This window comes from Macaca nemestrina, chromosome 12, assembly GCF_043159975.1.
Source record: "Macaca nemestrina isolate mMacNem1 chromosome 12, mMacNem.hap1, whole genome shotgun sequence".
NCBI classification, from domain to species: Eukaryota; Metazoa; Chordata; class Mammalia; order Primates; family Cercopithecidae; genus Macaca; species Macaca nemestrina.
The window spans coordinates 129,804,540-129,865,007 of record NC_092136.1 but is presented as its reverse complement, the minus strand read 5'-3'; the positions used below and the strand labels follow the sequence as shown (position 1 = coordinate 129,865,007).

General features: G+C 49.8%; 1 protein-coding gene across 1 annotated transcript; it reads left to right on the top strand.

Annotated features, from left to right (window-relative positions):
• Nucleotides 1-960: 960 nt before the first annotated feature.
• On the top strand, nt 961-24,904 carry LOC105476190 (ADAM metallopeptidase with thrombospondin type 1 motif 8). The gene is made up of 9 exons (XM_011731879.3): nt 961-2,000; nt 9,961-10,200; nt 12,143-12,278; nt 12,866-13,033; nt 14,959-15,260; nt 18,187-18,370; nt 20,908-21,080; nt 21,206-21,381; nt 23,705-24,904. Exons 1-9 carry the CDS (start codon nt 1,284-1,286, stop codon nt 24,273-24,275), a joined length of 2,667 nt encoding a protein of 888 aa, XP_011730181.2. The 5' UTR covers nt 961-1,283; the 3' UTR covers nt 24,276-24,904.
• Nucleotides 24,905-60,468: the final 35,564 nt, after the last annotated feature.

Sequence of the window (60,468 nt, the reverse complement as noted above, 5' to 3'; positions counted from 1 at the left end):
CTGGGGTGGGATGGAGTTTTGTGGTCTTGAGACCAGGTCATCCCTCTCTTCCTGAGTACTACCCCCTTCCCCAGGGGGCAGCGGTGACATGGGACAGAATGAATTCACCTCTTACACATTTGTACCTGGGGCTGTGGGCAATGCAGTGAAAGGATCTTACATGAAGTCCCGGGCAACTAGCAGTATCCAGTAGAGAAGACCCTTCTCAGGGACTGGAGGTCTGTTTCCCTCCTGGGGAAATGCTGACTTCCCAACCTCACTGCTGGTAACTTACCACTGTGCTGGCCTCTGCCCCACTTGCCCTCTAACATGGCAGTGAGAGTCCCTCTTAGGGTTAACCAGGTGGGTTGTTTTTGCTTTGTGTTTGTTTTCCCGATCTTCAGTTTGGAGTAAAAGTTAGGCAGGCTGTGCAGTAGTGATGAGAGGAGGGCATGATTTCAGCATGACCTTTTCCCCTCTCTCTGTTGTGCTTTACAATGAAAAGCTCTGGAACATTCTCCCCACACAGTCGGATCTCCGGAGGGACTTCAGGGATCCGAACAGTGTGGGGCTCTGCAGTCGGACTCTGCAGGGATCCGAACAGGGTCGCTGAGACCAGTGCACGAGCCTCTTCCGAGGATGCATCCTGGACTCTTGGCCGCAGAGGAGGAAGCGGCTGGGGTCTCCCATGGACTCTTTCTAAAGGGTCAGTCCAGCATGGTAGGGGTTAACGTGGGTCCGCGCGTAAAGGGAAGGAACGAAGTTGGAGTTGACAGTTCGGGGGGGAGGGTGGCGGACGGGTCTCGCTGCCTGATTGGTTTTGCATTTCATCCCAATTTTTTTTTCTCCGCTCTCTCCCTCTTTTCAGTTTCTCTCTCTGATCCCAGGGGAGGGGAAACGGGAATAGTGAGAGATCAAAAATAAACCTCTTATGTCAAGCCGGGAAGGAAGTATAAATAAGAAGGGCTCGGCAGCCCACTCGGTGCTTCCCGGGGCGGGGAGGAGGCAGGAGGCGGCTGCGCGGGGCTGGCGCGGGCAGGGGCGGAGGACGGGCGCACGCGGGCCGGGGCCAGCTGCTCGCGCTCGGCTCGGGGGCGGCGGCTCGGGAGGAGCGGGCTGCGCCAGCCAGAGGGGCCGCCGGGGGAGCGCTCCCGCCGCCGGGCCCTGCGGGCCGAGTCGGCCTTGCATCCGATTGATTCCGCTTTTCCTGGAGAGAGCGGCCGGGCCGCGCTCGGCCAGCCAGCACCTGCCCGCGCCGGGCGGGCTTCTTCCCTCTCCCGCGCGCAGTCACCGCCGCAGCCCCCATGCTCCCCGCCCCCGCCGCCCCCCGGTGGCCTCCGCTCCTGCTGCTGCTGCTGCTGCCGCCGCTGGCCCGCGGCGCCCCGGCCCGGCCCGCAGCTGGGGGGCAGGCCTCGGAGCTGGTGGTGCCCACGCGGTTGCCCGGCAGCGCGGGCGAGCTCGCGCTCCACCTGTCCGCCTTCGGCAAGGGCTTCGTGCTGCGCCTGGCGCCCGACGACAGCTTCCTGGCGCCCGAGTTCAAGATCGAGCGCCTCGGGGGCTCGGGCCGGTCTACCGGGGGCGAGCGGGGGCTGCGCGGCTGCTTCTTCTCCGGCACCGTGAATGGGGAGCCCGAGTCGCTGGCGGCGGTCAGCCTGTGCCGCGGGCTGAGCGGCTCCTTCCTGCTGGACGGCGAGGAGTTCACCATCCAGCCGCAGGGCGCGGGGGGCTCCCTGGGTCAGCCGCACCGCCTGCAGCGCTGGGGTCCCGCCGGAGCCCGCCCCCTCCCGCGAGGACCCGAGTGGGAGGTGGAGACGGGAGAGGGTCAGAGGCAGGAGAGAGGAGACAGCGAGGAGGACAGCGAGGAGGAGAGCCAAGAAGAGGAGGCAGAAGGCGCTAGCGAGCTGCCACCGCCCCTGGGGGCCACGAGTAGGACCAAGCGGTTTGTGTCTGAGGCGCGCTTCGTGGAGACGCTGCTGGTGGCCGATGCGTCCATGGCTGCCTTCTACGGGGCCGACCTGCAGGTAGGACTGAGAGCCTCCTCCAGCCACAGTGCCCGGAGGCCCCCCAGATGCCTCCCAGCGTCTCTAAAATCTCCCCTTCCAATCCCTCTGAGAAAAAAAAAAAAAAAACCCTTCCCGCTCATCTTTTCCAGCCTGACCCCAAACGAGATTCTCTCCTTTCTGAGAAAGAGCAATAACTCTTTTCTGAACTTCTGCCACCCTAGCTCCCTGCGCCCCCACCCCCAGGTCCTCTCCAGTTTCGAGTGGGCTGCAGACGCCCGTCCCTCTCATCCGAATCTCCCGCGGCACGTGGCACACTGCCCCGAAAGTGGGTATCAACGCACTCCCCTGCACCTGCCTCTCCCAGCAGAGACAAAAATTGAGCATTTAGGAATAGCTCCCACTCCCACCCCTCAGCCCTCTACTGCCTCAGATCTGAGAGGCTCCCAGGGAAAGGCAGATGGGATGGAAAGAGATGGCTGTCCGGATTCCCTTGGGTATGGAGGTCGCCATAAGCAAAAGACATTGTTTGAAAGGAGCTGAACCTGGAGAGGGGCTGCCCAACTTCTGTGCAGCCAGCTGGTTGTGATCAATGGGGCATGAACTACCTTGCCAACCTGGCACTCAGCCTCGGCAGAACTTGGCAGTGCCAGCAGCCAGCACAAGAGGGAGGGGCAGAGAACTCCTGCCCAGGGGCTCAGCCCAGGAACTGAAGCTTTGGTGGAAACGCGAGGGTAGCAGGGGCTGGGAGGAGCTCGTTGGGTGAGTGTCTCTGGTAAAGCCAGACCCACACCCAGCTGCCCTTAGCCCAGACACAGCTCTTACCTAAACAGGGGAGAAAAACAGAGTCCAGGGAACGGATACCTAACCAGACCGTTTCTAACTAGATGAAAGATGGTGCTGACTCAGCAGGAGGCGTCTGTGTTGCCCTAAACCCCAATTTCTCCCCTAAAGACCAAGTGAAGGCTTTTCCAGGAGGAAAGGAGGGTAAGGTTTCCAGGAGAGGGTGCTCTTTGCCCCCAGGGAGCGCAAAACCAGAGATGTGCCAGGGAAGGAAGAACTGACCTGCCTCGGTCAGTTCCCTGAAACAGGGATCCTGGCAATGCGGCAGCTAAGCTGACACTTTGTGGTGATGACTTTCTTGGCCCGGACCCCATACTAAGCTCAGCCTGTGCCCGACTGCTGGGGGCCCCAAGGGCATAGGCATCACCTGTGCAGAATACTCCAGACAAGGAGGCCTTCTGTTTCTCACCCCCATCTTTCCCACCCTCTATCACTGGGAAAGGCAGGGTAGGAAAGACGCAGGGAGAAACAGATGCATAGGATGGGAAGGGCTGTGGGTGAGAGTCCACATGGCTGCTCCTCTGGCTACTGCAGGTGCTGATTACACCCCAGGCAGGCACCCATGCAAGCCCGTGTGGTATTTGCTTCCCCCAAAGCACAGCAGAGTAGCTCCGGCCCGCCACAGCAGCCTGCCTCATGAGCTTTGGGTCACACTGATCTAATATCTGTTTCCCTGCCTGCCCTGAGAGCAGGGAGCACCAGCCCTCTCCTCTGACTCCTTTCTTTAAGCAAGTACTAGAGAGTGTGGCAGGAGAGGGGTGAGAAGAGGGCTTCTTCCATCTCTTTAGGACCCCCACACCTGACTCCTAGGGGGCTCCACCAGAAAGAAGCTAAGATGCACCCATTGCAAACCCAGAGCGGGGTGCTGTGCCCCTCTATTTCCACACACGGAACAGATTCTGACATTTGCCTGAGAACCAAAACGTAGGAAAGCCAACAAGAACTCTGCCAGCAGAGAAAGTCCGTTTTTCAGCCTTCAGGGCCAGACTGTCTCACTCTCTCAGCTGATCACCTGGATGCTGGAGATAACTGAGTATTTGCCTCAGGGACATACTCGCATCTCCAGACATTCTAGCTATCTAGAGGCAGACACGGTCTGAGGCCCGGCCCCAGGATGCCCCGGCTGCTGAAGCAGGAGACTCTGCTGGGGTTTGCACCCGGTTTTGTTCCCTTCATCTAAAGTCCAGGTTTGCTGCCCCAGACAACTCGGCTTCCTGTGTCGGAGACACCCAGGCATTGCCATCCTCATGAGACTCCTGAGCGGGCGATCTGGCTCCTGCTCGACCCGCTCCCCATCCCCCACAAACATGCATTTCTGGACCTTTCCCAGCTGCACATTGACACCTGCACACCCAGCCAGCCCACCTGGACCAGGACAGCATAGCAAAACAGGCATCGGGCACCTCTGAAGACCGAATTCCTCTCCGTAGGGGGTTGGCTTCTGAGTCTCACCTGGAAGGAAAGTCTTCCCTCAGGGAGACCAGCCCCGCCACCTCCACCTTGGGTCTCATGTCCGAGCCCACCCGCACTCCTGCTGCCCCCGTGGCGGGTTGGGGAGGGACTGAGGTACAGCTGTGTCCAGGACCACCTTCGGGCCCCTCTGCTGTGATGAGCTGACCAGCCTCGGAGATGCTGCAGGACAGGCGTGCCTGTCTCAGCTCAGTCCCCTGGGCTTCCGAAAACAGGTCCATGAGCCCAGCTGAGAGAAAGAATGAAAATCAAGTTCCCGTGCCTCAAGACCTTGCCTGCCCACACCCACCTACTGCAAATGGAAGCCAGTCCTTTACGGAGAGACCTCATTTACACAGAGGGAAGGCGCTCTCGGGTGTCTTGGTAATCAGGGGTGTGTGAGGATGAGAAGAGCCTTTACCCCTCTAGGACTTAGCGTTCCTCATCTGTGAAGCAAGACACCTGGACGAGGTGACCACTCCCGGTCTCAGCACCTATGTGGCTGCTTCATGTGAGCCGGTCTTCTGGAAGGTTTAGCCACTCTCTGAGCATGTTCAATTCACAGCGTGATTGCACACACGTCACCTCCGTGAAAATACCTGTGACCGGGGCAGAGGGAGACTGCACAGCCCACAGGGGACACGTGGCTTCCTCAGGATCAGACAGCACTGATCAGGATCAGGAGGTGGCAGGGCTGGGCCTGCAGCCCAAGTCTCCCAAAGCTGATTCCTGAGCACTGTTATCCCACCAGGCAGCCTCTTTCTCAGGATGAGGGTCTGTGGCTCTGTCGACCTTCTGATACTTGCTTATGTTGTGGGAGTGGGTCCTTAAATCCAGCAGTTCATAGCCGTCCAGGCCCACTGTGAGGCCCTGTCCCGCGGAGAAACCACCGTGGATGCTGAGAGAAAGAACGCGCCATTGCCGAGGCTGCTCTCACTGTTAAGCGACAATGACGTTTTCCAGAACTCTGTCAGTTGAGTTCACTTAATCCCATGCCAGAAGGGGCCCAGGCCTCCCACCTTCTTATCTGGTTTCAGAGTCAAGGAGCTCAGACGGAGGGGCCTTTCTGAAAGGAGGGACCACCTGGGAAGACTCCATTAGCTCAGTCTACATCCGGCTGCTGCTCACTGCACCCTGTGTGAACCCGGGGTGGGATGGAGTGAGGGGCAGCGTGGCAGTACCCACTCTCTCCAGCCTGGAACGACCGTCCCGCCAGTGCTTCTGCCGTGAGCAGAGTTTCTGAGCCCTCTTCTTAGCAGAGAGGCTCTGAAAAGTGGCGCTCATCTTCCCAAAGGCCCAGCAGAACACTCGCAGGAGGTCAGATTCTGGGAACTGACTTCAGGGTCCCCAGAATGTCACAGCCATCTCCATGCCCCCTTATCTGCATGCTCTGGGGAAAATGTCTTCCACAAGACACTAGATACTAAAGTGGGCACGGAGTCTAGGTTGTCCAGCAGCGTCCCGGTTTCTACCTGTTCTGGCATAATTATTAATACTACCGTCTTTCGCTCTCAAGGGTATCCTGCTTTGGATGACAACAGAAACAGATTCATGTGCCCACACCCTCCGCTCTGTAGCTACCAGGGAGAAAGACAAGCGTTATATGTGCGTGAATGATGTGTTTCCCCTTGGCAAAAAAATGCATCTTTTCCATCCCTTATGTCTGCTGTAGTCAGAATGATCAAAGATATGGAGTATTTCCCAAAGAAAATGTTTCAGTGTCCAAAGATCGCCCCTTCCCCATCCCCCAGGAGGTGGGGTGTGCATAGGCAATGACAGGCGGACTTGCTGCTTGCAAGCCTTGGGTTTGCTTTGGCTAGGCTGTAGTTTTCCTTACAGCAGCAAAGATGGGTGGCAGTCAGTGCAGAGACTAAGAACATAGACTTTGGAATGGAATAGAAATAACGTAGAGTCCTTGAGCAAGTCACCTATTTCTCTGTACCTCGATTATTTCAGGTAGGAGCAGTTATACCAACATCCTAGCCTTGTCTTGGGGATGAAACAAAATATGGAATGCACCTGACCTGGTGCCTGGTTTAGAGGAGATACTCAGCAAGGTGTGGCTATGGCTAGAGTTGCCTTCAGTGATGGAAACCGTTTGTTAAAGTGGGGAGGATGGGCTAGCCCATGACATCAGAGTGCCGGCCACCACTGTTTCAGCTTTGCTGTTCCACACGGCAGAGGAATCTTCTCTTTCAGTTTGCCCAGGCTCAGCGGTGAAGGCTGACTTGTAGTTCAGCATGTGTGCTTTAAAGAGGCGACATTGCCCTTTGCTGTTTGGAGAACAAGAGGAGATGAAGGATATGGTGCAGGTCATTCTTTTCTCCTCTCACTTCTTTCCTCTCCCTCTGCTTCTCCATCTCCACACCCCCAGCTCAGTCTCAGGCCCTAGAGATGTCAGGAAGGAAGAGGCATTGCACCAGATGCTGAAGCAAGGGCTCCCCAGGGCCACTTTTCCTCTCCTGGCCTCCCACTAGGTGTGCCACAAGGGAAAGCAGTGGAGCTGCAGGTGAAGCGCAAACCGGCTTGGTGTAATGACGACATCGGGGCGGGAGGAGGCCGGCCCGTCCCCATCACCCACCGCAGCTGGCTTCCACTACCATGGGAGCTCTGAGGAAGGAATATCCTTGTTCGTATCTCAAATAACCAAAAGGTGCTCCGGCCCACCCAACAGGCCAGGGTGTTATTACTATTAATTTTTTTTAATCCATTATTATTTTTTTAACAGAGACAGGATCTCACTATGTTTCCCAGGCTGGTCTCAAGTGATTCTCCCACCTTGGCCTTCCAAAGTACTGGGGTTACAGACATGAGCCACCCTGACTGGCCTGATGTTCATCTCTATTCCAGGCCCTGGGGTCACTCATGCAGGAGCAGACTCCCTAAAAAATGCCGCCTCTCCCTAACAAAAGTTAAGAGTATGGGATCCCCAAGTCATTTAAGAGCAGATCATTTGACACCCCAGCCGGGCTGACTATGGGCTCCCACCTACCTGTCATGGCTTTGGGGCATTGTATGATGTGCTGAAGCCTCTCCTCCTCAGGGGGGCCAGGACCCTGTTCACATTTTTCACACGCAGCCTGCACTGGTGCAGGGAGCAGGGAGGTGTAAAGCGGCACCAGGAGGTGGAGCAAGCCATCTGACTTCCTCCTTGACCAGCCGCAGGCCTGATCCCCATGGGACTCTAAGTCAGGCCTGTCCTTTGAGCCTAAGGGATTGGGGCAGAACTAAAGGCTCACAGCCCTGAGGTCACCCACCTCACCCAGGCTCAGTGGTCCTTCTCCCTAGCAAACTGTGAGATGCACCGCATACGTGAGGCATTCCTGTGGTCATTTGTCAGAAGAGCGGACTGGGAGGGGAAAATCAAAAACTCGGTAGAACAAGAGACAAGGAGAGGTCAGTGGGATCGGGAGCTGGGATTTGGAAGGGAACCCTGGGTCACGGAATCCTCCTAGCCTTCTTGAAAATGAAAAGTATCTTCTGAGACAACGGCCAGAAGGACCTTCAGATGTCCTCAAGTCCAGCCCACCCCTTGAAGCTAAATGGCTCTGAAGCCGGCCCTGCCTGACAGCTACGCACTGTCTGGAGAAGACAATGATATGAGCAACCTGAGCTGCAGAGAAGGAGCTCTCTGGGAACCTGAGGGCCAGGAAGCTCCTTGTGCTGTCTTGCCCTGATCTTCAAGCAGTGGTTTATCCTGCAGGAAGATCAGGGGTTAACCCTCGACTTTCTCCGGTCTTCACTGAGGACGTGAGCACTGCCTCGTCTCTCACTCAGCCTCCCTCCAATCTGCTCAACGTGGGCACACAGACTTGCCCCAACCTCCCGTCTTTGGCTCCTGGTACTGAGCTGTCTCAGCCCCAAAGCTTAGTAGCTGGTGTTCCTTAGCTTCACACCTTCGTTGTACGACCTCATCTCCCCCAATTTGAGATTGTGAAACTGGACTCAACGGGAAGAAATCTTGTGATGACGGTCGCAGTTTGCCTCAGAAGAAATTCCAGGGGTTGGTCCCTGGCCCATCAGACCCTGGTCCTTCTTAGAGAGATCAGGATACTGTTGGCCTCCTGGAAGCAGCAAAGACCCAGCCAGGGTTTGTCTCGGCAAGCCACCACTCCTCAGTGCTCACCCCCAGTTGCATAATGATGTGATTGCTTTGTTTCCCTCCAGAATCCAACTCCAGGGGCAAGTGCCAAGCTTCAGCCCTGTTGATAAGATGTTTCCATCAGCCGAAACACTGCCGGAGTGCTTGACACGCCAAGTAACCTGCCAACCCCTGCTTGTAGGGCTAACAAAATACCTGGCTCATTGCCTGCGAGGTGAAGGGACAGATCCCATTCACAAATAATGGGATTCATCTGGAACGCCCACACATGGCCTCACCCAATGGAATGTCCCTCTCTACCCTTTCCTTTCTCCTCCTTCCACTCCCACCGTCCAGACCACAGGAGAAGCAGAAGAGGGGCTCCCGAGAGGTGGTGATCTAGGGATCGGAGAGGCAGGGCAAGCAGGTGCTGCCCAGCTGACCACACTCCAGGCTCAAGGAGCACCCACCTCTGCCCCTGTGTCTCCCCTTCCACAAAATGCTCAAAGAGGGCCACTTCAAGGGGTCGCCGAGGCAGGAGAGCGAGTTCCCATCTGGCCTCCTCTCCAAGCCTTGGAATCCAGTGGGGGAGCAGTTGGCAGCCCAGGGACAAGACAGAGGCCAAGCAGTGACGTACGTTCTGTTGGCCAGCCTGGGTGGAAGGGAGAGCAGGTGAGATCCTAAGCACGTGGGTCCGCTTAGGCCCACGGGAGCCTCTCAAGCCCCAGTCAGGAGGGAATGAACCCTTCAGGGCTGTCCAGGCAGACACCAGGAAGCCAAGCCCTGGAGAACCTAATGAGAGCACGGTGGACCTCAGAGACAGGCACACCCGGGCTGGCCTCCTGGTTTCAATAGCTGTGCGACCTTCGACGAGCTCATTTGCATGACCTTCCTCATTCAGGAAATGGAATTGCAGCACCTTCTTCATAAAGTTACTGTGAGAATTCTTTGAGGTAATGTGGCAGAGTAACTGTTGTTAGGAGTGATTATCACAGCAAAGTTTTCAGCGTTAACAATTCCCACCCTGAAGAGTAGAGTTACCCCAACAGGCAGCAGGAAAATGCTCAGCTGGATTCTAAGAGGGAACTCTACTAAGCTTGAGCGCTCAGAACTTTGTTTCTGGGCCGAGGCCAGGGATGAGTGGGGGTGGTTGGCAGGGAGACAGTGTCAGAATGAAGGCAGAATAAGCCATGCCGTCCAGTAGAACTTTCTATCTGTACATTCCAGTACAGTAGCCACGAGCCATATATGACTATTGACGCACTTGAAATGCACTATAAATTTAGGGTTTTGGGTTTTAATGAATTTGGATGTAGGTCATCCCATGAAGCTGGTCTGAATGTTAGACGCACAGGTTCGGAGCAAGGCAGGTCTGGTTTCAAAGGCCGCTGTTCATGCATCAGCTTTGTGACCCTCGGCAGGTTCTTGAGCCTGTTTTCTCACATGCAAAATGAAGGGAGTAACACGGAGGCCTCGGGGGTATCGTGAGGCTTTGGTAAGAATCCGATGCTCAGCCCCATAAAAAGAGGTGATGGCAGCGGACAGGCCAGGCAAACGGCCCCGAGACTTAACCCTTCACTCTGCCTCTTGTCTCCTCCTTCCTGACAGAACCACATCCTCACATTAATGTCTGTGGCAGCCCGAATCTACAAGCACCCCAGCATCAAGAATTCCATCAACCTGATGGTGGTAAAAGTGCTGATTGTAGAAGATGAAAAATGGGGCCCAGAGGTGTCCGACAACGGGGGGCTCACACTGCGCAACTTCTGCAACTGGCAGCGGCGTTTCAACCAGCCCAGCGACCGCCACCCGGAGCACTACGACACGGCCATCCTGCTCACCAGACAGGTCCGTGCCTGGCTCCGGAAGCCCTGGGGAGGAAGGGAGACGGGATGGGCAGATCAAAGGGAGGACCACGAGGCCTGCCCAAACATGGGAAACGTCTCCCTGCTGGCCCCAGCTGGACGCCAAAGCCTCATGCCCGGAATGACGAGGAGGAGGTCATGAGGACAAGTGTGAGGTATTTGCAAGGGAAGGAGAAGAATCTTGTAAGGGCTGTCTTCCAAAAGTTTGTGACCAGCTGTCTCCTGAGGTCACACATAACAAGAAGAAATGGGCTCGAGCTGCCGAGTGAGAGATCTGGGCTTGGAATGAAGAGAGTAGTTCTAGCTGCAGTGGTTGTAAAACATGGGGCAGGTAGCCAGGGGGTCCCCTCAAGATTTGCCCACAGTGGGAGGGTTGCCCACCTACACGGCGTGATTTAAACAGACAGCTTCCTGAAAGCAAGAGAGTGATCATGTGTGCCAGGCCCTGTCTGCTCCTTCAGTCTCATAACGGCCCCGGCGGGCAGGTCCTGGTGTTATCCCCATTTTGTAACAGAGGAAACTGAGGCGCAGAGTGGCCGCACAGCTCTCTTGCCACATAGTGGCAGTGCCCATAGACCAGCCAAGACAGTGCTGCTGTAGGGTCATGTTCTGAACAACCATGCTGTCCTGTCCCCCACAAAAAGCCTCTGAAGTCCCAGCCAGCCTCAGGGGGCAGCCAGCCTGGAACATAGAACAGGCTCCCTCACATGAGTGGCTGATGTGAAGACAGACGGAGATTTCCTGATCTTGTCACTCAGAAATCCATCTTGATAGCCTATGTATTTTATATTCTTTTTTGTTTTTAATTTTGTTTTGTTTTGTTTGAGACAAGGTCTCGCTCTGTCACCCAGGCTGGAGTGCAGTGGCACAATCCCAGCTCACTGCAGCCTCTGCCTGCTAGGTCCAAATGATCCTTCCACCTCAGCCTCCTGAGTAGCTGGGACCACAAGCACAAGCCACCTCACTGGCTAATTTTTTTTTTTTTTTACTTTTTGTAGAGACAGGTTCTCATTATATTGCCCAGGCTTGTCTCCAACTCCTGGACTCAAGCAATCCACCTGCCTTGGCCTCTCAAAATGCAAAGATTATAAGCTTTAACAAAACAAAATTTCACAGGTTACTCTCCAATTTAGAAAGATGGGGGGTGGGTGGGTGAACTGTCTTGACCATAAACACAAAAAGAACCAATAAAGCAAGGCCACTAGGTGGGATATCCAGACACGCTGAACCTGCTGTTGCTTCCCCCTCCTTAAAAAAGTTCAGCCGGGCACATGGCAAGCACCTGTAGTCCCAGCTACTTGGGAGGCTGAGGTGAGAGAATCGCTGGTGCCCAGGAGTTTGAGGCTAAGTGAGCTACAATTACTCCTGTGAATAGCCACTGCATTCCAGCCTGGACAACATAGCCAGACCTCATCTCTAAAATTTAATTTAGGCTGGGCGTGGTGGCTCACGCCTGTAATCCCCGCACTTTGGGAGGCCAAAGAGGCCAGATGGCCTGAGCTCAGGAATTTGAGACCAGCCTGGACAACATGGTAAAACCCCATCACTACTAAAAATACAAAAATTAGCCAGGTGTGATGGTGCACACTTGTAGTCCCAGCTACTCGGGAGGCTAAGGTAAGAGAATAGCCTCAACCCTGGAAGCAGAGGTTGCAGTGAGCTGAGATCATGCCACTGCACTTCAGCCTAGGCAACAGAGCAAGACTGCATCTCAAAAAATAATAATAATAATTTCATTTAATTTAAAAGCTCAATAAACACAGGTGATGCACAGGCCAGCAAGCACGTTATGGGATGCTCCGTGGTTCACTCCCACGTGCACACTGGCCACCCCTGGCCCCGGAGGCCTGCAGCACACCACACACACACACACACACACACACACACACACTGATGCACTCTCTTGCTCTCTCCCCACCAAGCAGAACTTCTGTGGGCAGGAGGGGCTGTGTGACACCCTGGGTGTGGCAGACATCGGGACCATTTGTGACCCCAACAAAAGCTGCTCCGTGATCGAGGATGAGGGGCTCCAGGCGGCCCACACCCTGGCCCATGAACTAGGTAAGATTTGCCTTGCCAAAGCCCACTTCACCACATCAGCAGGAACTGCTCTTCCGGATCCAAGGTTGCGTAGATCCTAAGGAATATGCAGCTATGCCTCGCTTAGGAATAGCTCCTCATGGTTTTGACAGGGTGGCTGTACACAAACAGATACCGCGCTTGACGGAGCTGAACACAACTCCACTCCCACCCCGAGCACAAGGCCAAATACCTGATGATCACAGGCCACCTGATGAATGCCAGGACACCAGACGGGTGCTGGGGTGGAGGGTGGCGCTGTGCACAAGCTAAGCCGTAGGATCTGGGGGAAGAACATTGGTCCAGGGACTGTCATGTAAGAGAGCAAATAATAGAGCTAGATCCAAATTTAGGACGGGCTGAGGCAGAAAATAAAGGGGTATCCGTGTTTCTCAGTCATCTGAGAACACGTCCGGGAAGAGCAAAGCGCAGGGGAAAGCCCAAGGCAGAAATCTTGCGAGCGTGAGGGGTGGCTGCTCCCCTGAGGAGCTCCATCTCTGGCCCTAGCTGGGCCAGGTGGGGCGCCCTCGGGCAGGACAGGGCAGAGTGGACCAGGCCTCTCTTCCCAGGGCACGTCCTCAGCATGCCGCACGACGACTCCAAGCCCTGCACGCGGCTCTTCGGGCCCATGGGCAAGCACCACATGATGGCGCCGCTGTTCGTCCACCTGAACCAGACGCTGCCCTGGTCCCCCTGCAGCGCCATGTACCTCACGGAGCTCCTGGACGGCGGGCACGGTAGGCACCGGCGACCCCGCCCTGCTTGTCCCCGTGGGCCTCCTTCCACTGCTGCTGACACAGGGACCCCCTCCAGCAGTGCCTCCTCACAGGGCCCTTGGAGCTGAGTCCCGGCCAGCCTCCCATGCTGGGGCATTCACACCACCCCCGAAGTCTGCTCTTCCCGGCCCCAGCTTCCAGCAGCAGTTCTGGGCTAATTTAGATGAGTCACAAAGCAGGGGGAAGTCATCTGAGAAGGTTGTCTGAAGGAGGAGGGTTGGAGCAGCGCTTGAAGGAACAGAAGCACACAGCAGAGGAGAGACGAACCTACAACAGCTCAGGCATGGCAGAGGCAGTGACTGCGTCCTGTGAGAGCAAGAGGGCGGGGGACTGGTTCAAAGGACTGGAGCCAGGCGTGGGGCGTGCGCTTGTGGTCCCAGATACTCGGGAGGCTGAGGCAGGAGGATCACTTGAGCCTAGGAGATCAAGGCTGCCAGTAAGCCGTGATCACGCCACTGACTCCAGCCTGGGTGACCGAAAGAGACACCATCTCTTAAATGAAAGAAAGAAAGAGAGAGAGAGAGAGAGAGAGAGAAGGAGAGAAGGAAGGAAGGAAGGAAGGAAGGAAAGAAGGAAGGAAGGAAGGAAGGAAGGAAGGAAGGAAGGAAGGAAGGAAGGAAGGAAGGAAGGAGGGAAGGAGGGAAGGAGGGAAGGAAAGGAGGGAGGGAGGGGAAAGAAAGAAGGAAGGAAGGAGGGAGGGAGGGAGGGAAGGAAGGAAGGAAGGAAGGAAGGAAGGAAGGAAGGAAGGAAGGAAGGAAGGAAGGAAAGAAGGAAGGAAGGAAGGAAGGAAGGAGGCCGGGTGCAGTGGCTCACGCCTGTAATCCCAGCACTTTGGGAGGCTGAGGCAGGTGGATCACAAGGTCAGGAGTTCAAGACCAGCCTGCCCAACATGGTGAAACCCCGTCTCTACCAAAAATACAAAAAATTAGCCAGGCATGGTGGCACACGCCTGTAGTCTCAGCTACTCAGAAGGCTGAGGCAGAAGACTCGCTTGAACCCAGGAGGTGGAGGTTGCAGTGAGCCAAGATCGAGCCACTGCACTCCAGCCTGGGCAACAGAGCTAGACTTCGTCTCCAAAAAAAAAATTGCTTCTCAGAAGAGAGGATTAAAGATAAAACAATTTTAACTGGTTGGAGTTGTTGGTAAAGCAATGAAATATTCTAAATTCTTCTCACTGAGGGAGACAGGGACACGTATGATGCAAAAATAAGATTATCCAGACAGCATTAGTTGGTCTTCATTTGCATATTGTGACTTTGAGGAGCACGGTTAGATTGTGATGTGGATGAATATTGCGTTAGGCCGGGCGCGGTGGCTCACGCCTGTAATCCCAGCACTTTGGGAGGCCGAGACGGGCGGATCACGAGGTCAGGAGATCGAGACCATCCTGGCTAACATGGTGAAACCCCGTCTCTACTAAAAAATACAAAAAACTAGCTGGGCGAGGTGGCGGGCGCCTATAGTCCCAGCTACTCGGGAGGCTGAGGCAGGAGAATGGCGGTAAACCCAGGAGGCGGAGCTTGCAGTGAGCTGAGATCCGGCCACTGCACTCCAGCCTGGGTGACAGAGCGAGACTCCGTCTCAAAAAAAAAAAAAAAAAAAGAATATTGCGTTAGCTGGCATTCACTGGTTGTACACTGACTGTCAGGGGCAATGCTTCCTACATGTTCAGGACAGCAAAGGAAAGTCGGTCCTGAAAAGCCTTTGCAATCGATAGTCAAAAATTAGGCATGCTCTCACGAGATTATCGAGTGGTGACAGCTTTTAGTTGCAGGTCAAGAAGTCGTGACGCCTAGACCTTCAGTGCCATCCATCGCAGGCCATCAAGAGCTGAGAGGGTGGCACCCCTGCATGCGTTCTTACACCCCTGCTTCCTCTTTTCCCAGGAGACTGTCTCCTGGACGCCCCTGCCGCGGCCCTGCCCCTCCCCACAGGCCTCCCGGGCCGCATGGCCCTGTACCAGCTGGACCAGCAGTGCAGGCAGATCTTTGGGCCGGATTTCCACCACTGCCCCAACACTTCTGCTCAGGACGTCTGCGCCCAGCTTTGGTGCCACACTGATGGGGCCGAGCCCCTGTGCCACACGAAGAATGGCAGCCTGCCCTGGGCTGACGGCACGCCGTGCGGGCCTGGGCATCTCTGCTCAGAAGGCAGCTGTCTACCTGAGGAGGAAGTGGAGAGGCCCAAGGTGAGGGACAGCCCCTGAGGATAGTGGGAAGGAGAAAAGAGAAACAAAAGGAAATGGGGAGGACTGAGGGCTGTTCTCAAGGGGGCACCACACCTGAGAGTCACAAACCGAGAGACAGCCAGGCAGAGCGGCTCACACCAGAATCCCAGCACTTTGGGAAGTTGAGGCAGAAGGATCACTTGAACCGAGACCAGCCTGGGCAACATAGTGAGATCCTGTCTCTACAAAAAAATAAAAAATAAGCCGGGCCTGGTGACTCACACTTGTAGTCCCAGCTACTCGGGAGGCTGAGGCAGGTGATCACTTGATCTCAGGAGTTTGAGGCTGCAGTGAGCCATGATCATGCCACTGCACTCTAGCCTGGGTGGCAGAGGGAGACCCTGTCTCCAAAAAAAAAAAAAAGAAAGAAAACAAACTTTGGGCCAGGCTGCAACACAGGACTTCTAGGTAAAATCACTCATCTTTTAACAAACAAACCAAAGTATATTTATCCTCACAGTGAGGAGCCCGTGGCGGCTCACCCTCACTCAGTGGGTTGGCGCTGCCATGGCTCCAGACATTAGGGAGCTGCTTTGGGACTGACTCAGGGCTGGTGCAGATGCAGTTTGGTGAGAGGTGTGGAGACAGGCAGGTGAGCACACAACAGACTGGAGCCACTGTCAATTCCATCATGAACACAGAGAGACACATGGAATAAATTCCATCAAGAATTGAATGAAAAGTATTCATAGCCTGCCCGTGCTTGAACTGAATGCATAATTAGAGGTTGGGAGAACGAGAGCAGTTGTGGGAATTCCGTACTCAAAGAGGAGGAGAGGAGAGAGAATCAGAGCTGCCTCTGGCCAGGCAGAAAAAAAACTTGGCCCAGGAGAGAGTAAACTCACAAGAAAAACCAAGGCAGTGCCAGTGAGGGTTTTTAAATGATTCACTTCTTTGCCCTGCTCTTAATACATCCAAACTGTGAGGCTGATCACATTTCTCTTACGGTGAGTCATGGAGCCATCACTATGAAACAGCATCCACTGGGTTTCACAGCCCGGTCCCCGCCAGCGCTGAATTGCCAGGGTAGCCTAAGCACTCCTCAGTACATGTCTTTTCCACTGAGCCTTCTGAGCCTTCTGAGCCTGCCTGCACCAGGTAAGCTCCATACTCTTGTCCTAAGCCTCAGCTGGCACAGGATTCATGGATTGATCCTCAGCCACGTCCCATTCACCCTGTTCATTCTCATCACATGTTATTGAGGAGAGGGATCTGCCACCGATCCCCAGAGGCAGAGCCGAACTAAGTACAGGGAGAGGTTGACGTGAAATGATCATGGAATGATGTGTGGCCTCTTTTTAAGAACAGTCAGATCAGAAAATAGATGTTTATAGAATCAGGCCGGGCACAGTGGCTCATGCCTGTAATCCCAGCACTTTGGGAGGCTGAGATGGGTCAATCACCTGAGGTCAGGAGTTCGAGACCAGCCTCACCAACATGGTGAAACCCTGTCTCTACTAAAAGTACAAAAATTAGCCAGGTGTGGTGGCGGGCGCCTGTAATCCCAGCTACTCAGAAGGCTGAGGCAGGAGAATCACTTGAACCCGGGAGACAGCAGTTGCAGTGAGCCAATATCACACCACTGTACTCTGGCCTGGGCGACAGAGCAAGACTGTCAAGAAAGAAAGAAAGTGAGAAAGAAAGAGAGAAAGAAAGAATATTTATAGAATCATATCTTTTGTAAAATAAAAGCATCGCATCTTTATGAGGATATATTCAGAGCAAAAGTATGAAAAATATTGGTGAAAATCATGTTAATGATTTAATCTGGGTAGTGGTGTTTTAAAGAAGTGTTGATTTCTTTTTTACAATTTTCTGCATTTTTTTATTTGTCATATGAGCAACTATTACTTTTGTAATTTTTAAAAAATTATTTTCATTCTGAATGCACTATGAACCTTTGGGCATACAGCATTCAAAAGGGCAAAGCTTTGTTCTCATAGGTCAGTTATAAAATGGGAAGCAGGGCCGGGCATGGTGGCTCACACCTGTAATCCCAGTACTTTGGGAGGCGGAGGCGGGTGGATCACTTGAAGTCAGGAGTTCCAGACCAGCATGGCCAACATGGTGAAACCCCGTCTCTACTAAAAATACAAAAATTACCCAGGCATGGTGGTGTGTGCCTGTAATCCCAGCTATTCAAGAGGCCGAGGCACAAGAATCGCTTGAACCCAGGAGGCAGAGGTTGCACTGAGCCGAATTCACGCCATTGCACTCCAGCCTGGGCGACAGAGCAAAACTCTGTCTCAAAAAACCAAACGAAAAAAAGCAATTCTGTTTCTTTCCCAGGCATTATCCTATCACTGGAACCAGTGGCTGGTAGACTATGGCAACACTCCCAGGGCTGCTTCCTTTAGACCAGAGTTCCTCTACCTTGGCACTAGGGACACTTGGGTCAAGATAATTGTTACTGTGGGGCCTGTGCTTTGCTGGATGTTGAGCAGCATCCCTGGCCTCTACCCACTAAATACGGTAACATACACCTTCCCCAGCTGTAGCCACCGGAATATCTCCAGACATTGCCAAATGTCCTCTGGAGGGCAAAATTCTCCCCAGTGGAGAACCACTGCATTAAATGCAACCTTATTCCCATAAAAGAGTGTCATTCATTCATTCAGCAGACAGTCTACTGAGCACCTTACTGAGCATAAGACACTGTTTTAGACACTGGCGAGTCAGCAGTGAATGAGTCCAGCCTGGTCTCTGTGCTCACAAAGCCATGAAGGCCACACAGTCCTTAAACAAATGATTGAGGCAGTTTACGGTGCTCCATACACCAACATGAGAATGACTAGATGAGGAAGCCAGGGCTTTGGCCACCCGGTGGCACAGACACTGAAGCCTCCTGGCCTTTGCTCCTCATTCAGTGTGCCATTGTGTGTTGCAGCCCGTGGTAGATGGAGGCTGGGCACCGTGGGGACCCTGGGGAGAATGTTCTCGGACCTGTGGAGGAGGAGTACAGTTTTCACACCGTGAGTGCAAGGACCCCGAGCCTCAGAATGGAGGAAGATACTGCCTGGGTCGGAGAGCCAAGTACCAGTCATGCCACACGGAGGAATGCCCCCCTGACGGTAATTGCCACTCAGGGCCGCCCCTGCCAGAGCAGCTACTATCATCGCTGTGACACATCCCCAGAGGATGTGTAAAGTGGGAGTAAAGTGGGTGTCCTGGGATATAGAGTTTTGCCTGTGATCTGCACCTAAATGGGCTCTGCAAGGCTCCAAGCCCAGGGGCAGCTCTCAGGGACCCGGGACAGCTCTCATAGTGTTTAGAGAGCCTGGCAAAGTCAACGAGAGAAATTACCCTCATCTTCCAAGATGTGGAGAGGAGGACATCACTCCCAACCAAACTTATTGGGGAGGAGCCTCTGGAGAGGGGCCGGTGTCTAGGAAACTAATCCTCCTGGAGGCATCAGAACGCTCATCTGTGTGCAGAATGGAAGCATTTTCCAAAGCAAGTGTCAGAGCCAAACCTCCAAGGTCTTTCTAGCCAAAATTCAGCCCAGGGAAGAGGGAGGATTTCTGAATCTGATTCCTGCTCACATTCCATCTTCCCTTGGGGCCATAGCAACTGTTTGACAGAATCTCCCCAGGAAGCAATACTACCTCTCCCTCCCCTTGGCATATTCCTATCCCCAGTACCTGCTGGAAACCACACACATTAACTTAGAGGCAGTAAAGGGGCAGCAGCAAACTCATGAGAGGGAAATCATGACAAGGTTTTTCCCCACCATCCCATCCAACTGCCCAGTGTGCAGCTCCAGGAAGGATTGGCAGGCATGAAAAATCAGGCAGAGCCTTAGGAGAGATTCAACCACGGGAAAAGACGCTGGCACTGGCTTCATGTTTCAGAGGAGAATCTGTAGGCTTCGCAGTTTCACAAGACAAGAAGGATCCACAATGGTTTGAGGCTCTAGAAACTTTGTGCTGGAATTGTGTGAGAGTTTGCCTGGCATACGGGTGAGACATTGCCGGGAAAGGGGGAGGACAGGAATGAATATAGGGTGCAAGGTAGGCATGGACGAAAAAGGACGTCATGATTTCAGACCCACCAAAGTCTGCCATTACTGTCGAGTATTTTTTAGTACTTTTTGTGTGTCTGGGACTATAAAAATGTATGAAAATGTAAAAGGCATGGTCTCTGTCCTTAAGGAGCTTGCAATCCAATTAGAGACCCAAATCCCTTTAACACAGCCATTAAGTTTCAATGGATGAGTCACAGACCCTAGATTGGTGAGAGGCTCAGAGAAAGGAAAGGCTGGGTGAGCGGAAGCTTTGAAGGGAGTTAGGACTGAGCAGAGTCTGGAGGACTGAGACGGGGTGAGGTGTGAGGGGACCTGCCAGGATGGGGAAAGGTGTGAGAAGGGCCCTCATTCGCTTAGATGGAATCAAGCAAAGCACACCACTATGTCAAGGCCAGACCACAGAGGTCCTTGAAGGCTGACACAGTATCTGGGGGTTATCTGTGCCACCTGTCCCATCAAGTCACCTGGAAGCTCCTGCAGACACAGCCCAGACCCCCTCAGCTGTACTGACTCAGAGTCTCAGGCGTGGAGTGTGGCATCTGCCTTGGCAAAGTCTCCCCAGGCATTCAGATGCACAGTTTGGGCGGGGAACCTTGGCAGGAAAAACAGCTTTAATTTTAGGATTTGGGGGTGGAAAGCAACCCACGTCTAACTTCAGATGGATTGGTCTGGCAGCGGCACACGGCAGGACGGAGAGGAGGCAGGCACAGGTCCCCATGAAGCCAGCAGCCCTGGGCTTGCAGTCGTGAGGGTGGGATGCCATCGTCTGAAATCACAGACTGTCCTGAATATAGTGTAGGTCTCTGTGACCGTTTGGAAATAGCAAATAGAGATGCTCACATGTTCGGGAGATACCGGGATGCCAGTCTCAGACTTGAGCGTGGTAAGACCAGCAACTCAAATGTTCGGGAGATACCAGGATGCCAGTCTCAGACTTGAGCGTGGTGAGACCAGCAACTCAAATGTTCGGGAGATACCAGGATGCCAGTCTCAGACTTGAGCGTGGTAAGACCAGCAAATGAAAGTCAAACAGTTCGTGGAAGGACCCTCGGGAGCGTGGCCGTGCTGAGTTGGAGGTAATCATAGTATATACAAACGGAGCTCCCCAGAGATACCCAGCATTACTGAATGTGGGTGTAGGGGCAAGATCGGAGCTAAACGTGTAGATTTAGTAGTCTTTGGAGTCGTGTCCAGTGTCACTGAGGAAATCGACACTGCACAATTAGCAGTGTCCTGAGAATATAGCTCCACGTGCCATTCTCTGCCTTCCAGGCTTACTGACTTGTTCCCTGTTGCTCCCTGAGTTCATTCATCTGTAAAGTACAATGAATCTCTTTCCCTAATGGAAAGAGCATTTATCCTAGAAAGCCCAGCATGAGGCTGGAGGGCTCCTTTCCTTGCCCTTTTGAGAAAGGGTCACACATGGGTCTACGAATGTTGTGCCCAGAAGACACTGGCCCTGCCTGGGTCCCTGGGTTGAGTCCAAAACCAAAAGAAGAAAATGCTGTAAATTCGGGATTTCTCCACCGGGACCTCCTGCTTGCGCATGGGTGTCACCTCCATGCCGTTTCTTCCTCTTTCTAGGGAAAAGCTTCAGGGAACAGCAGTGTGAGAAGTATAATGCCTACAATTACACTGACATGGATGGGAATCTCCTGCAGTGGGTCCCCAAGTACGCTGGGGTGTCCCCCCGGGACCGCTGCAAGTTGTTCTGCCGAGCCCGGGGGAGGAGTGAGTTCAAAGTGTTCGAGGCCAAGGTGAGAATCACCCTGGGACTCAGATCCAGAGATGGGGAGGAAGGTCGCCTGTCCCCACCCCTCCCACAGGCTGCTTCTGTGCTCAACACGCCCTCCCTCCCGCACCTTCCCTTTCCCTGTTGCAGGTGATTGATGGCACCCTGTGTGGGCCGGAGACGCTGGCCATCTGTGTCCGTGGCCAGTGTGTCAAGGCCGGCTGTGACCATGTGGTGGACTCGCCTCGGAAGCTGGACAAATGCGGGGTGTGTGGGGGCAAAGGCAACTCCTGCAGGAAGGTCTCCGGGTCCCTCACCCCCACCAGGTGAGTCTCCCCAGGAGTTCTGTACCTTGCTTGCTAGAAGGGCATGATGGGCTTTGCGCTCTGATAGGCCCAAATTTGAATTGTGGCTGCTACTTAATAGCTATGAGGGTTGGGCAAGTTATTCAAACTCTCCGAGCTTCAGTTTCTTTATAAAATGTCAGCAGTATCTCTAGCTCAGAGTCATCGTAAGGATTTCCTGAGATGGGATGTGCACTTGGCAGTGTCAAGCTCATAGAAAAGACAGAACACAGGACAGCCGTGACTTTTACGAGGGCTGGAGGCCATGTGGATAGGGAGCTGTCATCTCTGAGTCAGTCGAGCCACACTGAGTAACCTGGACCTCTGCCAGAAAGCGGCTCTCCCAGGCCTGTTTTGGGAAGGACGTCTCACCCTAAGCCTGGCAAGCCCTGCCCTTTCTGCAGATGGATCTCCAGAGAAGGGGGTTACCAAAAAGGGGCCCTGGCAGCCCCAGGGCTTTCATGAATCTGAGAACTCCAGACACCTTGTTCATATCCTAATGCCCCACATTCATAAAACTCCAAGGATTTTCCAAAGCGCTTTCATTTCTATGGTCTCGTTTGATTTGTAAAATAAGTCCATGAGGTGAGCAAGGCCAATACTATTCTTCATTTTGCGGAGGAAGAAATTAAGACACAAAAAGATTAAATGACTTTTTAAGGTCACATTGATAGTTAATGACAGCCAGAAGAGAACGTAGTTTTCCTAAGTCCTGGATGACTTTTGTCTCCCATTCCATGTACTTCCTGGAGAGTAAGGGCAAGGTCAGGTGTTTTATATGGGCCACACTCTGCCTCTCTGCCTCCAGTACATCAATGTATCCTTCTAGGGGATACCTGAGCATCCATCTGTCCAACCACTTGCCCCACTCACGGTCTCAGAGTTTTTGAGACGTGTTCACTGTATTGTATTCTGCTTAGTGAAGCTCGCAAACCCTGTCCCATTATGTGTGTGTGTGTGTATCTATCGCTATATCTCTCATCTCATCAGTCTGAGAGAACAGAATCAGCCTATAGCAGGCAACTTGGGACTGTTTTCATTTTTTTAAATTTATTTTTATTTTTTTGAGACAGAGTCTCACTCTGTTGCCCAGGCTGGAGTGCAGTGGCACGATCTTGGCTCACCTGCAACCTCTGCTTCTCAGGTTCAAGCAATTCTCCTGCCTCAGCTTCCCAAGTATCTGGAATTACAGGCGTGCACCACCACACCCAGCTAATTTTTGTATTTTTAGTAGAGATGGGCTTTCATCATGTTGGCCAGGCTGGTCTTGAAATCCTGGCCTCAAGTGATCCGCCCGCCTTGGCCTCCCAAAGTGCTGTGATTATGGGTATGAGCCAGTGTGCCCTGCCCTGGAACTCTTTTTACATTTAAGCTCAAAGGACGTAGGAAAAAAGCAGCAGACGCTATTCAGATACTGGGGCCCTTGGCCACTTTCCCTCAGGCTTTAGACAGATGGGCCTGTGGACACTCTCAGAGTCTGAGACTAAGCAGCTAGCCCCACTGGACATATGGCAAGGAGAGCAAAGAGCCCGCCTGACCATTTGCCTCACTTTCTCCCCAGCCTGTGGAACCCAGATTTCCAGAAAAGAACAAACAACTAATCTTTCTTCATCCTACCTAAAGCCCTAAGCCTATAACGGACTGGAAACAGTTTCCCAAAACAGCATTCTGTCATTCCAGAAGCACAGAGCTCATGGTGCCTGGGCACTCCCAGAAGGTGGCTTCAAAGAAGAGGCTTGAACCCCCAACTCCCAACCCCACCCTGATCCCACCCTAGGGCCATATTCATCAAATACTAGGAGCCGACTGACTCAAAGAGGTGGCGTGAAATGTCCTCCTGTTCACGTTCTGGAAGGGGTGTGCAGAACAGTTTTTTCCATGTGGGTTTCAGCTCTGGGTATGGAGGTGGCCAAGCAAAGTTGTATACCGGTGCAAGGAACTAGAGGTATTCGAGATCTCATCTGACAGGTGCCAGGTTTGGCTACACCAGTGCAGCTTTCCAAATCCTTCTGGGTTCTCCTCCTCTCTATGCTGTTCTCAAGACCCACATACCTCAACTCCCCAACCACGCATTTGAAATAGAGTTGCCAGATGAAGCAAAACCCCTTGAAAACTCCCAATGTACAAGACATTTCTGTCTGCCTAGACAGCTAATTTATTGAGAACGTTGAGGCAACTTGCTTCATTACTTGCTTTGGTTTTTCTTGTCTGCCACCTGGGGTGCCCACTTCAGTCTCCAAGGCATCATCGCGACCCAGGGCTGGGCAGCCACTGGTCTGAGGGTGTCTTTCTGTTTCTATCATAGTTATGGCTACAATGACATTGTCACCATCCCAGCTGGTGCCACTAATATTGACGTGAAGCAGCGGAGCCACCCAGGTGTGCAGAACGATGGGAACTACCTGGCGCTGAAGACAGCTGACGGGCAGTACCTGCTCAACGGCAACCTGGCCATCTCTGCCATAGAGCAGGACATCTTGGTGAAGGGGACCATCCTGAAGTACAGCGGCTCCATCGCCACCCTGGAGCGCCTGCAGAGCTTCCGGCCCTTGCCAGAGCCTCTGACGGTGCAGCTCCTGACAGTCCCTGGCGAGGTCTTCCCCCCGAAAGTCAAATACACCTTCTTTGTTCCTAATGACGTGGACTTCGGCATGCAGAGCAGCAGAGAGAGAGCAACCACCAACATCATCCAGCCACTGCTCCACGCACAGTGGGTGCTGGGGGACTGGTCTGAGTGCTCCAGCACCTGCGGGCCCGGCTGGCAGCGGCGAACTGTAGAGTGCAGGGACCCCTCCGGCCAGGCCTCTGCCACCTGCAACAAGGCTCTGAAACCCGAGGATGCCAAGCCCTGTGAAAGCCAGCTGTGCCCCCTGTGATTCAGGGGGAAGGGGTCAGTCTCATGCTCCTGGACGTGGGGTAGTGAGGTGCAGACAAGGGTCTCCACTGTGATGACTCTATATATCAAGGCAGCATGGCCCACCCAGGCCTCCCATTGCCGCAACCCCTCCAGTACTGCACGAATTCCTAAGGGGGAAGAGGAGAGGGGATGGGGCGACAGATCCTATCATCAACTGTCCAGTGGACTGGACCTTGCTCGGGTTCAAGTAGAGGGCATAGGTTAAAAGGTAAAAGTGCACTTATTGACTCAGACAGGACACTCAGCGTCAGTCTGTTTGCAAAGGACTAGCAAAGTTAAATGAAAAAAAAATTCTATCTGGTTTCCCCGATAAATAATCTACCTCAGAGGGGAAAACATTAGTACAAGAGAGGCGTGGGGCAGGGAGTCAATGGTGAATGTCAAAGCAGGCTCCAAAGCTGCACCCCAAGCTGTCGTCAAGAATGACCACGACTGTCTTCAGTGTTAAAATCCATCACCTAAAGGGCTGCAGCGTCACAGGGTTGTGGAGAGCCACATGTTCTCAGGCTGCCACCTGCAGGGGTGGATCCATTTCAAGTATTTATGCAAATGTGTCTCTGAACTAAAGTGTGATCTTATGCCAAAGCAGTGGTCTGGTCTGGTTCATTGTTTCTTTGGAAAGGGCAGGGACCTAGAACCCAGGGATGGAGGCTGAAACCAGGTCAGCTCATCTTGAACTCGTGCTGGGCAGCTGGCTCCCTGCCTGCTCTGGGTCCTCACAGGCCTGCAGAATCCAACTCATTCAGGCAACTTTCATTTGCACGATCTAGACCAGTGGTTCTCAAGCTTTCATTAGGATCATCTAGGGGGCTGGTAAAAACAGATTGTGAGGCCGGGCACAGTGGCTCACATCTGTCATCCCAGCACTTTGGGAGGCCAAGGCAGTAGGATTGCTTGAGCCCAGGAGTTCAAGACCAGCCGCGACAACATGGCAAGACCCTGTTTCTACACAAAATTTAAAAATAGAATCAGTCGGACATGGTAGTGCAGGCCTGTAGTCCCAGCTACTCAGGAGGCTGAGGTGGGAGGGTCACTTGAGCCCAGGAGGTTGAGGCTGCAGTGGGCCATTTTTGTGCCACTGCACTCCAGCCTGGATGACAGAGTGAGACCCGGTCGAAAAAAAGAAAGAGAGAGAGAGAAAGAAAGAAAGAAAAAGAAAGGAAAGAAAAGAAAGGAAGAAAGGAAGGAAGGAAGGAAGGCAAGAAGGAAGGAAGGAAGGAAAGAAGGAAGGAAGAGAGAGAGAGAAAGAAAGAAAGACAAGACAGATTGTGGGGCCCCATCCCTAGAGTTTCTGATCTCATGGTTGGGATGGCCTGAGAATCTGCATTTCTAACAAGTTCCCAGTGACTGACATGGAGGCTGCTGGTTTGGGAACCGCACTGTGGACACCTGTGCTAGAGGAAACTTCCAGCTGGGAGATCACAATTGTTATGCAATGCCTTTGGGCTTGTCATTCTTGAGAAAGAATATCCCCTTCCTCTCTGAGCTACCCCATCATCCTCTTACACACTGCCTGCCCCCTTTTAGTTTAGCTGGGGCACCGGATTCTCTTAGGTTCGCAAGAATTCTAAACCTGCATCTAAGTACCATCGTCCCAATGACCTCAGCACCTGTCTCCACCCCCACCCACACCAAATCTCATCCGCATCTCACAATTCCTTTGGCCGGAACAACTTGCAACTGTCCCGGTGAACCCTTTTATCCACAGTATCATTCCCGCCAAGCATCTGAAATCACCTGAGAGCTGCCAAAAGCCCCTACTCCACTCCATAGCTCATCATCTCTCCCGTGGCTCAGAGGAACTCTGGCTCGGTCTTCCACCTGGTCTGGTGCAGAGGGAACTTAGTCCCTGATCACGAATGGGTGACAAGAAATGGACATCAAGAAATGACATTCTAGCAAAAGAAGGAAAATACCCAAATGTGCATCTTGGTTTTTTTTCACCACCTGTGCCCCCTTTGTCCTCCCATTCAGATATCTGGCACCATGGGGAGAGAGGATGCTGTAGTGGCACTAGGCGAGGCCATGGGATTCCAGCCCCCCTGTTCCCCTTAGCTGCTCTCTACACGATGACGGCTGACACAGAGTTGGTCACTCCTTCCTGTCTGCCTACTCTTTTCAGCGAGTGGGAGGCTGGGCTTACCTAAGCATAAACAGGCACACACACAGGCATGTTGTTGACGACTAGCAAAACCAGATTGTTTCCCTGCTGTGCACCAGTTTTGTGGAGGCTGATGTATGTTTCCACATCTCTTCATGGCCTTCCATTTCTCGCTCTCCCCCAAATAAGGCCAAGTGTGTCCCCCTAATGGCCTAGGCCAGGCCAGCTGTGCCATCCCTGCTGCCTGCATCATTACCAGGCACAGCTTTTGCCCTGGAGTTCAGCTGGCAGCAGAGCTGCTGATGTACAAAGCAGAATGGAATCCAGCTTGGCTCTCCCGGCTGTGTGGGCTCGGCGAGGCTCTCAGAATGCATACTTGTTTGTGTCTGGAAATTCAACAGCTGCAGCCCAGGGACTCAGAAAACAGATCCGCAGAGGAAGACCACACCATTATCTGCCCCAGCCAACCACGACCACTCCGTTAACCCAGAGAAGGAAAGAAGACCGTATGTCCTCTGCTGAAAGACTGTATTTTCCGGCTAGTGCTCCTAATGGAAACTGGTACTCCCTTCTAATGGGAGGCCCTGACTCGGCAGGTAATTTGGTGATTAATCTGAATCCTCCAGGCACCTGCCAGAAATACTTCGAAGGTGGTACAGTAGCATAAAGTTAATTTCCAACCTTTCATTTTTAAGATAAGTGAATCTTTGTCTGGGGTTTATTCTCTGCCCTTTATTCCTCTGTTGCTGACCAGAGGGTTTTGTGAATTTACAAAAGTATACAATGTTACCATTCCCAGCCCACTGTAGCGGACCAGCCCCTCTGCCAGGAACATATTCCAGGGGTGGTGGGACCCATCTCGCTAGATCTGCATCTTGTTCTCTGATTATATCCACCTGGTTCTATATCCTCTGTGCTTGAACTTTTTAACCAAGTGACCCTCTTCATGAGGACCCTTCCTCTTTTCAGGTGTCCACACATGTCACCCCTCCTGCTTTCCTCTGGAGTGCACTTCGGAGCTGTTTCAAACCACCATCCCTCCCCACACCCCCAAAAACACAAAACGACACATGACAAGAACAATTGGAAAGTTCTTAAGGGATATTGGCTTTTGCTTTGTCTTCATCTTTTCCACTTGTGGTCCAGGGCAGATAAAGAGGGAGGCCTTGTCAGCCCTGCACTGTGGAGTCTGCAGTGGTGAGCAGCTGCGTGTACTGGGCTTTCCCGCATGGTGCAGACTCCCCTGCCCAGGTGCCCCTGGTCCCGGGAGGGGAGGCCCGTGAACCCCGCAGTAATCTCGACTCTGTGTGCTCTGCCCCGGATCACCAGCTCCCTCCAGGAACCTGCAGCATTTCCTTTGCTGTTTGGGAATTCAAAATGGTTTCTCGAAAAGTGTGAACAGGAAGGCAGAATTTACCAAAGAGGACTAGATGTAGCATGACCCTTGGATTCCCAGATTTCTGCTGCCACAGACTCATCACTTCTTTTTGCCCCTATGATGAGTTGAAAATACATTTCGGAATACATGGCCCCAAAAAACAGGAGACAGGGTGAACGTCATGAGGACAGTGACGGCGTCTTCTGTAAGCCTAGGTTACTGGCCCTGAGACATGTCCTCTGCCCTCCTCCACTCCCACTCTGCCCTGTGCAATATGGGAGGGAATTCCCCGGGGGAAGACAGGCTCGTCCCTGCCCAGAATTTCCCATCCGTAGCTGCACTGTGGGTTAGATACCCAGCTTCCCCAGGCCCCACGTGTGCACCATCAGTAGGTACTGGAGCAGGAAGCAGAGGAAGGGAAGGATGCAGCCGCATTCAGTCCTGGAGAACAGCAGGCCCGGGTTGCTCCTCTTTGGTGGCCGGGGCTGAAGGACGGTCTGTCTTATGGGGAAACTCTCCTCCCGCATAGCATGTTTCTCTGGGGGCCTCCGCTGAGCTCACCGTCTTGGGAGAGCTGCATGTGGAATGTGGGAAATAAGTCACCCATCTAAGCCGACGTCTTCATTGGCTCAATGTCGGTGATCGCTAATGCAACAATACTGTGGTTGTATTGACTGTATGCATGACAACGTTCTCAACAATACAGGATAACACAACGAGCAACAGTAAAAGCTGGAGTGTCCCACGAACGGAGTGGGTGGGCTGTGACTCCCACACTTTCCCTGCCCCTCGCCAGCCCCTCCTAAGCCCCTGTGTGCTCTCCAGGGCAACACGTCAGAATGACCTGGCCAGACGTAGCCAATAGGTGTGGTCCTAAACAGCTGGTACCACACCTCCCTGGCTCGTTCTTCTTCAGGTAGGGAGCTTCTCTGACCTTCCACTTTGGAAAGAGCAGGCCTTGCTTAAAACTGAGTGCCGGCCAGCCCACATCCCCCGAAATAGATCAAGGGACTCGTCACAGCCACTGCTCAAGTATTGGGAAGAGACATGACACCAGTGCACAAGTGCATTCTGAACCATAATGACAAGCAGGGAGCAACAAAGCCACCTGTCTCTTTAGAACATACTTTCCCTCAGGCCTAGGGCTCAGTGGAAAGAGACAGGAAGGTTCCGGCTATCCTTCCAGCCCCTAGAGCTGCCCAGCCCAGCCTGGCAGATGCGAATCGCCCCAGGAAAGGAGAGAGGAAAGAAGCTTTCCCCAGACCTCACCGTTCCTCATTCCAAACATCTTGTAAGTCCCAGGGGCCCTGAAATAGTTTGTCTGTAGCCAAACACAACTTCCTGTTTCTAAGAAAGGGAAGAAAAAAAAAATAGTTGAAAGCGTTTTTGGACACTGGAGATTTCAAGTTTCTGTAAACGAGAATGAATCAGACACATGTGGAATGAATTTCTCCGGAAGTAAGAAAAGATGCTGTGAGTTCCTCTTGCTGGACCAGAAAATAGGAAAAGGGTAGCTAGGAGGGGAGGTGCCTCAGAGGCTGCCAGGAGAGAGGCCGTGTGGACACGGGATGGAAGAGAGGGTCCCACTGGTGACAAGGCTCAACGAGGTTGCCCTGAGGCCACATCCTGAAGCTGCTCATTACTCAGAACTGCTCCACCTCTGAAGTCCTACATCAAATCTCCTCTTCCCCAACCACAACCTCCCATCTGCCCAGATCTTTCCCATAAGTGCATCCTTCCCCATGCCCTGACCACCCCCACACATGTCCTTCCCCCATCTGTCTTTCCTGCTCCTCTGTCTCCAGCTCTTTCCCTGAGCTGCTTGGACTCCACGTTCAGCACCTCCACCTCAATCTTGCCAGTGTTCTCAGTGCCCTTGCCCCACTGACTCTCTGTGCTGCTCAGCAGGCAGAGCCTCACACAGCACCCATTCCCCTCTCCACACCTCTCATGTCATCCTGCTAGCAAGCAGATCCACACCCCAGGGGAATCCCAGCCCTGAGCACACTGGTGCCACCATAAAGTTACAGCGCTTGATGGAAACTGTCCAGCAACCCAAGCAGACTCCCCTCTCAGCTTTACCACTGGTCATCCACAGAACTATTCTGTGCTTCCCATGCTCCTCCAGGTCATCGCCCTGCTACGCTTCACTGTGAGTAAACAAATTCACCTCCACTGCTAAGTGGCGCCCAGTACCGTATCTCTTATCATGGAAGGGAGAGGGGATGCCAGCTCACCATTAACAGGCCACGTATAGACACGAATCTAGAGGAATATTATAACTCTCTCTTATTTTGGATTCAACAGGCATGTTCCAATCTCTGCCAAATCCATAGGGGAATGAGGACTCAGAAGATAACTCCTCCCCCTGATTAAATTAATCCTCCAGCTCTCTGAAGGGCACAGCACATCATCAGGTTTAAACACCTAGGTCTAAAAAAAAAAAAAAATGCCAGGCGCAGTGACTCATGCCTGGAATCTCAGCATTTGGGGAGGCTGAGGCTGGACAACATGGTGAGACCTCGTTTCTACAAAAAATATAAAAAACTTAGCCAGAGCTGTTCCAGCTACCCAGGAGGCTGAGGTGGGAGGATCACCTGAGGCTGGGGAGGCCGAGGCTGCAGTGAGCCGTGATCCTACCACTGCACTTCAGCCTGGGCTACAGAGCCAGACCCCTTCTCAAAAGTAAATAAATAAATAAATACGCGCCCAGGCTCCCTCGTGGCCTGGCTTCTCTACCTCATTCTCCTTGTTGGTTCCTCAGTTTCCACCACTGCTCAGAGTCCTGCGCATGGCCCTGACATGGTCTGTCACTCCCTCAGTTCTTTCTAGCTCCACTGTTAGATGGAGATGGCTCTTCAGATCCCAAAGGTGGGTGAGGGGAAGGGGGAAAGCCCTCACAAGGACAGGACCAAGGACAGCATACCTAAGAGAGTAGGCTTTGCGCAGTGCTAACTGTGGCCTCCTGCTAGCCTGTCTCTGGTGTGTAAGGATGTGAAAACATGTCTCCCTCTTCTCCATCTGGAGCTACATTACCAAAAGCCTAGCCTACAAATGTGCCAGATCTCAGGAAGCAGGACAGGGTGAGGAAAAAAAAAAACAAACCACAAGAAAATGAAATCATCATTTAAAAAACCCTGTTCATTTCTTATCACCAATCCTGAAGTCTTGCTTGTAGCTACAGATGCGCCTTAATTTGTGCGGAGTTACATCCCTGATAAACCCATCGTATGTCGAAAATATCATAAGACTAAAATGCATTTAATATCCCAATAATCCATTGTAAAGTCAAAAATGTGTAAGTTGAATCATCCTAAGCCCAGACGCTCCTCCACTTACAATCAGGTTACACTGGGATAAACCCATCAAACAGTCAAACAATTGATTGTAAGCTGAACCATCATAAATTGAGAACCATCTGTATATCCATCCTTTTTAAAATCTATCCTTTCTCCTTCTGTTTCTGTTACATGATGAGGCATTTTCCCACTGTCAAAACTAATCCCTTCTCAATACTGCAGCCCTCCACCCTCTCAAGGCACTCAGCCCCTCCACAATCCCTCCCTTCCCAAAGACTCAGCCCCTCCACAATCCCTCCCTTCCCAAAGACTCAGCCCCTCCCTGCCCGCTGACAGCTCCCGTCAGTGTTCGCAGGTGCCGCGTCTTCTCACTCCCGCATTTCACAGTCATGTCTCTCCGCTCTCCCCTCGCTCCCTGAGCTCCTGCTGCTCTTCCAAAGCACACAGCTTCTCTCTGCAAATATCACATATACTCTTTCCTCTTCCGGAAATGTCCCTTTTCCTCTTTCTTCTCTCCCCACTTTAACACACTCCTACTTATTCTTCAGGTCACAGATTAAAGGTCATGCCCTCAAAGAAACCCCCATGTTAGGTTAGGCACCCTCATGTTGCTGTGCACTTAGCTTTTTTTTTTTTTTTTTTTGACAGAGTCTGGTTTTGTTGCCCAGGCTGAAGTGCAGTGGCACGATCTCAGCTCACTGCAACCTCCGCCTCCTGGGTTGAAGTGATCCTCCTGCCTCAGCCTCCTGAGTAGCTGGGATTACAAGCTCCTACCACCATACCCGGCTAATTTTTGTATTTTTAGTAGAGATGAGGTTTTACCATGTTGGCCAGGCTGGTCTCGAACTCCTGACCTCAAGTGATCCTCCCGCCTCGGCCTCCCAAAGTCCTGGGATTATAGGCATGAGCCAGCATGCCCTGCCTGCACTTCACTTTTCAAATACTCAGCACCCTGGGCTCCTTCTGTCTTTGCTGCTGGACCATACACTGTGAGTCCCAGGCCACATCTCGTCTTCATTTGCACCACACGTGTCTAGCTGAGAGCCTGCCATAAGGCAGGAAGAGAAAAAAAATGATCATGTTCCCTTTCCCCTTTAAAAAATGTTTCCAGGCCGGGCGCGGTGGCTCAAGCCTGTAATCCCAGCACTTTGGGAGGCCGAGACGGGCGGATCACGAGGTCAGGAGATCGAGACCATCCTGGCTAACACGGTGAAACCCCGTCTCTACTAAAAAATACAAAAAACTAGCCGGGCGAGGTGGCAGGCGCCTGTAGTCCCAGCTACTTGGGAGGCTGAGGCAGGAGAATGGCGTGAACCCGGGAGGCGGAGCTTGCAGTGAGCTGAGATCTGGCCACTGCACTCCAGCCTGGGCGACAGAGCGACACTCTGTCTCAAAAAAAAAAAAAAAAAAAAAAAATGTTTCCACTTCCCCATATTTCTCTCTGATACCTCTGTGCACCTTCCACAGTCATACTTGAGAGAACCGCTCCCTTCTTCACGCCCTAACAAGTCAGCTCCCCACACCACCGCCTACGGGACTGTGTTGCCAAGGTCATTGATGACCTTGTGCTAAGTCCGACAGACCTGCCTCAATCCTGTGCCTGCATCCCGGCCTCCTCTGCATGCCCTCTCCCTCTGCTTATCCCTAAGTTGTTGAGTTCCTCTGGGTTCTGTTCACTCTTCCTGGCTGATCCCATCCACCCCCATGGTTTCCATTTTTTCCTATCTGCTGATTACTCCCAAATTTAAATCTGGAGGCTGTGTGTCAGGGGCCCCCATGCCCACCTCATGTTTGGAGGTTCTCTGGAAGGGCTCCTGGGACTCAGCACACAGCTGGGCTCATGGTGAGGCTTTATCCTTTTGTTGTGGTGAGGACACACGGCTGGATCATAAGGGGTCAAGGCACAGGGAGGGTCTAGAGGAACCCATGCGAGACTTCCTTATGCTCTTTCCGTCCCACCAGGGTCCCACAGAGCCCATTGTCCCTCCACAAAAATGCAGCAACACACGTGTGACATTTCTGTGCGGGGAAGCCCGGTAGAGACTTAGTGCCCAAAGGTCTTAACTGGGGGCTGGTCACATTGGCACTCTCTTCTAGCAAAATTCTAGACTCTCAGATGGAAAGTAGGTGTTTGGCATAAATTGTGTTGTCTGCACAGACAGTCTAGCCATGGGGAATCACCTTATCAGTTAACGGTTAACTAGGGATGCTCTGAGAGCCAAGTTCCCAGACACCAGCCAAGGGCCAACCTTGCAGACAGGTGTTTCTATGAACAGCAGTGTCAGGCCTGCTGTGATAACTCCTTTCTGCACAGGCTCAGTATGTTTCCAACTGCCCACCTGACTCAATTTGCTCAAAGTCAAACTCACTCTCTTCCTCCCAGCTGTTACACCTATAACCTATCTTTTTTTTTTTTTTTTTTTTTTTTTTTTAGAGACAGAGTCTTTGCTCTGTCACCTAGGCCGAAGTGTGGTGGTGCAATCATACTACCTCACTGCAACTCCTAGGCTCAAGTGATGCTCCTGCCTCAGCCTTCCAAAGTGCTAGGATTTCAGGCATGAGCCACTGTGCCTGGCCAGGACCTATCTTCTGTTTCCCCCTCTTCTCCACCCCTCCTATCCACTGGCACTCAAATGCAAACTCCTCTCTCCATCTCCATTGCTGCTGTTTTCATGGGGGCTCTCCATCCCCTCACCCAGCATGGCTTCAACGGCCCTCTCCCATTTCACTTCACATTCCCTCTAATCCCATCCTCACATTACTCAGTGATCTTTTAAACATGAAATTCCTTGGGACCAGGCATGGTGGCTCACACCTGTAATCCCAGCACTTTGGGAGGCCGAGGCAGGCAGATTACCTGAGGTCGGGAGTTTGAGACCAGACTGGCCAACATGGTAAAACCCCCTCTCTACTAAAAATACAAAAGTTAGCCAGGAATGGTGGTGCATGCCTGTAATCACAGCTACTTGGGAGGCTGAGGCAGGAGAATTGCGTGAGCCAGGGAGGCGGAGGTTGCAGTGAGCTGGGATCATGCCGCTGCACTCCAGCCTGGCTGACAGAGTGAGACTCTGTCTCAAAAAAAAAAAAGAAAAGAAAAGAAAATTGGATCATTTCACTTCTCCATTGAAAACGCTTTGAAACCCTTTAATGGTTTCCAAATGCACTAAGAATTTTTTTTAAAAATCCAAACCTCTTAACAAGTCCTACAAGTTCCTCTGTGGACTGCCACCTACTAGCTCCCAGTCATTTTACGCCACTCTGTCCCTCTGGTGACACTTTCTTTTGTCACTTGCTCACCAAGCCCTTTCTCACTTAGCAGATTCCCACATGCCAGTCCCAAGCCTACGATGCTCTCTCCCCAGCTTCCCCCGGCTTTCCCAACTCATCCTTAGGGTCTCAAGTTGACGGTCTCAGCCTAAGAAAGTCCTCTCCTATCTCCTCCAGTCTAAATGAGGTCCCTTTAACTCTCATAATTAACAATTCTGTGTATCTCATGTCAACTGTTCTGTTTGTTTGTTTGTTTTGAGATAGAGTTTTGTTCTTGTTGCCCAGGCTAGAGTGCAATGATGCAGCCTTGGGTCACTGCAACCTGTGTCTCCCAGGTTCAAGTGATTCTCCTGCCTCAGCCTCTCATGTAGCTGGGATTACAGGCACGTGCCAGCACCCCTTGCTAATTTTTGTATTTTTAGTAGGGACAGGGTTTCACCATGTTGGCCAAGCTGGTCTCAAACTCCTGACCTCAGGTGATGCACCCGCCTCATCCTCCCAGAGTGTTGGGATTACTACTGTTCATTTAATGCTTCCCCCTGCACCCCACTAGACTGCTAGCTCCATGAGGGCAAAGACTCTTTGTTCACTGCTGGATATTTGGAGCCAACCTAGTGTTGGCCATGTGGTAATGCATTGTCTCTGTTAGCTTGGGCTGCTGTAACAAAATGCCACCGACTGCATGGCCTAAACAACAGAAATGTATTTTCACAGTTCTGGGGGCTGAAAGTTTGAGCTTAGGGAGTCTGTATGGCTGAGTTGTGGTGAGCGCTCTCTTCCTGGACTGCAGATGGCCACCTTCTCACTGTGTGCTCACACGGCCTTTCCTCCATGCATGTGTGTGGACAAGAGATAGGGAGCTCTCTGTAGTTTCTTCTTAGAAGGGCACTAATCCCATCCCAAGGGCCCCACCCTCAGGACCTCATTAAACCTAATTATCTCCCAAAGGCCCCAGCTGCAAATACTGTCACATTGGGAGTCAGGGCTTCAACATATGAATTTTGGGGAGACACAAATCAGTCCATAGCTAATGATCTCAGTGTTCCAAGAAAAAATGAGTGAATCACTGACAGACAAGTGTTTCTAAAATGTATGTCTAATCTTGTCACTTCTTTCCTCAAGGGTTTTCAATAATTCCCTTGCCTATAGAAGAAGTTCTAAAGTCCTCAGCTCAGCATCTGGGCCTGTGATAACCCAGCCCCGGGATACCCTGGGGTTACTCAGCAATGCCCCCGGAAAGTATGGTTTTCTCTTTCAGGAGTGTGCCCAGAGTTCACGCCTGTTCAATAGCCCCTGCCTCCCAGGGGTCTGCTCTGCTGTCTGCAGCACTGGCACCGCTGAACCTCGTCCACAGCTCCCTCGAAGCATGCTCTCTGCAGCCTGAGTAGTACATCCAAGCATCAGAGTGAACAGATGCAGAAAACTGCCAGAAACATGTGCTCCCAGAGCTGAGAAGCTGCTGAAAAGAAACCTCGTTCTGACAAAGGGCAGAGCCACACACACACGGAGCTGGACCTGAGCCTCTGGAGAGAAGAGGCTGCTCTGAGATGAGCCCAGAACCTATCTCTCAGCACTGGGCATCACCACTTATGAAGCCCCTTGCCCACCCTTGAGAATGTCCCCCATCTGCTGGGCAGAGCAGCACAAGACCTGGTGTGAACCGGCACAGCCTTGGCCTATCTCTGTGAGTGTCCTTCCCAAGTTCTGGGAGTGATTAATGGGTCAGCACGGCCCATAGTGGACTCTGTAAATGTGCATTCCTTTCCCCTCTCCCTGTTGCCCGGCTTGTAAACCTATGCCTTGGCCTCCACATCAAGCATGTGCTTTTGGGTCAGAGGCTTCCAGTCCTGGCCCTCCTCTCCAGCACACTTTCTCCTGCTCCCTGGACAACTGGCATTGCCCTGATTAGGTTGTGCACTATCCCAGTGGCTCACTATGGATATATTGGTCCATAATTCCCAATAGCCTCACTCTGTCTGGTGATGAAAATAAAATCTGGAGGGGAATTTGCTAGAACTTCAGCCTCCCACCATATTGCAAATTGAGAGCTGACTCTGATGCCATATGTGTGCTAAAGGGTCAGCACATATTAGAAGAGCAGCAGGCAGAGAGTTAGATGGACTGATTTTGAGTTTTGTCTTTGCCATTCACCAATTTGGTGACCTTGGGCAAATCAGTTCCTCTGAGCCTCAGTTTCTTCATCTAGAAGATGTCCTACCAACCTCAAAAATGTGTGCAAAAATCAAGTGAAAGAATGCTATGTGATGGTGGTTTGCAAATTACAACACACTACATGAATGTAGGAAATTCAATACCTTATATCCTTAGGAGATTAGGGGCATCACTTGCTGGAATATCATTTTGCTTACCACCAGATCCCCGGGTTGGAAGAGAGTCTAGGCAGAGAAAGATAAAGAAAAGCATAAAATTACCTAATTTAGTGAACACCAAAATTGGTAGCATAAATTCTGTGTATGCTGGCAAGTTGGAGGGAATTAAGGGGAACAAAAAAGCAGACCTGGATGTGTTTGGCTCAGTGGTGTGGAACTTCAAATCCAGTGCCAGGCTTGGCAGAGATGTGAAGTGTAGACCACACTCCTCTCTCCTCTGAGTCCTGAGCCTTTGGGAAATAAACACAAGATGTGCGGATCAAAATGTCAGCTTTATTTTTTATAATAGCAAAAGATTGGAAACAACCTGATGCCCATCTGTACGGGACTAGTTAGATAAATTAGGGAAATTCACTCAACAAAAAAAATACTATGCAGCCATGGCCGGGCGCAGTGGCTCACGCCTGTAATCCCAGCACTTTGGGAGGCCAAGGTGAGTGGATCATCTGAGGTTAGGAGTTCAAGACCAGCCAGGTCAACATGGTGAAACCCCAACTCTACTAAAACTACAAAAAAAATTAGCTGGGCATGGTGGCATGCACCTGTAATCCCAGCTACTGGGAAGGCTGAGGCAGGAGAATCTCTTGATTTTCCTGAACCCGGAGGCGGAGGTTGCAGTGAGCCAAGATTGCGCCATTGCACTTCAACCTGGGCAACAAGAGCAAAACTCCATCTCAAAAAAAGAAAAAAAATACTATGCAGCCATTTTTAAAAGTGCAAAACAGCAAGGTGTTGAACCATAGCTATGGTATGCTACCGATTGTGGAAGAAATATGTGAGTGTAAGTACATATTTGTGTGAATGTGTATAAAACACGCCCAGAAGAAGAGATGCTTAAACACAGGTGACTCTGCTGAGGAGAACTAGGAAGCTAGGGAAAAACAAAGGGGAGACCATTCACTCTCTGCCTCTTTGCACCTTTTGAATTTTGAACTGTGTGACCATAAGACTGTGTTGCTGTGTGCATGCATGTGCCTGTGCATGTGTGCGTGAATCCACTTTACTGAACTCCATAAACATCTTGGACTTAAAACCAGTGGGCTCCCTGCTTCCTGATACTCAGGTATCCACTGGAAGCTCAGACTGTGTGACCTGCTCGTGGGGAAGTTAAATCCAGACAGCAAGATGAAGGGCCAGAGTAACAGAACGCGTGCTGCCAGCCCCTGCAAAAGAGAACCAAGGGGCCGTGACAGCAGCATCCTTCTCCCACTCCTTACAGTGGAAGAGAGGAACTGGCAGTTTCTCTAACTGGACCTCCTTGCCCTGCTGCGGCAGTGTAAAGAGAGGGAGGATGGGGACCCTCCAGAACAGTACAGGAAATGTTAGCATCAAGTGGACAAGGGAAAGATGGGGCAGGTGTGGAACAGTGCGGCTGGGGAGGGGGATGCCGAGAAGGAAACTGACAAGAGAGTGCGAGGAGGCGCTGATGGATAATGAGAAGGAAGAGAGGTGTCAGGGCCTCGAGGATCATACACTTTCATGACCAGGAAATGGGTGCAACCCAAATATTGTGTTCATTAGTGAGACTGGAGAGTGAAAGGATGCAACCTTTGATCTTGCACAATGAGTGAGGATGCGGACATGATGGGGCCGTGACAGACTTTCACCAGGGCATAATTCAGCCCGATTCTAAGGAGGTCCCTCCCTTTCCTGATCCCTCACTGTCCTCTGCCCATTCCCAGCCCCCACATTTAGCAAAACCACTCCGCTTGGCGTTCCAATGTTCTGTTTTACATTTGGCTTTGTTCAGCAGCAGCCTCTGTTTAGCCAGTTTCTGCTTGGGAGCCAAAGCGCCAAGAAACTACACAAGAAGAGCAGAGCCTGGACAGGATCAGAAAATGCCAGAGATTTTGCCACCAAGCCTGCTCCACCGAGACTGCCAGGAGAGTTTTGCAAATGGAATCAATCTGAACGTAACTGATGAGAAACATCTGAATGGAGGAAGCCAGAAATCACTGTTTCCCACTACAGTGGGCTGGAGTGGCTTCCCCAAGGCTTCTACTTGTGTGCATTTACCTTTCTATCACAAAGAGGACTCATGCTGCTTCTTGGAAACCTATCCAGTTCACAATGACGGACCCTGACCTCACGAACTCCGCTTTCCCTCCAGTCCCCAAGCCCTTCCACGCCCCAGTCTGCAGGTGGTTCTTTGGCTTTGTTGCTGTGGTTGATACATTTTGATAGCAGACGGGTCAGAGGTAGATTCTGGTCACAGTATGGTGTCTCCTTCTCCCCGGAATTTGAACACGTCAGGAAACCTCACCCACCGCCCAGGTGTCTCCTTACCACCCCCAATTAAAAGCCCAAGATACCTCCCAAATGTAGTCAAGGAATTTGGGGTGTGCTCCTGCAGTTTCCTCAGGGACACATCCCCGAGGCCAAGCAAGTGGTGGCATCATTCATTGTAACATGTCTCAGATGATGTTATAATAATGGAGTGTGCTTGGCTGCCTAGAGCTGAGAGGGAAAAGAGTTCAATCCTAAAACCAGGACAGTGGTTATCTAGCACATTTCGAGGGAAAGAACACTCCAATTCTGACTTACACATGCTTTTGGATCCTAGACCACTTTGTCTTCAGAGTGGAAAATCAGAATACTCTCACGAGATACTAACTTTAGGCCAGGTGCAGTGGCTCATGCACTTTGGGAGGCCGAGGTAGGAGGATGGCTTGAGCCCAGGAATTCGAGACCAGCCTGGGCAACATGGCAAAACCACATCTCCGCAAAAATTCAAAAACTTAGCTAGATGTGGTGGCGTGCACCTGTAGGCCCAGCTACTCGAGAGGCTGAGGCAAGAGGATTGCTTGAGCCCAGGAGGTGGAGGCTGCAGTGGCACAATCCTGGGTGAAAGAGTAAGACCCTGTCTCAAAAATTATAAAAAAGAGAGATATCAACCAATAGATAAATACTGATTCAGCAGTGTCCAGCTTCCTTCCCCTGTCTGCATATCCACCACACAGCCTTCTCAATGTTAACACAGAGCAGCTGGCCAGCTGCAATCACCTGAGCAGACAGTGGCATTCAACACATGGACATGGTGCTTTATCAGCCAGACACTCGATGTTTAGCTGGCACAAATCTGGATAAATGCCAAACCGAGATCTGGCATCTGCAAAGCTTTGGCCCAGGCCTGGGACTGAAGGTGACTGATGGTTCTGTGATTGGATAGTTAGGAACCCCTGAGTTTAGGAACACGAGTGACGCGTCCAGAAACAATTAAACCATTGGTCAGGGAGTTGCCCTGCTTCTTGCGTTCTTTGAAGAATAACTTAGCTATGTGTAACTCTAAGCATAAACATTATGCTGACCTTGATCCAGGAATTTAAACAGTGTCATGTAGTGTAAACACTACAAATACCTTCTTGCTGAAATGGTCTGTTTTCAGGATGGGTTAGGGTTTCTTCCCTACAAAAGTACTTTGGGGCATTGGATTTTAAATTCACAGTCAGATCCGCATTTTTCTCGCGTTTACATTGCGTGGCCTTCAAGCATTCTCACCAGCTTCTAAGGTTGAGGGAGCCCTCTACTGATGGCATGGCTGTAATTTCATAGCGCATAGCAAGGAAAACTGGGTGAAGTCTAAAGAACTCCTGGATCTGAGAACTGTAACCGGTCTCGAAACCTAGAGCCGACAGAGCTCTGTTTCTAGAGCCTATGAAAAACCAGGCGCTAGAAACATCCTTGATTTCCTCAAACTATCCACATTATTTCAGGTTTTATACTTTCAGGCAATAGAAGAAAAAAAGGTCTGAAAGGAAAGTCGTGTTCTATGCATTGAAAGCTTACATATTTTTGTGTGCGCATGCACACGCATGCCCTTGTACACATGCGCACGCACACGCACACATACACGTATGCATGTACTTCTGTTTTTACAAATATACATACACCTACACCTACACCTACACATACATATACATACTTTGCAATTGCAGCATCATGGCCCACTACAGGAAGGCTTTGCTCTGTGTGTGCGTGTCCTGGAGGAAAGGCGTGGGAGGTACATAGTATACATAGAATTCCAGAATCATGGGACTGGATGGAACATTCACCCTTTGTGGCATGTTCAGAGGACAACTCTGACGAGGCCACAGCTTGAGAAAGGAATTCTCCCCAGCGACTGTGGCCTTGATGCTGGAGGTTAACAGCTTAACACCAGGATGTGGTGCCCAATTCTGAACTCAGGAAATTAATGACGATAAGGGTGGGCTGCCTGCCAAGGCCCGTGGTGTGAATCCCAAGAGACCTCCTCCGACCACGGTGAGCTGTCCTCTGCTCCGATGCACATCCCACCTCTCTGTCTATGTGCTGCTTTCTTCAACTCTGTTATTCCTAAACTTTCCTGGGTTTCCAACCCATGGACAGTGAGAGTAACTTATTCCCTCGCCATTGATTCATCAAAAAGAATAATCATGTGGTATTAGGAATCAAATACCTGACACAGATGTCAATAGGAAGATATCAATGGCGTAACTCTTCCCTTGCCAAGAACATCAAAGGGAAGAGAGGGGAAATGGCAAACAGACGATCAAACTACGACTGGACAAAAGGGGATAAAAGCACAATAAGGTTCTTTTCCTTGAGAGGGCTCCCCTGGAAAGGAAAAATAAAAGCACAGTCTTGCACCACATAATATGGCCGACACTGCCAAATGACCACACACACCAAAGGGGCCACCCCTGGAAAATCAAAAGACCAAAAGACGCCACTCCTCTGCTCAAAAAAACCTTCAGTGACTACCATTGCCCATAGAAAATCTACAGTCTTAAGAGGGCATTCAAGGTTCTTTGCTTCTCCTGCCACAGTTCCTACCCACCCCAACACGTGTAGCTCACTCTCAGGCTAGGCCGTAGACCGCTGTCACCTCATGGCTTTCCTGCCTTTCTTCTCTGTTTGTCTGGGGCCTACTCCCCATCCTTCAAGAGTTAGCTCAGATGTTACATTCTGTATGAAGTATTCTCCAGCTCTTCCAGACAGAATTTATTTCTCTCTCTCCTGTGTACCCAGAGGATTTTGTTTATGCCTTCCTCCCCCACCATTATAACACTTATGGACAGCCTGCATAGTTGGGTCTCCTCCATAGTTTATACATTGAGGTCAAGCCCACATCTTACTCATGTTTGCATCTCTCTTGAGCTCCCACCACCACCATGTCACTCCATGCCTACCCCGGATCCTCCTCATTCCCCATCCTCATTCCTCCTGCCAGGGGCCTACCATAGCAACTCCCATACAATCGATTCTTAATACTGTACGTTGCTTGTTCCGTGAAATTAAATTAACATCTAAGATTAGGGGAAAATATAGTTCACTCTAAAGGCAGAAAGAAGGCAAGTGAGATATTGTGTCAGATCCTAAGTAATACAAAGTCTCCAGCCTGGGCAACATAGGGAGATCCCATCTCTACAAAATAAAAACATTTTTTTAAAACCTAGCCAGGTGTGATGGTGAGCACCTGTGGTTCCAGCTACTCAGGAGGCTGAGGTAGGAGGATTGCTTTAGCCCCAGGAGATTGAGGTTGCAGTGAGCTGTGATGGTGCCACTGTGCTCTAGCCTAGGTAACAGTGGGAGACCCTGTCTTAAAAACAAAAAAACAGAAAAGACCGAGTGAGGTGGCTCACGCCTGTAACCCCAGCACTTTGGGAGGCCAAGGCAGGTGGATCACGAGGTCAGGAGTTCGAGACCAGCCTGGCCAACATAGTGAAACCCCGTCTCTACTAAAAATACAAAGAAATTAGCCAGGCATGGTGGCAGGTGCCTGTAATCCCAGCTACTTGGGAGGCTGAGGCAGGAGAATCACGTGAACACGGGAGGCAGAGGTTGCAGTGAGCGGAGATCGCACAGCTGCGCTCCAGCCCAAGCAACAGAGAGAGACTCCATCTCAAGAGAAAAAAAAGAAAAAAGAACTCTCATTTGTCAGTTCCTTGGCTCACATGGCTCATCTAAAAGCTTCTCAAGGCTGGGTAAGGTAGCTCATGCCTCTAATCCCAGCACTTTGGGAAGCTGGGGTGGATGGATCACCTGAGGTCAGAAGTTCATGACCAGCCTGACCAACATGGTGAAACCCCGTCTCTACTAAAAATACAAAAATTAGCCAGGCGTGGTGGCGCACCTGTAGTCCCAGCTACTGGGGAGGCTGAGGCAGGAGAATCACTTGAACCCAGGAGGCAAAATTTGCAGTGAGCCGAGATCGTGCCACTCCACTCCAGCCTGGGCCACAGAGCGAGACTCCATCTCAGAAAAATAAATAAATAAAATAAAAGCTCCTCAAGGTTTTGAATCCCTCCAGTTTCAGGGCTCTGCCTTCTACATGTGACCATGGCACACTGAGACCAACCTTCAACTTTTGAGCAACTGTGAATTAAAGACTTCCCCGTCCTCAAGACACTTTACTGTCATCTGCTAGAAATTTGTCATAAAAACTATCCAAATATGCTATGAGCAGGAGATGAGTGACACCTCCTGGGGTCGTACAATGAACAGCCCTAACTGGCCTTAACGATAGTAAGTTGAACACAACCAGTTGGTGTTTGTCTTTCAAGATGGGCGTCACAGTGGTGCATGGACCTTGGAGTGTGAGAAATCTGAGTTCACATCTTGGATAACCATCCTAACCATTAGCTTCCAGGCCTCTAAAATGTAGCTCGTCAAAAAACCTCTTCACAGAGTTACTTTTAGGATTACATGAGATTTTAAATATCGAGTGCTTAAAGACTCACAACAAATGTTCAGTCAGTGAAAGCCACTATTATTACAGTAACGCTTCTAAAATTCAATACATTTCTGAAAGCTATCTTTTGAAATTACCATCAAACCCTTTTATAAGCCACATGCAAAAATCATGAGTTTTGTGTGTGTACATGAGTTTCTTGCTTTTTTTTAAGACAGAGTGTCACTCTGTCACCTAGGCTGGAGTACAGTGGCACCATCTCGGCTCACTGCAAAATCAGCCTCCCAGGTTCCAGAGATTCTCCCATCTCAGCCTTCAGAGTGGCTGGGATTACAGGCACGCGCCACCACATCTGGCTAATTTTGTATTTTTAGTAGAGATGGGGTTTCACCATGTTGATCAGGCTGGTCTCGAACTCCTGACCTCAAGTGATCTGCCCGCCTCACCCTCCCAAAGTGCTGGGGTTACAGGCGTGAGCCGCTGCACCTGGCCTGTTTCTTGCTTTTGCTAAAATGATATTATTGTATCTGAATCTCAATTTTATTAATCAGATATAGCTAAAATGATATTTAGATGTCTATAAAAGTCAAATTTGTTGTTTTTTTTTTTTAAAAAAAAAAAGGTTTGCAGCCACTGACTATATGTTCCAGTTACTTAGAGAATTCCAAAGGCATTGTTCAAAACCAAAATTTTGTATAAAAAGCATTTACATCTTATACAAATATCCCAGGTATGCCAGGCATGGTGGCTCATGCCTGTAATCCCAACACTTTGGGTGGCCAAATGGGGTGGATTGCTTGAGCCCAGGAGTTCAAGACCAGCCTGGGCAACACAGCAAAACCTGGTCTCTGCAAAAAACACAAAAAAATAGCCAGGCATGGTGGCAAATGCCTGTAGTCCCAGCTACATGGCAGGCTTAGGTGGGAGGATCTCTTGAGCATGGGAGGTCAAGGCTGCAGTGAGCTGAGATCACACCACTGTACTCCAGCCTGGGTGACAGAGTAAGACTCTGTTTAAAAGAAAATTTAAAAATCCCAGGCATTCTCCACAATATCTAGCAGAAAGTTGGACACAGTTGTTCCTTCCTTAATACAAATTATCAACTACTTATTGAGGGATTATAATTGTAAAAATCAGGTTTTCTAAGTCCGTAGCATAGAATCCCAAGAAACCTAAAGTTTTGAAAGTAACCCAACCTGTAAGATCAGTTAAACTGACATTTTGGATGGCTCCAGGGGATGTCAGGAGATTAATATTCTCTGGATTCCCTTCTAGACCTGAGAAGTTTAATTACTACTTCACAGTCAGTTTTCCAGTGCTTAGTCAGAGAATGTCCTTGAAAGGGCACTTGTTTCACTAATAAATACTGCCAACTCTGCTTTTTCAAGAGTGGATTATGATTAGTTCAATCAGCAAGCACTTTCCAACCCCTCTCATGTGTGGAACATAACACTTGACACTGTAGGAGTTACCAAGCGCATAGCACATGCATGACCCCTGATTTCATGGGGTTTCCAATCTAGAGAAGACTAGAATCTAGAATTCCGATCTAAAATCTTTCAGTTGTAGTCAGCATACACAACAATAAAGTATGGATTATGATACAATTACTTGTTGACTGAGTAGTAGAAATAATGCGTGCTATAGAAAGACACCTGTGGATGAGGGTCGTTATGGAGGCCCTAGAATCAAACTCAGCCCTAATAGACAGAAAGGCTTTCACTAGGCAAAGAGAATGGGAGCGAGTCTAGGGGAAGAGACCATTACAATAATGACAAATAGTACAAGGGGCATTGGAAAACGGAAAGTAGGCCAATCCACTTACATAGAAGTTGAAGTAGGGGTATAGTGGTTATAAGATCGAAAAGACAGTCTGGAGGCTGGGCGTGGTGGCTCTAATCTGTCACTCCAACACTTTGGGAGGTCAAGGTGGGTGGATGCCTTGAGCCTAAGAGTTTGAGAACACCCTGGGCAACATGGTGAAACCCCATCTCTACAAAAAAATACAAAAGTAGCTGGGTGTGATGGCGTGCACCTGTAGTCCCAGCTACTTGAAAGGCTGAGGTGGGAGGATCACCTGAGCCTGGGGAGGTGGAGGCTGCCTTAAGCCATGATTGCACCATTGCACTCCAGCCTGAGCAACAGAGCAAGACCCTGTCTCAAAAGAAAAAGAAAAAGAAAGGTAGTTTGGGACTACAGTGTGACAAATCTGAATAGCAGAAGCAGGAATTCATACTTTATCTTATATAGACTAGGAAGTGACACTCTCACATGGCACATTGTAGGAAGCTGGGCAAAGATACAGAAATGCTGAACAACTGATTGTTTTTTGTTTGTTTGTTTGTTTGTTTGTCTGTTTTTAATCAAGTCTTGCTCTGTTGCCCTGGCTGGAGTGCAGTGGTCTGATCATAGCTCACTGCAGCTTCAACTAACCAGGCTCAAGTGATCCTAAGGCCTCAGCCTCCAGTGTAGCTGGGACTGCAGGTGCATGCCACCACGCCCAGCTAATTTTTGTACTTTTTGTAGAGGTGGAGTTTTACCATGTTGTACAGGATGGTCTCAAAGTCCTGGGCTCAAGCAATCCGCCTGCCTTGGCCTCCCAAAATGCTGGGAGTACAGACATGAGCCACCGAGCCTGGCTGAAATGCTGAACTTTTAATGGCCCTTCTTGGTTCATGGCCAAAAACACACAAAAAAAAAAAAAAGAAAAAAGAAAAAAAAAATCAACCAGCTCTTCTGACATCAGCTCTGTAGTCAAAAGTATTCACAGGGGAATGAATCTAAATCTTCTGGCTTTAAAAAAAAAAAAAGACTACAACTTGGGGATTAGCTGTCCACTTCAGTCTTCCATGTTCACTCTGGCCTGTCTGACCCAGAGTCATCAGCAATGAGCAGCTGAAGCAGGAAAAGCAGCAGAAACTCAGAGCTGCTGGTGGCTGGAAAGAAATTGTTCCTGGCAATGAAATCTGCTCCATCTATGCCTGGGATCAAGCAGTGGGATTAGGTGGTTTGCTGGGCCCCACAGCATGGTCTCTGGTGCTGTCAGCAGCCTTTAATCAAAACATGACTGTGTAGCACGCAGTGGTGGCTGGTTTATGTTCTAGATATTAAATGCAGGCTTACGCATCCCTCTATTTATACACGCACCCAAACCTGCTGGATAACTGCCATTCCATTCAAGGGAGGTGAAATAAAACCCTCCTGTGTGGCACACTGAGACGCACACCACACATTCCTGGAAGCAGCAGCCAAGAAAGGGTTTGACCTCCAACCACAAAAAGGAATCCCATAGGGGAAACCGCACAGTGGCCTAACAGACCACAGAGAGAAATCTGTTCCAGAGTGTGGAAAGCTGGTCTTGGTGAAGTAGTAGGAGGGATTTTGAACAAGTCACACCAAGTTAGAAGCACAGGAAGGCAACACAAAGGGCACAGGGGGCACCACCTGTCTGCCTTTGCATCAACTTCATTGTCAAACTTCAGTCTTGTCAAAATCCTGCCCTTGGGAGACCACCTAGGTCTAACTTCATTCCCTGACTCATCGAGCTCATCTGCCAACAGTCCTTCCCCAGAAACTGATGGTTTCTACCCAAGTAGAAAAGCAGACTGCAGAGGCCAACAAGGTGGGTTGTGTGGGAACTTGCTAAACTGAGTTTGGCAGCCCCTACCAAGACAACTGGCTGGCAGCTTATGCTGACAAAATTCACTGCTACTGAGACCTTTAGTTCCAAACCACCCACCTCCTGTTGCTTTCTGGTTCCCTACCTGTAAGCATCTATAGATACACCATATTTTATTTTCTTGGTCACCTCTTTCCTAATGCTTTCCCAGATTACTGGAACTGAATGGTTTCTTTCTTTCTTTCTTTCTTTTTTTTTTTTTTTTGAGGCAGGGTCTCACTCTATTTCTCAAGCTGGAGTGCAGCAGCGCCATCTTGGCTCACTGCAACCTTGACCTCCCATGCTCAAGGAATCCTCCCACCTCAGCCTCCTGAACAGCAGAGACTACAGGTGTGTGACACCATGGCCAGCTAATTTTTGTATTTTTTGTGCCAATCAGAAAATCTTTGAATCCACCTATGATCTGTAAGCCCCACCCCACTTCAAGTTGTCCTGCTTTTCCAGACCAAACCAATATATACCTCACATGTATTGATTGATGTCTCATGTCTCCCTAAAATGTATAAAACCAAGTTGTGCCCAACCACCTTGGGCACATGTTCTCAGGACCTCTTGAAACTGTGTCTCAGGGCCCAGTCACTCATAGTTGGCTCAGAATAAATCTCTTCAAATATTTTACAGAGTTGGGCTCTTTTCACAGAAAATGCAATATACCCTCAATGAAAACTTGTTGAGTGAACGAATGTACAAATCAATGAGTACATAAAGCAATAGTGAAGGAGTGAATGGATGGTTAGAGTGTCAGTATTGCCCAGATTTAAAGAAAAGGAAAGTCACTCCAGATGTTGATCAGGTTGAACCTCTTGCCTTTACTTCGGTTAGTCATTATTTAGTCTTATTTTACAGAGGAGCCAACCAAGGCCAGTGTGGACAAACACCTTGAAAAGGCCACAGTGCTCATCTCCTAATGTAGAGCTCTTTATTCTATACCATTCTGCACGATGCTGATATCTGGTTTCGTTGGTTTCAGTATCTGGTACACATATCATGGGATTACCTTCAAGAATACCAGGAAAAATACCCTACTTTGTTTTATCCTCTTTTTATTAACCCCTTCTTAATTTCTTGTCTTTATAGAGAGTAGAGATGAACGTATACTTATAATAGGAAGATGCCGTACTCTGTTGTTGTTTGTTGTTGTTGTTATTGCTGTTGCTGTTGCTGTTGCTGTTGAGGTGGAGTCTCACTCTGTCGCCCAGGCTAGAGTGCCATGAGTGGCTGGATCCCGGTTCACTGCAACCTTTGCTTCCTGGGTTCAAGCAATTCTCCTGCCTCAGCCTCCCAAGTAGCTGGGATTACAGGCGCCCACCACCAGCCTGGCTAATTTTCATATTTTTAGTAGAGACAGGGTTTCATCATGTTGGCCAGGCTGGTCTCAAACTCCTGACCTCACGTGATCCGCCCACCTCGGCCTCCCACAGTGCTGGGAGTTTGGCACGTGAGCCACTGCGCCAAACCAGAAGATGCCCCACTCTCTAAACAAGGCAGACGTGGTCTAGACAAGTCCAAAATGCAAAAGTCTTTCAACATCAAACATAATTCCCAGATTTGAGTCCATGGACATGGCGAGGAGGAAACTTTTATCAAAAGAAATTGCCAAATCGTGGGAATGTGAGAAACGAATCCATCACAGGTGCTTCATCAGTTCAGCTGGCAGGGCCAGGACAGTAGCTGCCTGCAAGTATACCTGCCTCCTCTGGCCAAACCACCACCAGAATTTCCATGGCAAGTAGCTCCCTGGCCTTGATTCAGAGCCTACAAACGGAAATTCTCAGGGCAAGCCTAGCCTTCTTGCCGCTGGCAAAGTGCCACAGAAACGTTGCCACCCCCTCCTCTCCTGGGCTCCATCGGGGACATGGGCATCAAATGGAAACAGCGGAGCTTCTAAGGACAGAATGGACTCAGGCTTGGTAGTGGCCACAGGCCTCAAGCAATGCAATCGCCACCACTAAACATGCCCGTTCTGATGCTGCAGGAAGAGTGAAGCCTGGGCTCCAGGGAAATTCCTGGCAAATGTTCTCACAGTTTGATTTGTGAGAACAGCAGTTCCTGATAAACGCTTCAGAAAGAAGATAGTAGCTATTAACACCTCTTGGACCGAACCCTGCAAGTCCTTTGACAGTTTTTCAGCATGTTAGACAAAGGTGTGTAGAAAGTCAGAAATATTTACTGGATGGTGGGGGTGAGAGAGCAGCCTGGAGGCAGGAGATAGTTCTCGCCCATCTTTTGGAAGAGGTCAAAAGCTAAATGGTTTTCTGCCTTTATTTCCCTAACTGTAAAATAGGGGTGATGCAGGGTTTGGATTGTTGTGCTTGTATGTAAAATGCCTAATCTACACTCTGTGAGTGTAGGCCAGAAGTCCTCAAGCCCCATCAGCCTGGGGTGGTGACCCTGACAGAAGAGTCCCAGGGCTCAGCCCCCATCAGTAGAAGCCTTCCTCATACCCTGCCTTTCTGGTTCCAGGAGCCCCTGGCCACCCCACGGGCGCTCTGGAAGGTTGCTGGAGCCTGTCTCCAAGGGTCCCCAGGACACTGCCCTTCGCACGGCTGCACCCATTGGTGCCCTCCTCTAAGCCCTACAAACACTGGGGTTTTCCAGTGCGCTGCCCCAGTGCGCTGCCCCAGTGCGCTGCCCCAGTGCTCCGCCCCAGTGCGCTGCTCCAGTGCGATGCTCCAGTGCCCACCTCACTGAAAGTAGGGAATCTGCTCCTCCTAGTTTGTATTACATTCTTAGGCTGTGGCGCCCAGTAGGACCAACTGAGATGCTCATATTATAGATCCTTGAGTGAAGCATCTGGCCAGTTTATGTAGTTCATGAAAACTGAAGAATGGTAAGGTTCATAAACTTGGGGAAGGAGAGCTTCATTTCTCATAAAAGGTTGTGCTCTGCAGGGTGACCATTCGAACAGGCCAGGAAGCACAGCCTCCATCCAGAAGCCAGAAACAGGCACTGTGCTGGGCATGGTGGCTCACACCTGTAATCCCAGCACTTTGGGAGGCCAAGGTGGGCGAATCACTTGAGGTCAAGAGTTTGAGATCAGCCTGGCCAACATGATGAAACCCAGTTTCTACTAAAAATACAAAAAATTGGCTGGGCATGGTGGTGGGCACCTGTAATCCCTGCTACTTGGGAGGCTGAAGTGGAAGAATCGCTGGAACCTGGGAGACAGAGGTTGCAGTGAGCCGAGACAGTGCCGCTGCACTGCAGCCTGGGAGACAGAGCAAGACTCCGTCTCAAAAAAGAAACAGGAACTTCAAGGGTCAGAAATACAAAATACGGATTTATACTGAACGGGGTGGCCACATATACATATTCAATAAGCTATAGGAATATTCATGAAAGGAGAAATATGCACATGCACAATTGAGCTTCATGCCTCTCCACAGGACCCATGTTCAAAAAATGGTGGCATTACCATGATCCACTGATGGAGCATTCAGCCTTCTGATCAAAAGGTGAAGCAGAGGACACGAAGACCCTCACTGTACATCCTCCACAGACCAGCCGGAACCGCTCTGTGGTTGCTGGTCTCTGACAGTAAGGAAGGTCGGGCAGTTGTTGTATTGAAACTGCAAAAGGGAGGGTCAGAAGTTAGTGGTTGGTGGAAATCAGCAGTGTTCTTCTGAAAGGGCGGGTTTCTGTTTAGCCCTTAGGGAAGAAAGCCTAATGGTGGTTAGCGAGGGATGGGATACAATGAGGCATTTCTGAGCTTCCATCCTATCATGGTCAGGAACTTAGCTTCCAAGGTCTCTCTGGGGTCCCCTTGGCCAAGAGGGGGTCCGTTCAGTCAGTTGGGGAGCTTATATTTTCATTTTCACTTCTCATTCTTTAAGGATCCCTGAAGGGTTGGGGTAAAAGACCATTTGAAAGGCATTTCGCCATGCATGTTGCAGATACCCCCGACAGCATTAACTTCACTGAAGCATGACTTGTGAATGACTCTGTGGTCTAAGAAGAATGTGTGTTCAGAGTGCCAAGCTAAGGAATCCAGGAGTAGCCAACCAAGAGATCCATTCCTAATCTACGAAGGACATCTGAACCTTTGGCCCATCACTTGGAACACAGGTAATACAGGGGATCAAGTCCCTTTTGGGGGATTAAATGGAGGTTGGTAGGTGAAGGTTGCTAGGTGGAATATGCTATGTGAAAATGCTATATAAACTGCATGCTTTTTTACCAATAGTAGCGGTTCTCCTGTCCCGCCCACTGCAACTAAGCCATCCCTGTATGTAAGTTCCCCCAAATAAACCCTGTGTCTCATTCGCTGTCGCTAGGTCTTTTCTTTGGTCTCTTGAACATGGTGCCATCTCTGTTGGAGTCAATAGGGGTCTAGTATGACACTAGGTTACTGCAGTGAAGTTCAAACTTTCCCATGATGGTTCAAGTTTAAGTCTGTTGAAATGAATTGATAATACACAGACTGGCCAGGTGCGGTGGCTCATGCCTGTAATACCAGCACTTTGGGAAGCCAAGGCAAGTGGATCACCTGAGGTCGGGAGTTCAAGACCAGCCTGACTGATATGGCAAAGCCCCACCTCTACAAAAAATAAAAAATTACCCGGGCTTGGTGGTGGGTGCCTGTAATCCCAGCTACTCAGGAGGCTGAGGTGGGAGAATTGCTTGATCCCGGGAGGCAGAGGTTACAATGAGAGCAGAGATCGCGCTATTGCACTCCAACCTGGGTGACAGAGCGAGACTCCATCTAAAAATAAATAAATAAATACACAGATTAACAGAGGAAAAAAAGGCATATAATTTTTTTTGTTATTTTGCTTTGCTTCTGTAAGGCATACAATTTTATTAACATGCATAAACACTGGGGGATTGCAGGAGAATGGTTACACAATAACCCAGTGAGGTACAGACGCTTCTGCACCCTTCTTCATAGGTGGAGGGAGATGCAGAATGCAGGCCATGCATCTGAGGGGTAGTAAACAATGGTTAGGGAGAACGAATGGACCCCAGAGACAGAGATTAACTTGTAAATGATTCTTTTTGGAATTCAAATGAGCCACAGAGGCAGACATTATCTTGTGAAAAAGTCAACCAGGTGTGGTTGCATTCCTCAGTCTTCTTTTCTGCCACAGATAATGAGATTTCAGTGAGGGGATGAGAGGCAATTGTGTTTTCTTTGGATGGTCCAGTCCTTTTTCTTTTTCCACTTTTTAATATATGTAGAAATGCGGTCTTACTATGTCGCCCAGGTTAGTGTCAAACACCTGACCTCAAGTGATCCTCCCACCTCAGCCTCCCAAAGGGCTGGATTTCAGGCGTGAGCCACTGAACCTGGCCAAGGGTCCAATCTTAAAGTAGATAAGAGAATATCAGAGCATAACATCTTTCAGTATCTGCTTACTTTCAAGGACCTCTAATTTAAAATAATCAGCATGCAAGAGTGCCATGTTTGGAGGCAAAATTTCCTAGGCTCTTCATTACACTCTAATGTGTCCTTATATAGATGATAAGGACATTTTTTAAATGTAATCACTATACTTTCATCATACTTAACAAAAATAATAATTCCTTAATGTTTTCTAATACCAATCCATACACAGATTTCCTTGATTTTCTCAAATTGTCTTTTTATTGTTGATTTTTTCAAACTGGGATGCAAAAAAGGGTGTCATGTTGCATTCGTTATCTCTTCTCAGTCTATTTGATCCCAAAAATCCACCGTCCCTTTTTTTCTAATGCCATCTTGGTTGGAGAATAATGCATAATTACTGGAGAAAAACTGGGTCATCTTTCCAGTGGAATGTCCCACCTTTTTGATTTAGCTAACTGTATTCTTGTCATTTAAGTCATTCTTCTGTCCCTAATATTTCCTGCAAAGTAGTAGCAAATTCTAAAGATGGTACAATCAGGTTCAATTGTTTAGGCAAGAAAGTATAAATGATGCTTCCTGTTGCATTACACCATGAGGCACATAGTGTTTGAGCTGCCATACTCGTAGGGAGGCTAAAATTGATCCTAGATTGATCATAGGGTGTAGGTGAAATCAGCCTGGCCCTTCCATTATAATGTTCCCCACCAATACTCCAGCCAATAGTTTTAGCCTCATTAATGAATGTTGCCTTGTTGCCTAGATCAAGTCTTTCTTTTTTTTGAGATAGGTCTGACTCTGTTGCCCAGGCTGAAGTGCAATGGCAAAATCTTGGTCCACTGCAACCTCCACCTCTTAGGCTCAAACCATCCTCCCATCTCAGCCTCCCTACTAAGGACTTCAGGCATGTGCAACCATACCCCACTAATGTTCATATTTTGCATAGAGACGAGGTTTTGCCATGTTGCTCAGGCTGGTCTTAAACTCCTGACCTCAAGCGATCCTCCCTTCTCGGCCTCCCAAAGTGCTAGGATTACAGGCATGAGCTACTGCATCCAGCCCTAGATCAATTATTTCATTGGAGGTAATTTTTTAAAAATCTATAATTTCTCCTGCATTGATAAGTTGGAATTATACATAGGCAGGAACTACTTTTATCAACTACTTAGTTATCCTAAAATATAGTTGGCATAGGAAAGGTAAAATAAATGCTTTCTCATTATGTATTCATTTTTCAGAATAATAAACTATTACCCTAACCTCCAAAGACAAGCCATCGGGTTGCTTGAGTTTATTATCATTTTTAGGCATCAGTGTGAACTCATAATTTTTATGTATTTGATAGGTTTTAATCCATTGTATTACTGCTATCCTTTTCCATGCACACATTGCCCCACTTCAGCCAGTGGGAACCCGTTCAAAGTGGTTCCTCTGCTGTTTTGACACTATCCCAGGTAGTCTTGGAGTGCTTCTTCACTTCCTGGCGAAACACATTCTCCAATGCTCATCATGTGCATATCTTGCCCCAAACCTGGAACCAGCCATTTCACCGAGGGAAATGGTATTTAGAGATCTAGCTCAGGATTTTTGTTTTTTTAATTAAGCATTGCAAACATAATTGAGACTTCCTGTGCAGACATCTCCCAGATTTTACTGCCCTCCCTTTTTCTTTTTATTTCTTTTATTTTTTGAGATGGAGTCTCAGTCCTTTACCCAGGCTAGAGTGCAATGGTGCCATCTCAGCTCACTACAACCTCCACCTCCTGGGTTCAAGCGATTCTCCTGCCTCAGCCTCCCGAGTAGCTGGGATTACAGGTGCCCATCACCATGCCTGGCAAATTCTTTTGTATTTTTAGTAGAGATGCGGTTTTACCATCTTGGCCAGGCTGGTCTTGAACTCCTGACCTCGTGTTCCACCAGCCTCAGCCTTCCAAAGTGCTGGGATTACAAGCATGAGCCACCATGCCTGGCCAATTTTTAATTCTATCTTTATTATATAGTGAGTCCAGATATGTGTGAGGATGTTCTGGGCTCCTATCCTATTCCACTGACTTATTTTCCAATTCTTGCACCATCCCACTATGTTCTTATTTCTATAGTTTAAAAAAGTCTTATGACATCATAGAACAAGTCCCACCATCTTCTTTTTAAAAATGAAATTTAGTCTTCTCGGCCTCTTGCTCTTCCTCAGAGTCTCCCAGAGCATGAAGGACAGAGAAAACAGTATCTAACATCTGAGAACTCTAAAGGATGGGGGACTGGCTGGTGGTCGCTCTGAGGGCAGAGCAAAGAGAGGCACTGGGGAAATTCCACATTCCCAGAGTTTATCTGAGCAAAGTATGAAGACATCTTCCACGGGCCAGTTGTGAGCCATAAGAGAGTGTTTGCCATTGTAAAGTTTCCTCGATTCGGTTAAGAGGACCAGCTTCTAGAAAACTAGAGCTATGCTGAGGCAGGAGGATCGCTTGAGGCCAGGAGTTTGAGATCAGCCTGGGCAACATGGCGAAACCTCGTCTCTACCCCAAATACAAAAATTAGTCAGGTATGGTGGCATGTGCCTGAAGGCCCTACTAGGGAGGCTGAGATAGGAGGATAGTTTAAGCCTAGGAGGTGGAGGTTGCAGTAAACCAAGATTGTGCCATTGCACTTCAGCCTGGGCAAGACAGCCAGACCCTATCTCAAAAAAAAATATATATATATATAAATATAAATATATATATATATATATATACACTGGAACTAGAACCAGAGCTAAACACTGAGCTGCTAAGGGAAGACTTAAAAAGAATACATTCTCCTGCAAGAATGAAATGACAGGTGACAGATTCCCAAAAAGGGAGGGGCCAGGTGGTGGGTGGAGGAACACGATCTCGAAAAAAGTTCACAAAGTGCTCCATGCTACAAAAAGTTAACTTTAAACTTCTACCCACCTCAGGGAGTTCTAATGCCAGCTCATGTCAGTGCTGTGCAAGTAGGACCTTCCCTGTTGCCCCCTTTCCCTTCCCTCCTTCCGTTTCTTTTCTTTCTTTTTTTTTTTTTAGACAGAATCTCCCTCTGTCGCCCAAGCTGGAGTGCAGTGGCATGATTTCAGCTCCCTGAAACCTCCGCCTCCTGGTTAAAGCGATTCTCCTGCCTCAGCCTCCCAAGTAGCTGGGACTACAGGCACGTGCCACCACGCCCGGCTAATTTTTTGTATTTTTAGTAGAGACAGGGTTTCACCGTGTTAGCCAGGATGGTCTCGATCTCCTAACCTCGTGATCCACCCGCCTCAGCCTCCCAAAGTGCTGGGATTACTGGCGTGACCCTGTTTCAACCTACAGGAGTCAGAGGCCACCTAAAGAGTCCATGGGTAGGAGGAGAAAACACCACTGAGGAAGACAGATGAGACACGTACCACACCCTCCATTCCCACTGCGGGCTCTCCACCCACTGCAGGCTCAGGTGGGGGCCAAGATAACTTATGCTTTGTGGTGTTGGAAGTTTTGACTACTACCTGGGACATACATCTTTTTTTTTTTTTTTTTGAGATGAAATCTTGCTCTGTTGCCCAGGTTAGAGTGCAATGGCGCCATCTCAGCTCACTGCAACCTCCGCCTCCCAGGTTCAATCAATTCTCCTGCCTCAGCCTCCCAAGTAGCTGGGATTACAGGTGTGCACCACCACGCCCAGCTAATTTTTGTATTTTTAGTAGAGACGGGGTTTCACCATGTTGGCCAGGCTGGTCTTAAACTCCTGACCTCAAGTAATCCACCCACCTCAGCCTCCCAAAGTGCTGGGATTACAGGCGTGAGCCACTGTGCCTGGCCTAGATATCTTAATCCATGAACTGAGACTGGTTTTCATGGTTAAGGGACTTTTTATTTGGAGTGGCCAGAAAAATCAGTGACACCTGGCAGAGATTTCATTCAGAGACAAGAAAGAACTCGCCCACATTCAGTTTACAAGTACAGCAGGCATGGTGGTTCACGCCTGTAATTCCAGCACTTTGGGAGGCTGAGGTGGGCAGATTGCCTGAGGTCAGGAGTTTGAGACCAGCCTGGCCAACCTGGTGAAACCCCATTTCTACTAAAAATACAAAAATTAGTCGTGGCCTGTAGTCCCAGCAACTCAGGAGGCTGAGGCATGACAATTGCTTGAACCTGGGAAGCAGAGGTTGTAGCAAGCCGAGACGGCGCCACTGCACTCCAGGCTGAGCGACAGAGCAAGACTCTATCTGAAAACAAAAAACAAAAAAACCCCAAGTGCAATCACAGGAGAAAAATAATACTATCTCATGATTATACCCCATAAATCCTATTTATTTATGTAAAGTACTGGCTACCCACTAAGGGAGGAGACCACCCCTCATATTGTCTTATGCCCAATTTCTGCCTCCAAAGAAAGAAGAAGTAAAAACTAAAAGGCAAAAATGAAAACCACAGGCAGACAGCCCAGTGCCACACCCTGGGCCCTGTAGTTAAAGATCGACCCCTGACCTAATCGGTCGTGCTATCTACAGATTACAGACATTGTATGGAAAAGCACTGTGAAAATCCTTGTCCCGTTCTGTTCCATTCTAATTACCGGTGCCTGCAGCCCCCAGTCACGTACCTCCTGCTTGCTCAATCGATCACGACCCTCTCACGTGCACCCCCTTAGAGTTGTGAGCCCTTAAGAGGGACAGGAATTGCTCACTCGGGGAGCTCGGTTTTTGAGATGTGAGTATTGCCGGTACTTCCAGCCGAATAAAGCCCTTCCTTCTTTAACTCCGCGTCTGAGGGGTTTTGTCTGCTGCTGGTCCTGCTACACCACTGTTTTTAATACACTGCTTAACTAAATTTGCTAATATTTTATTTAGGATTTTTGCAGCTACATTCTTAAGTGTGATTAATAGATTATTTTCTTGTTCTTGTCAGCTTTAGAATCAGTTACACTAATTTCGTAAAAAGATCTGGGTAGGTTTTCCCCTTTTCTATGCTCTGAAACAGTTTGTATAATATAAGGACTGTATGTTTGCTGATGATTTTGTGAAACGTGTCTCTGAAACCATACTTGTCTCTATGACTGGCAACTTCAGGGGACAGGAGAGTGGATAAATAATCTGTAATTTCATTTCAATACAGATAAATTATCAATTGCTTGGAAGCTAGCAAATGAGTAGGAGCACCATTATCCCCTGTATTGTGGGATTCTCTTCTCTTAGGACACCTCAGGCACCATATATAGCCCTGGGCTCATGGTTGAGTAAGAACACTAGTGTTGGCCGGGGCGGTGACTCACACCAGTAATCCTAGCACTTTGGGAGGCCGAGGCGAGTGGATCATGAAGTCAAGAGATCGAGACCATCCTGGCTAAAAAAATTAGCCGTGCATGGTGGTGCGCACCTGTAGTCCCAGCTACTCGGGAGGCTGAGACAAGAGAATTGTTTGAACCCAGGAGGCGGAGGTTGCAGTGAGCCAAGATTGCACAACTGCACTCCAGCCTGAGTGAGAAAGCAAGACTCCATCTCAAAAAAAAAGAATACTAGTGTTAGTTTGGATATTAAAATTTTTGTAAAAGTAAAAGCTGAATTTTTCTTTCTTTTAGGGTAAAAATTAAATAGAAATTGACAAAAAAGAAACATTGCCTCCCATACACTGGTTGGACCTCTTATGCACCCCATCTTTGCAGAGCACTGCTCTAGAGAGTGGAGTGAACATGATGGGCAGCTGTAGCAATGCCAGCAATCCTCTCAGGCCTTTGTGGGGAAAGGAAGAGCAGAGAAAGGGGGATAGGTTTGTGCAATGGCCGTGTCAGGTATTTTTTAACCTGTGGGAGGCAGCATATTATGCATTTTCAACCTTGTCTAATTATAAGGATTACTGAGCACACCTGTTAAAAGAGATTCCCAGACTTCTGACCAGACTTTCTGAATCAGAATCTCCCAGGAGGAGTGCCTGAGACCCTGCGTTTTTCACAAACACCCCCGAGAGAGTCTTGTGAATAGGCAAGTTTGGGAAATACACAAAAGGAGAATAAACACTGGCTTTGCAGTCAGACCAGGGTTAAATAACGACTCAGGCTTTAGCAGTTGTGTGGCTTCAAGCATGCCATTTAATCTCCTTATGCCTCCTTCCCTTATTTAGAAAAGGGAGCCCATCATAGGGCAGGGCAGGTGTAAGGATTAAATGAAAGGATGTACCACACTGGGCACAGGGCCCGGCACTCAGTAGATGGTGCTCTTTATTCTGGACAGGGTTCTGGGAGAAGACATTAACTTACATTACCAACGTACAACACATTCGACCTTCAGTCCTGATGCTGAGATGAAGGGACAGCACCTCTGTTTTTCTTGCTTATTCAGCATCTGTTCCCCATTTTTCTGGTAACAGCCCATGGATTTTCCTGGAGAACCACCACCACCTCTCTTTTCAGTTTTCATGGCTTGGGTGGATGGATTTAACCCCTTCCACGTCTAGGGGCAGGAGTGACTTAGGTCTGGCCAATTTTCAGGCTCCATTCCCCGTGGGCAATGTGATTGGTTCAGAATGAGAACCATGACCCAAACTAGTCCAATGAGACTCAATCTTGGGACTTTCACTAGAGCTCAGAGCCTGCTGCTGACCTGCCGGCCACAATCTTGCCACAAGATGGGCAAGAAGGAGAATAAAGCTCCCCTGACCAGAGGTTTATGCAGCAACAGAAGAACAAACATGTGGCAAGGATGGGACCAAGTCTTGAAGATATTTTCAAGCCCTGAATCTAGATAGACTGAAGCAGTACTATCCCGGGTCTTTTCAGTTATATGAGTGAATAAAAATTTTCACCTAAGACAATTTGCTTTAGATTTTTCTGTTACTTGCATTGAATCGGGTCTCGACAATGATTTTTAAGGCATTTCTTCTATTTTAGTCTCCAGCTTACTGTGAGGTCATGGGAGCCCTTTTCTTGTATGATACATTTCCTAACTTTACCAGAAGAAGCAATCCCATAGCTAGCATTTAGACTTGATGGGTACTGGAAATCGCTGAAGCATTGTCAGTCTCTGGGAATGAGAAAACCCAAATCTTTTCCATCTAAATGGATTCTTTTTTTTTTCTCAGAGTGGGAAGGAGCTGATATTTAGGTAGGACTCTGTTTTTGCTCTCCAAACTCCGAGAAAGGTTGTCATGAAAGGGCAACACAACAATTAAAAGCTGTTGGGTATGAGAATGACAAGTTTGGCTGGCATGCAACACAGTGCAGCTGAGATGAGTATTCTCGATTAATGGGCAAACATGACACAATTGTCTCTTTCAAGCCCAGAGTGCTAATATATAATACACAATCAGAGGGCATTGTACATTGGAACAGAACTCATTAGCCAGTGCCAGTTCTTTGCCCCCAAGAAATAAAGTAGTATGTTGTCTATAAAAGCCATAATTTGAGTCTTTTCAATTTGCAGCTACAGACCAGGTGAGGGATTTCAATTTGGGAAGAATCCAAATGGAACCAGGAATGGGAATTCCTGTTGGAATTCATCAAGGCAAAACCAGTGGTTGGTAGAATGAGGAATTGGTGGGGGGCGGGGGGGAAGCGAATAGGATGGGAAAGTGGAACGAGTTTGACCTCCCATGCCTCCCACCAGGAGTCCCAGTCAACGAACTTAGGCAAATCTGGCTGAGGCACTATCTGGCCTTTGTGAGGGACATCCTAGAATGGACATGTCCCTGTGTGACTGCCCAGTGAATACCAAATGCGTTGGGTCATTTTATTCAAACCTGGAGGACTTGGCTGCCCAAGCACATGCTCTGTGGATGAACTCACTTTTGCTTTAGTCCATATGGCTGCTGAAGTCTGAGCAGCTCAGACAGCAAGGGACAGGAGAGAGGAGAACACAGGGCGGGTGATCAGAGAAATCCAAGGAAAGGATTGAATTACTGTCAGATGAGAGGGTGTGGGAGCTTCTGGGACAGATTGATGGGACAGTCTAACTGGCTGGCAGGGAGCTGTGAACTGTCACAGTCCACTGTGGTGAGCCAGCTGCCTTGTGTATGGCATGCATGCAGAGTACAGGCTAACTAGGCAGGAGGAATCTTCACATTTAC

What these genes read in the sequence shown, in the direction of transcription:
- LOC105476190 (XM_011731879.3), top strand. Translation starts at nt 1,284, where the DNA reads ATGCTCCCCGCCCCCGCCGCCCCCCGGTGGCCTCCGCTCCTGCTGCTG. An exon ending in CCATCCTGCTCACCAGACAG is followed by an intron (nt 10,201 to 12,142) that starts GTCCGTGCCTGG and finishes CCCACCAAGCAG; the next exon opens with AACTTCTGTGGGCAGGAGGG. An exon ending in AGGAAGTGGAGAGGCCCAAG is followed by an intron (nt 15,261 to 18,186) that starts GTGAGGGACAGC and finishes TGTGTGTTGCAG; the next exon opens with CCCGTGGTAGATGGAGGCTG.